Genomic DNA, 72,089 nt, shown 5'->3' on the forward strand with positions numbered 1-72,089 from the left:
ATGGGGGAAAAATAGGGCATGTCTGGATTCCAAGGAAATCCATGTCTAGTCTGGATTTTGAGTGGGGAAAATCATGGGTAGTCAGGAATATGAGGGGAAAAGCACCTCTAGTCTGAAATTTTGACCTTTTGACCCTTAAAATGTGGATTTTCATCTGGAATATGATGATTTTTTCACTCAAAACCACTAGGAAACTTCAAAAACTCAATAAAACTCATCTGGACCTAGGCAAATTCACCAAAATTTGAGCACGAATATAGGAAATTCATCGGGATAAAGTGCAAATTTGACTTTAATAACCTCCTAGGAGCAAGAAAATAACCCCTAAAAGACCTCTTGACGTTTAGGCTCAAAAATATCACCGACTTATAAACATTTAGACATATTGATGCTCAAATGTCAAGGCAAAATTAAAACTCAACACTTAGCAAGAATAAATCAAAACCCTAAGGCAACCCCTAGACTTAGGCAAAACTCAGGATCACTCTAACATTTTGACATTTTAAACACATGATCCTATTCAAAATTCAAAACCCTCTCATCGACAAAGGCAAACATTAGGAAATTAAGCAAAACTGATACTCTAAAAAGCGAATAGTGTGGGGGTCCCCATTTGCAATGGGGCGATGTGTGAAGACGTCGCAACACGTACATATTCTAATGCAAATACCCTCTCTGTCACATGTATTGGAAGTTTGTAGGGTTCTACTGTTGATCCGTAAAACCTTAACACAGTGTATTCTTCCATGAAGAACCAGTCAGCCAATTGTATTTGACTTTCGAGTTCAATGCAATCTCTATGAGACACAGGCAATCTAGGCATTGGAGTGCTTGTAATTTCATGATACATTGGTGGCAAAAAGAAGTCTACAAAATGGTGTAGTTCTTTCTGTTATCATGCATCCTTATCTTAGGTGTCCATTCATATATCGGACACTCTGTTTTGTCTTGAGTCTTCTCATCAATCTTATAGACTTGAATGTGAAGCTTGTTGGTCTCGAATATTGCACGATACTTTGCTAGAAGAAGATAGCACAAGTAGGTTGTGAACCTAAATGTCTTACAGGAACATCTTTTAATCATTAGTAATTGTTTTTGCATGGATTGAACAATGTGCTCAACAAAATTAAATCTTACTGGTTCTCTTACACAAAATATAAAAAATCATTTCAAGAAGGTTGGCACCCACTTCCCTATTATTTTCCAATCCCAGGCAAAATGTTAGCATGGAAATAGTATCCTGAACCCATGGCTCAAAAATATGAAAAATCATTTCAAGAAGGTTGGCACCCACTTCCCTATTGTTTTCCAATCCCAGGGAAAATATTAGCATGGAAATAGTATCCTGAACCCATGGCACAAAAATATTATAATCATAAGGAAGCTTATGATTCCGATCCAATCAAGCACCACACACTGTTAGACCTTTGATAAATGAATGAAAGATCCCTGACCAGAAATTTGATCCAATCTGTTGTTTGTTTACAAAATCAAATTCTTTGGCCAGTGAATTGTTTACTTTAGAATTTGATGAAGTTTTGAAATTTTGAAGTTTGATGTGTTATGCAAGAATGATAGACAATGCTTATATGAAAATAGATGCCAAACATAAAGAATATCAACTGAACTAAATTCAAGATTCTGATATTTTATTGCAGCTTTTAAAGAAATCAGAATAATTTACCAAATTAGAGATATTAAGCCTAATTGTCTTACTAGGTGTCCAACGCCTACCTGGATGAGCTCCGTTGATTGACCCAAAATGCATTAACTACTGAAACGGAAGCTTTCACAGCACTACAACAGCTCCGATGAGCTTAATTTGACTAATAATGAATTACCAAAACAAAATATGAGAAGAAATAGCAAGTCAGCTAAGAATTCCAAAATGTTGCCAGGCAAGATCCCCAAATTGTGACCTTTTTCCCCAGTGATTTGCTGCTGCTGCTCAGATCTGCTATTTTCTTCCCTCCAAACCTACTGTGATTTCTTATTTAGACCCCAACAATGAAATCACAAGCAATTATAATTCTCCAAACCCTCCAATTATTTTATTTGGAACCCCAAGCTGCCCAAAATGGTACGGCCAGCTACTTGGAGTAGAACGGCTGTCATAAATGCACTTATTTTGCTGTAGAGACCCTCCAATCTGCTATGATCTGTGGGTCTCACCCTATAATTCCTGTTACAATCAATAACCTCTGATTTGTGACCCCAAATGGCCAATTATGAGGTGAATTCTGAGTGCTGATGTAGTGTGAATGGTTGGGGTATCGTAGGCCCAGATCAAAGGTTTTCGTCTCCAATCAGGTTTCCTCAGGCTGTTCCTGCAATGGCAGGCTGCTGCAAGGTAAAAGATTCAATAATTTTCCAAAAGCATACCTCTCCAATTGGCACGTACAAGCCTTATAAGCCTCCAAACCTTAGATCAAACCCTACATGGCATCTTACAAGATTCCAAATGGAATCTTTGGGCTTCATAATGGTTCGCTCAACTGGAGGGGTCAGCTTATCATTGAATGGGGGCACTTTTTAAAATATAATTCACTTAGGAAAGTGTGTCAAGGGAGTAATATAAAGTTATTTAAAATAAACAACTTATAACTTAACTTTTTCTATTTTTAGAAAAAGTTACTTTTATAACTTTAAATTATAAAGTTACTTTATTATCTCACCAAAGTCATAAAAATGACTAAGTGTATGATTCCCTTTGGCAAGTAAATCATCCCCAAACACTAGAATTCACCTGTGGAGATGGGCATCAGGTGAATTCCCCATCCTGATAGATCACTCAGGAAGTGGGGACATTACAATGAATCTTTAGCATTTGCTTCGCTTCTCTCATATTCCTCTGCTAGCTTTCCTAGGTCAATGTGGACATTTGAGTTTTGTGCTTCAAACCTTAAGTTCAACAAATGAGCAAATTCTCCCTCAGTTATGGATAAAATTTCCTCTTTGGAGTATTTTTATTGACAATTGCTATTCTATCTTCATCATAATTTTGGGCGTAGACCATGACAATTTCTAGGCAAGGGAATACTTCAGGTAATATCATGTGTCCCAATCCAGCATACCACGATGCAATTTTATTTTTAATTACATTTAACATGGTGTTAAAAACATTATATTTTGCTCTGTTTTGATCTCCCGCCTTATTAGACAATGCATATCTAATTTTCATGATTCACTTTGTACCATGGATAACAGGATTATAAATATCATGGTATTCATCAGAGAAACCTGTTGTTTTAACTATGTCATGCCCCCTCTTTAGCTCTGTCTCGCAGAGACATGTGAGTTAGCCTATTATGGAGTCTTGTAGGCAAGCCATGGTGGATAGAGACTTAGTCAGGATATTCAGTGTTTGGATTTAGTGTTTTTGGCAGTAGTAGACCAGTTTGGAGCAGTTCCTTCATTTTAGGTGGCAGTGACAGCGTCTAGGGTTGAGGTTCCATGAGACCATTCCTTGGTTTCAGTTTCAGGAGATTTGGGTGTGTTTCCTAGTTTCTAGGAGCATCCCTAGATTTTAGGGATGAGACTGCCAGTTGATCCATGATTTCCGACATCAGTCACAGACAGGTGACAGGTTCAGTTTCAGGCTTTTGGTGTGTTTGGAGCTTTCTGTAGCTATTTGGGTTATATTTTTAATATATTTAAATATTTCCTAAGTTAGCGTTTTAATATTTTAAATAAGGCCATGTCTATAGCCATTTTAGAGTAATAAGGGGTTTTTGGCTTCATCTGGATTCATATGCCCATGTGTTATAGCTCGTTGGAAAGGTCTTGAACTTTTCTAAATGATTTTCACTTGCCAGGGTCGTTTTGGCGCTTGGAGTTATTTTATATTGAAAAAGTGGTCTTTTCTCTAGACTTGGGCACCCAATATTGGGAAATATGACTTTATATTAAAGCGTACTTTTCATATATCTTTAGGGTTCGATTTGGAAGGAAAGAGATATAAGAAGAAGGAAACCTAATTTCTCATTATCTTTTACATATTGAAAACTTGTTTGGTGCGATATTGCTCTGGTAGAGCAATTCTTCAATCTGGGACGCAAACCCCATGATTGGTACTGGCTGGGATGTAGCCCTCAGCTATTAATTGGCAGTGGATTCTTTTGGCATTGGCATTATTGGTTAGAGTGTATGCGCTATTCCTTGTGGAGATTCAGATTGCTTGGTGAGGGTTTCAGCAGGGTGGTTGCATTTCCCAGCTGTGGCGTGATTGTTTCAGCTTGATGCCACCATTACAGCAGGTACACTATACGCTGGAAGTGGTGAAGACTTTCATGCAGCCATAGCTGGTGTTCTTGGTTTGTGTTCATCATCTACCCTTTAGTTGGCGCCATTATTGGATGTAAGCACATTCCTAGTGCGTAGGGAATAATTTGGATATTATAAATCAGAAATCTGGCTGGTACGATTTGTATCAATTCTGATTTAATTGAATGTTCTTACTTGTTTCAGTTTCCTTCCTTATTTGCTGTTCTTTATTCATTACTTGCTTATATATTCAAAAAATACAAAAATGAAACCAAACATTTTGCAACTTCTCTCTATTCTGTAAGACCATCAACAAAAATCACAGGAAAATATAGTTTATTATTTTAAAAATTACAGCAGATCAGCAAGGGGATCCATCAAGGATCTTTCAAACTAGTTCGGTTAAGTCTATTTTTTCATTCACTTGGCTTTTAGTTCTACTATTCGATTTCCCCATCGCTGGTATTGTTAATGGTTCAAAATAATGCTAGACAACTAGTAACTACAAGCCTCAAAATGCCAAGCCTCAAGTTGAACCCGTAATTCTAGTTCTACAATCTAAACGGTAAACCATAGGATTAAAAAATTAAAAACGTGGGATGGAGGTGTTCTGGATTTTACCCAGAATTTCTATTTGAGTAGACTGGCACAGACAGACTCTGTTGCATTCCTCAATCTAGTAGTCGTTTCTGAATCTCCCTGGATTTATTGGTTTGTCCAAGAATCAAAATACCAATACGAGTCCCTTAGTTTCAAAAGCCTTAAAAGTCAAAAGTTCAAAACCTAAAGGGCAAAAATTGTAGAATTGTCTTGTAATTTTATAAATTATTATTGATAACTATTCGCAGCAATAGGGCAAAAAATTCATTGCTGCTTTCTAAATTCTGAGGACAGACAGTCTGACATGTCACACGTGTCACTTTTTCAGAATATTTTTGAAGACTTCTTAATTCTTTACAACTTCTCCTTGAAACAGAGTTTATTACACTTAATTAAGTATACAATTACAAATTTAGAATTTAACTATACTTAATTAAATGTTTATTGTTTATGATAGGACAACTTTCAATAACATGTGTCTTGTTTCCAGTGGAAGTTTGCAAAAAATGTTTATCGTTCCCACATTCGGCCCGAAATACACCTTACGCCGTTGATCTGTGCTCATCCAACGGATGGCGGTATCCATTGTCAGTTGCCGTGGGTCCCATTATCAATAGGATTTTTGCCAGTTTGGGTGCCACATCACCTAAAAGTTTAAAACTTCATTGTCCCATGGGCCATAGACTTTCTTTCATGTGAAGATTGACATAACGACGACACATGTCCCTCTTCTGGAAGAATCATATATAAATAACCATGATTAACAATATAAATGTTTAACCATGTACTTGCCGTTGTTAGTTTTCTAGTTAATTGTAATTGTAATCTTAATATTAGATATAATTATAATTATAATTTTAATAAATTAATTATAATTATAATTATAAGGTTTTTTAATAAATTAATTATTAAAAGAAGTTATTATTATTTTACTTTTACAATATATTAAAATTTTACAATAAACTTGTTGTAAATGTAATATATCAAAATATTTATTTTGTAAACTTGATATATCTATTGATAATATACTAATTTACAATATATCAAGTTTACAAAAGATTTAATGTTAACTTTTAATATATTTTAAATTAATAGATTCATTGAAATTGTAAAGTTGATAAATTAAAAAATAATAACAATTGCTTTTCATTATTAATGTATTATAAATATTTATCAATCTTCAAATTCAATTTATGAATAAGCATTTTTCATATATATAATTTTCATCATTAAAAATTCATAATAGCAATCTAAGTTCTACTAACATGTTCTAAATTTAATAGATTTATTTTTAGTTGCTAATTACTTTATTGCTATTTTATATATTTTTAAAAAATAAAAAAAAATCATGAACTATTTATTATTCATGGATGTTTTTAAAAATTTAAAATAAAATAAAATAATTAATTAATTTATTAAAAATAATTAATCTAAAATTTAATGTATGAATAATTTCTTTTTAAATATATAATTTTTAACATTAAAAATTTATAATATTAATTTAAACTTTATTAATAAATTTTAAACCTATAAATTTATTTTTAAAACTTAAAAATAAAATAATATAATAACTATTATTAATAGTAGCAATTATTAATAATTATTACATCTTAAAAATAATATTTTAATGTTAAAGTCACTAAAAGAAAACATTAAATTGCTTGTTTTTAAACATAAAATATCGATTACCTATATTCCTACCTAAATAGTTGTCAAGATATTTATATATTCTCAAAAGTTTGCCTATAAGAGCTAAATTGTTAATTTTTATATATTGAAATTATTATATTGTTAATTAAATTTGATTATAGTATAATATTATTATATATAATATATTATATTATCGATAATATTGTTTTATTATCAAATTTTTATATTATTAAATTTAATAAGGATAATCAAAATTATATATATATATATGTTTATTTACTTATATAAAGGTTTAAAAGATTTAGAATTTGTTAAATATTTGTTTGGTGAATGTGTAAAATAAATTTGATAAGAAAATTTAAACATGCTAAATATTATTTTAGCATACCTAAAAAATTGCTTAAAAAAATACTTTCAGATAGTGCATCCCGAAAAATTGTTAATAAGATGTAAATTTTCCAAGGCAATTAGATTGGAGAAAACTAATTTCTATAATTTAGAAACTTAAAAATCATGCATCTTAACTTTATAAAAATTATAAAACATATCCAAACAAAAAATTCATAGTTCTAATTGGTGGAGAAGCAATTGAATAATAACGAGTTAACAAAAAGCAACGACAACCGATTGCAATAGTACTAGCCTAAAGTCAAGTACTAAGAAGTGCCACATAGTGGAGAGTACTTGCCGTTTTAATATTGTAATAAACATAATAAATCTAATAGTATTATAATAATAGTATTTTTGATATCGATGAGCTATGACATAGTAGTTGAAAGGTATAGTAGACAATAACTAGTATATCTATATTTAAAAAATATAGTTAAATTATTTTGAGAGATATCTTATAATAGAAGGGAATCTGACGATTGCAATAATATTAGTAGTATACAAGAGTTTCAAAAATATGAATAATAATTTCATTGCTTGTTCCCTTTTAAATATTATGGCACTCTTCCACTATCATTTGAATGTAACAGTTTCATATAGTTAGAGACAAGTGGCGAGGGTTCTATTTTATTTGGAGTAATAAAATAACACCACCATAAAAACCAAAAGATGGTGTATTTCATGCATTTACCCGTCATTTGCATGTCAAATTGTTTCAAAATTGAATTTTTGTTTACGAACATTTTGATGTCATTGTAGATGCCTCTCGGCATAATTAGAGTCAAATTGATTATTGAAAGATTATATTTTTTTCTAAGTGATGTTGGCTTCAATTTTGATTCATAGTAATTACAAGTGGGACTAGTATATTAGATAAAAAAGATCCAAGAAAATTGAACCCTAATATATTGTTATATCTATTATTTATTTTTTAGTGACGTTTGTTAGTAATGCTTAAATTATTTATTTATTTTAGTTTTTTAATAATTCTAAGTATAATCTTACTATATTCCTAATTCTTTTCATAGTTATAATGCTTTTGAGAATATAATAATTAATAATAATTAGGACTAAATTTTTCATTTAATTAATAATTATAAAATTAAAATTTTAAAAGTTATTATTTGTATTTTTTATTTTTAAACAAGTTCTTCCTAGGGGGCAGTACCCTTTCTATTAATAAACAGAGAAAACATTACATAGAAGACTGAGAGATCTCAGTTATATAGGTAAGCAATCCCATTCCCAATCTCTATCACCCTATCAACTATCTCTTCTGCCATAACATCAACATTCTCCTTCATGTAATCTGCAAATTTACCCATGCTATATTCCTTCATTATCCTAGCTTTGAACAGACTCTAAGCCTTCCTCATCTTCTTCATCTTCCCCTTTGCATTCAACTAGAAATACCCCATCACACAGCTCGATTTTGGAGCCACCTCTATGCAGTCCAGTGCAGTCATAACCTCCTGCATGAGGTCTTCTCTCACCATCCTTCAGACAATCCCGTTGCTCGAGATCGGGTAGCCCAAAATCTACACGATTGGTTCAAACAGTTTTTCCATCACCAATCTGTCATGCACATGGCCTTCGCTCCAGAAATTGGGGCCCAAAATGATAACCACCATCTCTTTTTCTCTGTCATTGGCTCTGTTGAACAGCCGATTAATCTGCTCCTCCAGTGGCTCGGTCCACCCCTCCTCTTCCTTACGTGCACACTTGATTTCGAAAAACTTTGCCATTTTCCTTTTGTGGAAAGATCGTCGCCAATATCTTGCTATATAGGATCCTCCCACCATCTCGATCTTCCTTCAAAAAATCTGGGCCATACACCAATCCATTTCTAGAATCTAGGGATAACCTCTACCAATTTGCTATAGATAACATTAAATCTTTTGATCACACGTGTCACTTTTTCGGAGGACGATTGCAAAATTTTTTAATCCTCACAACTTCAGCTCAAAATGGAGGTTACGTCGTCAATCTGCGATCATCTTAATCCAATGTTCATCAAATTTTGTTCATTTTTCTTATTCAATGTAATTATTAAGTATTTTAAAAATATGAAAGATTATAAAATAATATATTGATTAAGGTTACGGATTATTATGTTTAATAATTTATAAAACATTTCCAATCATAGTTTGTTTTGAAAATTAATTAAAATAAATAATATACACCATTGGACCGTGCGCTAGCCATGAAGACCCTCAGCTCCTCATCCAACCTAGGAAAAAATTCTTCAAGCCTACCCTATACCCATGGTAGGCTTGAAGAAATTCTTGTCTCAGAATCATCTTGATTGCATGCAGGACAAGATGATGATCTATTCTCAGAGTTGAGAATCATCCTGCCAATGAAGGCCATTTACCTTTTCGTGGCCCTTAGAAGAATGGGCGTATCCATTTTCACTCCTACTTTTCCCAACCACCGTATTTGCCAGCCGTCATGTATTTCTTTTATGAAATTATTATTAACTGAGTGCTTGCTACTATATTGTAATTTCATTTTGTTAACGATTCACAAAATCACACACATACATTTGTTTGGTACATTTTCAGATTCACAAATTATTAATTCAGTATTGCATTGTAATTTCAATTTTGCCCATAAATTATTACACACAGTGACACAATTTTGGCCATTTCATTCACAAACTGGAGTCTACTAAGCGCAAAAGAATGAGAGTGAAAGCATTTTTCAAATCCATAAAAGGCAAACTAAAACAAACTTGAAGTTGCAAAATTTTCATTAATATGTTCTGCAAATTTACAATAGTTGATTGTCAGAGTCCCTCCAAAACTTTAAAGCCAAAATGAGGGAGGTTACGAGGAACTAGCCAAAAAAAGCAAGACTACTAGGGCACGGGCAGTGGACCAGTGGTATGATGGTATCCAAAACACAAAACGAAAAACTGAAATCCTTCATGGGTAACCCTAAGGATCTTCCCCTTTGTCTAAGTAGAATTCTCTAGAGAGGATAAGCTTTGAGAATTCATTGAGCCATCTGTAGTTTGGAAATTCATCCAGGAGAAACCATTTTCGGAGTAAATCCCTACCAATTCACGCCCATTTCGTATGTCGTGTCAACTGCTCAGCATTCAGGTTTAAAATAAAAGGTTGCTTGGCCACATTTTGGCCTGGTTGGAGAAGCTTGTGTAAATCACTTGCCCAAGGGATCCCCACCCCTATTTCTGCAAAGACGACAACTTGAACGTCGTCCCCTAGGAATTCTTCTTTGAAGATCTTCCTTAACAGCATCAACATATCTAACTTGTCTCCTTCGAGGTCCAGAAGAGATGCCAAAAACCGAGATGTAATGTCTGTGTTAACTCGGTAATTATCAACATTTCACAAAAACTCTCGGCCCAACACCATCCTCACATCCTCGTTTGTAAAAAAAACCCAATCTCCTTACAAACTGATGCAAGGGTTGTGTCTTTGACCAAGCCCAGAAAGGGCTTCTGGTCCTCAGATGTGCTTCTCAACCGGATAGGAGTGTCCATCTTCAGAAATCTGAGTATCAAATTACATAGCCTAAAGACCTAAACCAGAGGTAGAATTTCAAAGGCGAATTGAAGAAGAAAGAAGCGTAGATCGTCTATAAATAGCGATTCCTTCTCTAACCGTCTTAATTCCTTTGTGCTTTAAATTATTTTAAATCTTTCGCATCTCTGTAAATCTTTTGCATAAATGCACGAGTGTGCGAAATTGGTAACATTGCCAGTCCCACTACCAAATTGGAAGTCGTGCGTGTTGAGTGGATTGCATTTAGAGAATGTCAGTGAAAGACATTAATAAATGTCGATTAGGATTGTGCAACATTATCGACCATCCACGTAACCTACTAACCAGTTGTAATCGAAGATCAAGGTTAAGGTGTGGGGTTAAGATTTGATACGTGTCTCCATTCCAGAGACTTTCTTGAGAACTATGCTTCCTTCAAAAATTTGGGCCGAAATAAAACTTCAGCCATTGATCTACGATCATCGAACGGTCTTAAATAATATATTTAAAATTATAAATTGATGGATGTTAGGCTTGTGTCTATGTGGTCACACTTATCGATACCATTGTGCAATTCCTTCTCTAACCCTCTTAATTTCTTTGTGCTTTAAATTTTTTTATATCTTTCATATCTCTCTGTAAATCTTTCCCATAAATACACGAGTGTGCAAAATTGGTAATATCGTTGGTGCCACTACCAAATTGGAAGTCGTGCGTGCTGAGTGGATCGCAGTTAGAGAATGCCAGTGACAAGACATTAATAAATGTCAATTAGGACCGTGCAACATTATCGACCATCCACGTAACCTACTAACCAGTTGTAATCGATGATCAAGGTTAAGGCGCAGGGTTAAGATTTCATACGTGTCTCCATTTTGGAGACTTTCTGGAGAACTACGTTTCCTTCAAAAATTTGGGCCGAAATAAAACTTCAGCCATTGATCTACGATCATGGAACGGTCTTAAATAATATATTTAAAATTATAAATTGATGGATGTTGCATAAATTTGGCATTGGCCCACATGATGAGTCACAACTCTTGAAAAGTGGCTATCAATAGATAATGAAAATGGCAATGAAATCGCCAATAAAATATTTGTTTTTCCATAAATAACAAAAGATTAGCCAATAAAATTAAACAATTTTCAAACGGTAGATAAAATTCGCCAAAACAATTAAATAATTTTTCCTTCGCAGTAAAACTTTTCGCACATACACTTAAATATTTTTTCCTTTAAACGCATAACATTTGCCTCATGCATTACATATTTTCCCCCACAGTAATGAATTATTCACTAGGACTTTATGGAATTTTCATACGTTATAAAAAAATCGCCATCAATATGCAATTTTCCCCCCAAAAATAATGTTGGATTCACGAGGATTTCACACTTTTTCCCAGGGGAGATGGGGGGGGGGGGGGGGGGGGGTTCTTATAGTTATCCATGGTTCCCGATGGCTGGAAATCGTGCTAGTCGACACCTACCAAGTGGAAGGTTGGTGGCCATAGTGTCGGCTTCCCTAGACATTTCCAAGTGTCCTCTAGCAACACATTAACTCACCCGTTGGCGATGGTGTTTGTCAACTTTTGCCCCAAAATTTTCATCTTGACGATAGCCGACTTACTCTCGACACTCACTGTCAACAACATCGGATTACTAGCCTCATTCCCTTCGCGTGGTGGTTTCCCCGTCAGTTCCTTCGTTTGTGGCTTAGATTGTTGATGGATGACTGTGTCATCACTAACGGTGTTGGTAATTGCCATTCTCAATTGTGGCATAGTTTGAAGAAGTTTTGCCACCTTGATGGGTATGGTTGTCTATAGCACTTGTTGAACTATGTTATTCTCTGACTCCCGCAATGACGTACTTGCAATTCCATTGGCAGTTACGCGTTCCTTCTCCAGCACTTGTCCTACTTTGTCTCTGCCTTCTCGGAAGTGTTCCTTCCCCGTACAAGAGTCCAAATACATCGCCTTCTTTGTCTGTACTCTCGTGATTGCCAAAACTGCGTACTCTTGTTCCTCCACGTCCACCATATTAATACCCTTCTTCTTTGGGTAGTTGGTGTCTTCATGGTAACCTAGTCCACACCATTTGCACAATAATTGTACGTTGTCTTTCTTGTTTTGGCAGTCTCTCGCAAAGTGTCCCCATTTGCTACATTGTCAGCACTATATGATAGGACGCCCTCTGGAGTTGTACTATATTTGATTTCACACTCGTTGATTTCCATAATCACCTAATGATACATTCTATGGTTTCGATGGTCTTGACTCCTGTGTGAAGAGTACCTGTGTACTTCTAGTTTTCAAATTATATGGACACTCCTTGATTGAATGCCCCAGCACTTGGCAAATCTCACAAAACATATTTCTAGGACAATTACCTTTCGTGTGCCCCTCGCTTTTGCATTCAGTACACCATAGTTCATTACTTTCTTTATTGGTTCCTTTCTTAACCTTCAATTCTTTCATCATTTTCAACATATCTCGTTGAAGGGCTCGTATGGTTTTGGATTCTTTGTCACTGCTACATTCGGTGCTCTTGTCATCGTCGATCTTCCTCTTCCCTCGAGATGAGGTTTTGTTTTCACTATCGATGTCCATCGCCCGATTGTAAGCATCAGCGTATGAGGACGGAGGCACCACTTTCATTTTCTTGCGCAGCAAGGGTATCAATCCCTCAGTGAACCACCTCTTCTTCAACCCGTCGGCTGGTTGGTTCTCCATCTTGTTCAACAGTTCTTTGAGCCTACGGTTGTAAGCACATACACATTATCATTTTTCCCTTGCTTGTTATTATAGATTTCGGCCATGATCTCATTGTCATCGCTCAGGACTTTGAACTCCTCTTCAAATGCCTTCTTTAGGTCACTCCACCTGACCTTGCCCTTAGCATCTAGGTTTGTGTACCAGTCAATAGCAATTCCCCTAAGGATGGCAGGAAATGCCTTCAGCCAATAATCGTGGTCATCTTTGCCACTTGCCTCCCATATTGTTATACATGTCTTACAATGTCATATGGGATCCTCCGATCCATCTCCTATAAATTTAGGGAGTTTCTACTTCTCTTGGGTGTTCATCATTGTTTTCCCTGGGAAGGCACTGAAGGAGTCTTCGACTAAGCTCCCTTATTCTCGGTTCCTCAGTGAGGGACAAGTTCCCGCAAATTGGTTTCTCGCCTGCTTACCCCCTTGTGTGCCAAACTTGGGGGATTGTTTCGGCCACTACGTTCTGGTGCTTTCCTTGCACTCTTGGCCACGCACGTGTCCTCTACACGTCCACCTCTAGCGTCCCCAACACTCCGGGTACTTCCAGGTGTGCCAAACCTGGGTGGACTGTTCTCACCGCTACGTCTTGGTGCTTTCCTTGCACTCTTGGCCACGCATGCGTCATCTACACGTCCACCTCCAGCATCCCAACACTCTGAGTACTTCCTGTGCTCCCTTTGGCCGAGGGTCAGCGGATCACCTAATCGTTTGGTCTTGACTACCCTGTGGCCTCTTCTCACCGTTATTGGGGTCTACGGGCATGAATCACTCATGGTTGACCCAATTTCTTTTAAGGCAATGACGCCAAAATGTTTACCGCTACAACTGATAAATCAAATACAAGAATAATAATATACATGACAACATGTACCAGACACGGCAGCAAAATATATCTTTATTCGCACATGAAAGATCCCTGATAGATCTTTGCTGTTAACCTGCTGTAATTTTTTTATTTTTAATTTTGTTTTCCTGTTTATTTAAGTTTTTCTTACAGAACTAGACAGAAGTGCAGAAAGGGTTGTTTGTTTTTGTGTTTTTGATTGTTTAATAGCATAGGAAGGAATAGATAACAGCAAATATGAAGCAATACTGAAATAAATGAGGTATACAGCAAAAGTCAGAATTATTGCAAATCGTACCAGGCAGATTTGTCTGAATTACAAAGCCAAACAATGAATCCAATGTATTTCCCAAGCTCTCATACAAATTCGAAGTCAAACTGGAAGATGAAGAATGTTCTCCAACCCCACATACACTGGAAGTGAATACAAGCAATACCCTATACACCACGTGGTGTATTTGCTGCAAATGGCATTCCTCCAGCTGCAATGAACCACGTCTCCACTGGAAAGATGGTAGGCCACGCTGAAACCCTACTGAGAATTGATGCCTCTGTCCTTAATCACCACGCACAATGCCTTATAAGTCCGGTGCCAAAGATTGCTGAGGGCTACGTCCCAGCCAATCCTAATCCTGGGGTTTGCGTCCCAGTCTAGAAATCGCTCTCCAGAGCAAATTCATACAAGTTGTCAAATATGCAAAAGATGATGATAGAATGAAGCTCCTATCCCCTTATAACCCCTCTCAATTGCAAATCGAACCCTAATTGTCTCCAAGTGGCATGGTCTAGTGGAAATGTTATAATTTCTTATTTTAAAGTGGTCATGTTACTAGAAAATGACCTTTTTCCTCATAGACAGAAATCCGCTCACTGAATTGCCCTGAGACCAAAGAGAAAGATTTAAAGAATTTCAAGATCTTTCCAACGAGCTATCACACAATAGGATGCGCATCCAGATGAGGCCAAAAATCCCCTTATCACTCCAAAATGGCTAACAACTTAGCCTTATTTAATTATTAAACGCTAACTTAGGAAATATTAAAAATATAACCCAAATAGCCATAAAATGCCCAACTGACATTACAAACCCTAAAATCATCCTGTCACCTGTCTGTGACTGAAGTCGGAAATCAAGGATTCACTGGTAGTCTCATCCCTAAAATCTAGGGATGCTCCTAAAATTTAGGAAACAAGCCCAATCTCTCTGAAACTAAACCCAAAGAGGCATCTCATGAAGACCCAACCTTGGGCATGATCAAACCTCCTAAAAAGTAGGAACTGCCTCCTAAAAACAAGGAATGTCTCCCAACTGATCAATAACTGCTAGAACACCAAGTCTCCAACACTGAATAACCATACCGGGTCTCTGTCCAACCCTGTCAGCCTACAAGACCCCATAATAAGCTGACTCACATGTCTCTGCTAGACTGAGCTAGAGTGGGGACATGACAGCACATGCAATTATTACAGAGAAGAAGACCAAAGATGTCGGCCAAGGATTACAATTCACTCGACTATACCGTACTACCCTCCTTGGTAGGACACAACATATTTAAATGACCCAACGGTTGCCGAGAGGAACACAAACTTCAACCAACCGACACATTAACTACTTGAGAGTGACAACCCACTTAATACAAACAATTAATACATTGGCAGATAAAAAATATTATCGAATATAACCATATGCATTTTATGCCAATTACACACACCAGCAAAACTTCGACACACACACACCACCTAAATAGAGCATCTCATCCAGTAATACAAAACTGGCAATAATTTCCAGAAAACACCTCTTTTTCAGAAAGACATTAGTAAACAAGAAGTGGTACACCATAGTAATCCGATACCAAGAACCTTCCTTGCTTGAAAAAAAATGGCAACTCATTCTTTTATCAATCTCAAATTCTAGGAGTTACGCACCAATAAATATTTAACACCTGGTGATTAGGAAAAGATAGACTCAGCACTGACAAAAAGAAAAACGGTTGTAGAACATCGACACCTTTAGAAAACAAGATGTGTACACTAAAGCAGAAGACGGTTACACAAAACACACCAACCGTGTGCGATAATAAAAACATCAGGTATAATACTAAATTCTCCAATGATTTTATACAAGCTATCAATCTGTAGCTGACGTTGACGACTAACTCTCCATTTGCCTTCAACAATTTTTAACTTTTATACAACCTGTAGCAATTACATGATAATTTTTCTGCTTTTAAGCTTGAATCTCATCAAAATCATAGAAATCGATATTTGCAAACACTTGATGACATGTCAATCTGCCTTGGCACAAAGAAAGATGAAGTAGACAACTGAGTAGCATAAGTTGACAGACAACCAGCTCAAACAGACAGGCAAGTAGCTAAAGCTAACACTTAAGCAGCTCAAGCAAGCAAGCAAGCAACCAGCTTAAGCAAACAAGCAACCAGCTCAAGCAGCTTAAGTAGGCAACTAGGTAGCTCAAATGACTCAATTTAATCTTCAATTACTTTAAATAATCCTCCAAAAAACTTCAACAGATGGAAGGAAGAAAGCAGCATATAAACCTCAGACTTCAAAATGACACTGCACACATGCTCATCCTGACATTCGAAGTTATCCTTACTTACTCAAAAACTTAAATCAATGATTTACCTCTGGTATTTCATGTTGATAATTATATATGTGAATCTACTGTAGTCTAGGAGTCCTCTTTTCTGCTGCTTCTCTGCAAGTTCTCTCTGTTTCTAATTTTTCATCCTCCACGAGAAATGATAAATCACCTATTATTTTGGCCCTCATGACACATTGTGGAGTTTATGTAATATTTTCAGATCAATATATTTACTTTTTATGAAACAAAAAAATGAGAAAAAAGAGATGATTGCACTAGTGATTTGTATAGGGAATATAGTATAAAGTCTCAATAGGTTTTTAATTTCTTTTACATAGGATATGGCTTTGATTCATATAATCTTCACTTTAGTTACTGTTTGTGAGGGCTAGATCATAAATCCTACGTGAAGTTATTTTGTGATGTACTTTTTGAACTGTAAAAGCTACAGCGAGCCCTTCATTCTGTAAGTACATTTAATGCTATTCTTTCAGCAGAGAAGGAACCGAAGAATAAGAGAATGGCAATGATGTACTTCATTGATTATATGCAAAGGTTTTTTTTGAAAAGTGCATGAACTGGGTTTAATACCTGTTGAATGAAAATCAGGCTGCTTTATAGTTACTAAATTGGAGCTCTTTAACATAAACAGATTATTTTTTTTTGCTATTTTATTGCTATAGCCATTGAACTAACAATATTAAGCACATGCTGAACCTGAATTGAAATTTTAATTATGCTTTTGTATATGGCAATGCAGTCTGTTTATAAACTTGAATTCGCTGCAACATCTGATGGAAATCCTGGGAAGTCAGGAGCTGGAATAGTATTGTGCAGGCCTGATGATTCTCTGGTATTATTTATTTCAGGACATGCTAAGCTTAAAGCTAAGTTAAATGTGGTAATAGTACATTCCTACCTGACCAAATATTTATTTTTGTAAACATGCAGGTCTGCAAACTGATGGTTGGCTTAGGTACAATGGCGAATGCGCGAGCAGATTTGCATGCTTTAATATTAGGGCTCAGAGCATCTTTGGATAGAGGCATATATCACATTGAAGTTTCAGGGCAATTTGCATTGATCAGTGTGTGTTTACTCAACCTGTCACTATATTAAATAATACCAACTTTATGAATTTTGTTTTTTAAATAGGAAACATGGTTACTTGGTAGTAGGTACTAAGAAATACACAATATTTACTCTCTTACTTAGCTGTGATTAGTGCAAACTATTTGACTATCTTGCCATTTACCCCATTAGGGCTGTCTGCATCAAAGGCATTTCTAGAGAGAGGAGCTGGTATTTACATTGAGGAAACCATTTAAACCAATGAAAATAAACCATTAGCATCTTAATGAAGAATCTCCATTGTGAGATCTGAGTTGATGGAAATGCCAACTCTATTGAAAAAACATTTGCATGCTAGGAAGAAATAAGTGGGGCAATCATTGTGCTTAGAGTAAAAATTGGTTTCATGCATAATATTTCATGATTATAACTAGGAATGTGGTGCTTTTTAAAGGATGGAAGGTACAAGCAAAGAGATGCAAATACATAATGTCTGTCCAAAGAAGCTCACTGTAAAATGTGCCTCATTGTTTGTATTTAGTATTTAGTTGAAAATGGTTGCTCCGTGTACATATGTCTTCCTTTTTCAGGGCTAGCCAGCATTGTTTGGTCTGTGCATCGCTTTGTACTTTGGAAAACAGTTTTGAGCTTTGTGGCTTGCTTTATTAAACCAAGACTCCAGAAACAAAAGTGTACAAGTAAACATCCTAGCTATATTTATATCCGTGAGGAGTCCAACTAAAATGCCATATTGAGAAAGGGAGAGTATGATGTCAAAATATGATTTGGAATTGAAAATTTTACATTTCCTTGATGTTAGTATAGCGTGTCTTTACCTAATGAGTGGAATGATGCATTAGTGTGTGTCTCTTGCCCTTGGAAGGATTTATGATGTGCTCTGTTAGGCTTCTCAAATTTCCTTGTGTTTATGATGATCCCTTAAGAAATGATACAATTTGTTTTTCATATTGTGTCTCATTTAAGTTAAATCTTGTTGTCGATTTAGTCAGAAGTCATGTTACAAGACATGTCATGGTCATCTTTGTCATTTGTGTAGTCTATTGTTTTTTCTTGGCAAGGACAATGAGTAAAGCTTTCAAATACATTCAGCAAGGCAAAGAACAGGGTTCAATTGATTGTTAGAAGTGACAGAAAGTCACTTATGCAAACAATATGCTCTCCAATTGTAGTGTGCACTTGGGTAAAGGAAAACAATAGTTAAATTGAAATTTGCATGCACATGTATGGTTGCGTGCTTATATAAAGGAGAACACAAAATGTTTCAACAAAAATATGCAATCGCATTGATAGGCGTGCACCATATAGTAGGTAAACAGAATTTTAAGTTCGAAAAGGTTGCAGTCAGCATGCTTTAGCACACACCACTATTAAGATAACACAAAATTACCAAGTCAAATATGCAAAGGAATTAATAGGCATGTGCCACATAAATTATAAACAAGATTTTCGTAAGTGTGTTGGTACCGCTATGAAATTTTGCCTGCGATCAGGTTTGTAGTTAGCAGCAATGCCATTCTTTTCATGTTAATCAAAGTTAGTCAAAGATTTTCCAGTTAAAATTCATTAAGTCATCTTGTGTGAGGTTTAGTTTTTCCACTGACAATGATTTGTGGATAACTCATGCAGGGGAGATGATGAATGAAGATGATCAAATTAATGACAGTTGAATATTACTAACATTGAGTGGACAAGGCTGCAGGGTTTAAGCCTTGAAGCAACATTATCAAGGAAGAATTCACTGGCCCAAAGTCTCATGAAAGTGTCAAAATAAGGGGAAGAAGGAAGGAAAGCCTAGGTGAAGATTGGTGCTCAATTTGGGTGGAAATGCTAGTGTGATGTTCCCTATTGTATTTCTTTAAACTTCAAGATCTAAGGATTATTCTTATAACTTAATTGGAATGCCTTGTAGATTTATTTCAAGAAATATATGGGTAATCGATGTGTCATTTTAGATGTGAATTCCCTAACTACATGTATGATTGACATAGTGTAGGGACAAGAACTACCCTTGGTTAGTGATTTGGCATCTAATGCTTATATATATATATTAGTCTCCTTTAGTCTTATTATATCTTGATATAAATCTACAAGGCATCCACCCAAATTGAGCATGAAAGATCCTTGATGGATCCCCTTGCTGATCTGCTGTAATTTTAAAAATAATAAACTATATTTTTCCTGTGATTTTGCTGATGGTCTTACATAATAGAGAGAAGTTGCAGAATGTTTGGTTTCTTTTTGTATTTTTTGAATATATAAGCAAGTAATGAATAAAGAACAGCAAATAAGGAAGGAAGCTGAAACAAGTAAGAACATTCAGTTAAATCAGAATTGATACAAATCGTACCAGGCAGATTTCTGATATATAATATCCAGATTATTCCCTACGCACTGGGGATGTGCTTACATCCAATAATGGTGCCAACTGAAGGGTAGATGATGAACACAAACCAAAAACACCAGCTATGGCTGAATGAAAGTCTTCACCACTTCCAGCGTAAAGTGTACCTGCTGTAATGGTGGCATCAAGCTGAAACAATCACACCCCAGCTGGGAAATTCAACCACCCTACTGAAACCCTCACCAAGCAATCTAAATCTCCACAAGGAATAGCGCATACACTCTGACCAATAATGCCAATGCCAAAAGAATCCACTGCCAATCAATAGCTGAGGGCTACGTCCCAGCTAGTACCAATCATGGGGTTTGCGTCCCAGATTGAAGAATTGCTCTACCAGAGCAATATCGCACCAAACAAGTTTTCAATATGTAAAAGATAATGAGAAATTAGGTTTCCTTCTCCTTATATCTCTTTCCTTCCAAATCGAACCCTAAAGATATATGAAAAGTGCACTTTAATATAAAGTCATATTTCCCAATATTGGGTGCCCAAGTATATAGAAAACACCACTTTTTCAATATAAAATAACTCCAAGCGCCAAAAAGACCTTGGCAAGTGAAAATCATTTAGAAAAGTTCAAGACCTTTCCAATGAGCTATAACACATGGGCATACGAATCCAGATGAAGCCAAAAACCCCTTATTACTCCGAAATGGCTATGGACATAGCCTTATTTAAAATATTAAAACGCTAACTTAGGAAATATTTAAATATATTAAAAATATAACCCAAATAGCTACAGAAAGCTCCAAACACACCAAAAGCCTGAAACTGAACCTGTCACCTGTCTGTGATTGATGTTGGAAATCATGGATCAACTGGCAGTCTCATCCCTAAAATCTAGGGATGCTCCTAGAAACTAGGAAACACACCCAAATCTCTTGAAATTGAAACCAAGGAATGGTCTCATGGAACCCAAATCCTGGACGCTGTCATAACCTCCTAAAAAGTAGGAACTGCCTCCTAAAATGTAGGAACTGCCTCCTAAAATCAAGGAACTGCTCCAAACTGGTCTACTACTGCCAGAAACACCAAATCCAAACACTGAATATCCTGACTAAGTCTCTATCCACCATTGCCAACCTACAAGACTTCATAATAGGCTAACTCACATGTCTCTGCTAGATAGAGCTAAAGAGGGGACATGACAGTCCTCCCCTCTCGGAGATGCTTGCCCACAAGCAACTACAAGGTTGGTTGCTGCAAAATAGCCTCTCCCTCACAAGTAGCATCCTCTATGGGGAGACCCCTCCAACGAACCAAGTACTCCCGAATCACCCTGCTCCTCAGTCAGTGTTCCCTCTCTTCCAAGATCTCCTCAGGAACCAACGTCAGCTTACCTTCCTTATCCAAGGGAGGTAGATCGGGAGATGCTAAAATATGTTGCCCCAGTGCCTTTTTCAAACAGGACACGTGGAACACATTATGAATCCGACTGCCAGGTGGTAACTCAATCTCATAGGCAACCTCTCCAACACGTCTGAGAATCCTGTATGGCCCTTAAAAACAAGGCTTGAGCTTCTCAGCTCCACTCCTTTTAAGTGTGCTCTGCTAGTAAGGCTGCAGACGTAGGAAAACTATATCATCCACCTCAAATACCCTCTCAGTCCTGTGCCGATCAGCGTAGACCTTCTGCTGATTTTGTGCCTGCTGCAAATTCTCCCTGAGAGATCTCATGATATCCTGGTTCTCTTGTAACCAATCTTGTGCCAAAGGGGGCCTGCTGTCACCTATAGCCAGATCAACAAAAGATAATGCATCATAACCATAGAGGGCTCTGAAAGGAGTCATAGCAATAGACACATGGTGTGTAGTATTATAACAATACTTGCCCAAATACAACCAACGTATCCATGCCTTCTGCTGTCCTGCCACATAGTTGCGCAAATACCCATCAACCCACTTATTAACAATCTCGGTTTGCCCATCTGTTTGTGGGTGGTAGCTGGTACTAGGTGTCAATTCTGTACCTACGAGCCTGAAAAGTTCTTGCGAGAAAGAACTCATGAACCTGCTATCCCTAACACTCACTATGGTCTTGGGGAGGCCATGGAGTCTAAACACCTCTCCGAAAAATAGCTCAGCTACCTGAGATGCTGTGAAATCAACTGCAATAGGAAAGAAGTGAGCATATTTAGTTAACCTGTCCACTACGACGTAGATACAATCTTTCCCCTGAACCCGAGGAAGACCTGAAATGAAATCCATAGAGATCCTTGTCCACTTCTGTTCCGGTATAGGTAAGGGCTGCAACAAACCAGCAGGAAAAGTATGCTCAGACTTATTCTGCTGGCATGTCATACATTCACAGACATGACGTAGAACATCATCTTTGAGACCCTTCCAAGAGAATCTCTCCCAAACCGCCCTGTAAGTCTTACCATACCTTGGGTGTCCTGCGGTAGGAGTATCATGGTAAGCATGCAAAATCTGTTCTTTCAACTAAGAACCCGGAACAAGATATACCTTGCCTTTGTAGTAAATGACATCATCCACCACACTGTACCTATCATCCAATACCAATCCATCCATGATCTCACAAGCATGCTGATTTTTGGAATACTCAACTAAAAGTTGAGCCTTCCAATTTGCTGAAATCTCACTCAATGAGCATAGGGCAACAAGTGATGGTTTCCTAGATAGTGCATCAGCAACAGTATTATTCTTTCCCTTAATGAATTCGATGTCAAAATCATAGGCCTGGATCTTGCTTACCCATTTTTGTTGACGATCATTGAGCTCTGTTTGATCAAGGAAATACTTCAAACTGTTGTGGTCTGTTCTTACCACGAATTTGCTGCCAACAAGATACTGTCTGAACTTGGCTAATGCATGCATAATAGCCAACATTTCCTTATCATATGTAGAATACAACCTCTCATTATCACGCAACTTCCTACTCTTGTAAGCAATGGGATGTCTGTTCTGCATCAACACCGCTCCAATGCCCACACTTGAAGTATCACACTCAAGTACAAATGGCTGCGAGAAGTCAGGGAGTGCCAAAACTGGATAAGTGCTCATAACCTCCTGAGTCTGTCAAAGACCCCCTGTGCCTGTTCTGTCCATCTGAAAGCTCCTCTCTTTGTGAGGTCTGTAAGGGTTGCTGCCAATTGAGAGAAGCCCCTCACAAATCTCCTATAGTAAGCACATAGATCGAGGAATCCACGTAACTCAGTAATGTTCCGAGGGCAGGGCCAATCATGAATCGCCTGAATTTTCTCCTCATGCACCTTCACCCCATCAGCACTGATCACATGACCCAGATATAAGACCTCTCTAAGTCCAAACTCACATTTGGACAACTTAGCAAATAGAGACTATCTCTCCATGATGCTAAGTACCTCCTCAACATGTCTGAGATGGTCCTCCCAAGTACGACTGTAAATGAGGATATCGTCAAAGAACACTAGAACCGACTTCCTCAACTGCTTGTTGAAGATATGGTTCATACAGGACTGGAAAGTGGCAGGCGCATTGGTAAGGCCAAAAGGCATCACCAGAAACTCATAGTGCCCATAGTGACAGCGGAAAGCAGTCTTGTGTACATCCTTTGCTCGTACATGAATCTGATGATAGCCTGAACGAAGATCAATCTTAGAGAAGTAGATAGCTCCATGAAGCTCATCCAACAACTCATCAATGCGTGTAATAGGATATCTGTTCTTGATTGTCTTCTTGTTCAACGCCTGGTAATCAATACACATCCGCAGAGTCCCATCCTTCTTCTTAACAAGCACCATAGAAGAAGCAAAGGGGCTAGAGCTAGGGCGAATGAAGCCCATGTCCAACAACTCATGAATAGTCTTCTCAATCTCATCCTTGTATGCTCTAGGATGACGATACAAAGTGGTAATCACTGGCTTAGCTCCATCCTCCATCTCTATCCCATGCTCAAACCCTCTATCTGGAGGTACACCAGGAGGTATGTCACCAAAGACTCTTCCATGTCGGTCCATCACCGACTAAATATCAACATGAAACGCCCTGCCATCCTAAGGTGTAGGTGTTTTGGACTTCACCAAACAACCTGTAGCCCAAACCACATCATCATGTCTAATAATAGTCTCCATCCTGTGAGAAGACACCTCTTTAGGTCCACCGTTTGAAGCTGCCCTCAAAATTATCTTCTTCTCGCCAGACAGGAACTCTAACTGCATGCGGTGGTGATCAATAATATACCTCCGAATACCCTGTAACCACTGCATTCCCAAAACCACATCATAGTCCTCCAGAGGTAGAATATAAAAGTCAATGGTAAAGGTATAATCCCCCATCTGAATTCTAAGCTATGGAATCCTCCTAGTACAGCCCAAAACTGCACCATCTGCAACCTTCACTCCAAAACCATCAAATACCTCAGACTGTAACCCACGCCGCTCAACCAACTTCTGATCAATGAAGTTGTGAGTGGCCCTTGTATCTACCAAGCTCATGACTCGCTGCCCCTGTAATGTACCTTTCAATCGAAAGGCATGAAATCTGGGATAATTGGAAAGGGTAGCCATAGTCACTTTCGCTGCGGCCAAGGGTTCAGGAATGTCTATCTCCAACTGTGGCTGTTCCTGCATAGTCTCCTTTGGGCTGTCCTCAGTATCAGTGTCTGGTATCTCCTCATCCCCAAACTCGGATGTTACCTCAATCAAGTGAACCTTGCCCTTACCCATGCAACGATGTCTGGGTTCCCAAGGCTCTTTGCAGGAAAAACATAGTTTCTTCCTCCTCAATTCATTCCATGTCTCCTGGTCCATCCTAGGAGGTCTAGCTGACTGTCCATCTCTAACTTGTGAGGTGTTGGCCTTCTGTGGACGCCGTGAGTCTCTGAAAGGTTTCTTATCTGTCTGATAAGAAGTAGGAGTGGTATCCAACCTCAATGTCTCATCTATGGCGTCCTTAAGGGTGGCTGGATTGAAGGCGCGTACCATTCCCTTAAGCTTGTCCTGCAGTCCCTCAATGAATAACATAACATTGCGCCTCTGGGGCATGTCAGGCACCATAACTGCAATACGCTGGAACTCATTGACATAAGCTTCTGCATGCCCAGTCTGTCTCAGATGTGCCAACTCCCTATAATAGAGCTCTGTGTCCTTACAGTCAAATCGAGAAATGAGGCACTCAGTGAACTCTACATAGGGGTGGATCATGGCGTGGTCCTGGGTGACCAATCCATGGTGCCACCAGTCATAGGCAACCCCATCTAAATGCAAGACAACAAACTGAATAGCATCACGCTCAGGCATGGGTCTCAGTGATAGATATATATCCAGCTTGTGCACCCACGCTCGTGCACTCGTACCACTAGTCCCATCAAATGTAGCCAATGTGATCTTCCCAGTAGCTCTATTGAGGTCATAGTTCTGTTGCTGAGGCCTATAGCCCCGGTCTCCTCTGAACCTGGCGGTATCTCTACGCTGTGCACAATATTGAGGAAAAGGAAAAACATCCCTAACCTCTGGGGGTAGGGCTCTCCACTCATCTGTAGTTGCCCTGACTGAATCCTGGAATTCCACCTCTGGTGGCTCTACCTGTATCGACTGCTCACCTGGTATAAACCGAGGAAGTAATGGTCTATCCCTAACTGGTGTATGATGTCTCTCACGCCTAGGGGAATGATGAGATCTACCAGCTGATGTATGAGATCCATGACTATGCTGGCTTCCAGCCACAGACACTGATCTACTCTGTCTGCCTCTGTGTCTATCCACTTCCAACCCCTCCAAGGTAACCTGTATTTTGTCTAAGGTCTGAACAATCCTAGGTTGGGTAGTGATGAGGGTCCTCATCAACTCTCTCTCTTGTCTGTCTTCCTCAACTTGATTTACTCCGGTGCCCACATGTTCATCTACCATGATAGGTTCATGTTCTCTTCCACACTCACGCTCGTACTGAGGTCTTCTGCGGGTATAATATCTATATATGTCACTTCTTCCCGGATCCATAGAAAAAAGAAAACTTAACCCCACAGGTTGGTAGGCAAATAGCTCTGATACCACTAAAAGATCCCTGATGGATCCCCTTGCTGATCTGCTGTAATTTTAAAAATAATAAACTATATTTTTCCTGTGATTTTGTTGATGGTCTTACAGAATAGAGAGAAGTTGCAGAATGTTTGGTTTCTTTTTGTATTTTTTGAATATATAAGAAAGTAATGAATAAAGAACAACAAATAAGGAAGGAAGCTGAAACAAGTAAGAACATTCAATTAAATCAGAATTGATACAAATCGTACTAGGCAGATTTCTGATTTATAATATCCAGATTATTCCCTACGCACTGGGGATGTGCTTACATCCAATAATGGCGCCAACTGAAGGGTAGATGATGAACACAAACCAAGAACACCAGCTATGGCTGAATGAAAGTCTTCACCACTTCCAGCGTAAAGTGTCCCTGCTATAATGGTGGCATCAAGCTGAAACAATCACGCCCCACCTGGGAAATTCAACCACCCTATTGAAACCCTCACCAAGCAATCTAAATCTCCACAAGGAATAGCGCATACACTCTGACCAATAATGCCAATGCCAAAAGAATCCACTGCCAATCAATAGCTGAGGGCTATGTCCCAGCCAGCACCAATCATGGGGTTTGCGTCCTAGATTGAAGAATTGCTCTACCAGAGCAATATCGCACCAAACAAGTTTTCAATATTTAAAAGATAATGAGAAATTAGGTTTCCTTCTCCTTATATCTCTTTCCTTCCAAATCGAACCCTAAAGATATATGAAAAGTGCGCTTTAATATAAAGTCATATTTCCCAATATTGGGCACCCAAGTATAGAGAAAACACCACTTTTTCATTATAAAATAACTCCAAGAACCAAAAGGACCCTGGCAAGTGAAAATCATTTAGAAAATTTGAAGACCTTTCCAATGAGCTATAACACATGGGCATACGAATCCAGATGAAGCCAAAAAGCCCTTATAACTCTGAAATGGCTATAGACATAGCCTTATTTAAAATATTAAAACGTTAACTTAGGAAATATTTAAATATATTAAAAATATAACGTAAATAGCTACAGAAAGCTCGAAACACACCAAAAGCCTGAAATTGAACCTGTCACCTGTCTGTGATTGATGTCGGAAATCATGGATCAACTGGCAGTCTCATCCCTAAAATCTAGGGATGCTCCTAGAAACTAGGAAACACACCCAAATCTCTTGAAACTGAAACCAAGGAATGGTCTCATGGAACCCAAACCCTGGACGCTGTCATAACCTCCTAAAAAGTAGGAACTGCCTCCTAAAATGTAGGAATTGCCTCCTAAAATCAAGGAACTGCTCCAAATTGGTCTACTACTGTCAGAATTACCAAATCCAAACACTGAATATCCTGACTGAGTCTCTATCCACCATTGCCAGGCTACAAGACTCCATAATAGGCTAACTCACATGTCTCTACTAGACAGAGCTAAAGAGGGGACATGACAGAGCACTAATCTTCACCTAGGATTTCCTTCTTCCCCTTATTTGGACACTTTCATGAGACTTTGGGTCGGTGAATTCTTCCTTGATAATGTTGCTTCAAGGCTTCAATCCTGCATCCTTTTCCACTCAATGTTACTAATATTCAGCTGTCATTAATTTATTGTACTTGAACGTAATAATGAAACCTCCTTGTCTGATGTAGTATTCAATATAAGAAGTAATCTACATACATTGGAAAAGGTGCCTTAGGTGGAAAATTTTATCCAAATTGATGGCAAAATAGTTGCAAGAATTTAAGTAAATTACATCCAAGCCTAAGGTGCTATTTTAAGGTGGCGATTCCAAGAATAAATTTTGCCTATGTCAATGGTGTTATGAAATTGTGCTTGATGGGGGAATTTGAGTGGAATTAGTTAACTTGTGGTGGTGTTTGGAAGTTGTATTGCGAATGCAAAATTGTGACAAAAGGATGGCAAGGTCATTATGAAACCATAATAGGAAGGAATTGCACTTTACAAGTGGCTATGCAAGTGCAAAATCATAACAATGAAGCAGTGAATGACTTAAGAAAACATAACTGACATGTAAAGTGAAAGGAAATAATGAAATTACATTTTGTAAGTGGCAAGAACAAAAAAAACTTAACAAGGTTTGGCAATGACAAGATAGAAGTGCACCAAAGTGAGAATAACGATACCAAGTAAAAATCACCATTTTCAAGTGGCAAAGCAAGTGAAAAAATGCAAAAAAGGTGGCAGGACTGTTCACAAAGCGAACTTCCTGCTACTTTAATGCTAAAGTGACTTCAACTTACACCAGCATGGTCTCCATTTTAAATCCAGGAAATTCTAACACATCCATATTGTCTTTAAACATTTTCCCAAACTTGGTCTTTCACAAGCAAGAGAAAAGTTACATTCGAGGGATTTCGTCCCCAAATGCCAGAAAGTTTTCTAGATTTCTCCAGAAACTCAGTTTTCACAATTTTCAAAAAACACAATTCCCAAGATGAGTTTCCAGCATTAAATGCATCTATTTATCACTTGCTTTTTGGCATGCTTCCCAAACACCAACAATGTGGGATAAATGATATTATCCTCTTATGTCTCGACAAGGAAGGGCTACTTTTTAAACATTAGCTTTCATTAAAAAATCCCTTAAGTTAAACAATTAAATTTAATTTTAGAAATGTTTGATTTTTGTCTGAATAATTAATTTCTTCATAAAAGATGCAATCCAGGCGAATAAATACATGCACCAAAAGTTAAAGTTGATCAAAGTCGCACCAAAATTTACCCAACATTGAACTCAAACGGACTTCCTATAAATAGTAAGTTCTTGGAAAGTCTATCAAATCAACTCCGTTTGTTCTGAAACTGAATTTGCCTAGGCCAATACCATCACAGATCCCTGCAAAGTCCTGGTTAGCCCTCAGAACCATGTCAAAAAGGGCTAACGACAAATCGCCAAATAACTGCTAAAGAGGGGATATTAGAGTTTGCGCCCCTTGAAATTGCTTGTCCTCAAGCAATCTCATCTCTAGATGCTGTAAGATCTGCTCACTCTCCCAAGTAGCATCCTCTACTGCCAAATTCCTCCACTTCACCAAATATTCCTTGATGACCTGTCTCCGTAATGTGTGCTCTCTAGTCTCCAAAATGGCTTTAGGAACCAAAATAAGTTTCCACTCATCATCGAGAGGAGGCAACTCTGCTAAAGGTACAACATTATGGCCCAACGCCTTCTTGAGGCGTGATACATGAAAAACATTGTGTACCTTATTGCCTGTCGGCAACTCAAGCTCATACACCACTTCTCCAACCCTCCTGATAACTCTCGATGGGCCGTAATAACGTGGCTTCAAATTTCCTATACCACTCCTTTTGAGAGTGGATTGGTGGTATGGCTGCAGCATGAGGTAAACCATGTCACCCACCTAAAAAGATCTCTCTATTCTATGCTAATCTGCATATTGTTTTTGCTGATTTTGAGCCTTCTGAATATTCTCCTTTAGTGATCTCATGATATCCTGACTCTCCTGTAAGAGATCCTTAGCCTTCCATACTCGGCTGTCCCCAAAAAGCAAATCCAAGAAGCTTGGAGCCTCATAACCATATAGGGCCATGAAAGGTGACATCTGAATGGACATATGAAAAGTGGTGTTGTAACAATAATCGCCTAAGTGCAACTTGTTAATGCATGATAGCTTCGGTAAGATAAATGATTGAATGAGAGATAAATGAAGTCTCTCATTCAATCATTTATCCTATCGATAAATTATGATGAAAACTTCAAGCTATTAATCCTTCATTTGATGACCATTCTTCATTCATATACGTTCAACTACTTAGTTCGATCAATGCTTGACTATTGATAATCATCCTATAGCATACCGATTAATATCGGTTTATATTCTAACATATGAATCCCAATTAATATCGGTTTGTCTTATTAATTGTGATCATCGATTATTTATCAAGCTAACCAATGTATTCCGATTTATATCAGTTAATATATTTAACAGTAAGCAAAGATGATTATCGAATTAACTAAACACCGATTGGTATCGGGTGGCAATTTAAATATGCACCGATTGATATCAGGTTAACATACACCGATTGGTATCGGGTGGCAAGGTAAATACACACCAATGGTTATCGGGATGTTAAGATAAGTATACACCGATGGGTATCGGTTTGTTAACATACACAGATTGTAATTACTGCAATAAGCCAAGGGGCACAATCAAGTAATGTCTTGATCGGTCATATCTAAAAGACATGACCGGTCAAGGCATTGCTTGATCATACCCAGCTTGCATATACATATCAATTGGCATTTGGAGAAGGACATCGAAATCAATAAATGCTCCTCACCTGCCATACAAAAGAAGATAGTCAGATTTATCATATAAATAGATACTACATAGATCAAGAAAATATAAACTAGAATATAACTTGCATATTGAATTGTAAATTGAATATCATTTACATGGTATCAGAGCCAAGTTAAATCGAACCTGAGGCTGTTCAATTTTGTGAAAAATTCAAAACAAGGTTATATTCAACATCACAATTCTTCTAATGACTAGTGCTATCAGATTTGAAGATAGACTTGGACGAGGTGATGACTTCTTAGGATGGAAGTTCAGAATTCAGATGATTCTAAAAGAAAATAAAGTCGAATCATTTGTAAAAACTGAAACTGCAGAACCTGAGACTGAACCTGACAAAACAACTTGGAGAGAGGGAAATGAAAAGGCCATCAAAATCATAGTTGATGGGGTGAGAAATAATATTTTTCCCATCATACGGAAACATGAAACAACCTACAACATATTCAAAGCACTTGAAGATGCATTTGAGATATCTAATGCTAGTAGAACCTTGGCTTTAAAAAGAGAAATAAATCACATAGCCATGATCAAAGGAGAATCAATCAATGCCTACTTCATGCGAATATCAGCCCTAAGGGATGAACTGGCAACCCTTGGATATGAGATCCAAAGCAAATAATTAACACTCATTGCTCTAGATGGGTTGCCTAGCATATGGAAAGCATTCGTCCAAGGCATTAGTGCGAGGGATGAATTTCCAAAATTTGATAGGCTAAAGGCTGATTATCTCCAAGAGGAATCAAGGCAAAATAAGAAAGGGATCAAGCAAAAGAATATAGATGCAAATCTCCAAGTTCTAAATACAAACTCAAACAAGAAAAGCAAGCAGAAACAATTTAGAAAGAGAAAGAGTCGTCACGACAAAAACACCTTCAAGAAGGACCTTTCTCAGATTCAATGTTACAAATGTGACAAATTTGGGCACTATTTGCCAAATGTCTAGAAAGAGCTAAGCAGCAAGCCACATTTGCCAAAACGGGAAAATCTAAAAGGGAAGAGGACCTTGAGAAGTATGTACTCTATCCAACACTCACAAACCAAGCATCAAACAAAGTTAACTCCTGGGTGATCGACAGTGGCTCATCCAGACACATTACAGGATTCAGAGAAGTGCTAGACTCCATGAAAGAGGAGAATGATGAGGAAGTAACTATCAGAGATGACTCCACACATCCAGTCAAAGGAGTTGGAACCTACACCATCAAACTAAAATCAGGTGTATCATTACAACTTAAAGGAGTACTATATGTTCCGGGCATCAAAAGAAACCTAGTCTCAATATCAGCACTGGAGGACAATGGATATAGAGTGACCCTCATGGACAACAGAGTGTTGGCTTGGCCAAAGAATTCATCCATCAAGAAAGCTAAAACTATCGGTCAAAGACAAGGCTACTTGTATGAGCTATGCATAGAGCCCAACTTAGTCCTAATCCATGAAACTACAGATGCTAATGAAGTTTGGCATAGAAGACTAGGCCACCTAAATTTTAGAGCTTTATCATCAATGGGAGACCTTGTCATAGGTCTACCTAAGTTAAAGCAATATCATTCAGGGGCATGCAAAGGATGTGCCCTAGGTAAAAATACTAAGGGTGCCTTTCAAAATAGTACTAGGAAAACAAGTAAAATTTTAGAGTTAGTTCATTCTGATGTATGTGGACCCATGTCCGTACCTTCTTTGGGGGGATTTTTGTATTATGTAATATTTGTTGATGACTACTCTAGGAAAACTTGGATCTACTTTCTGAAATGTAAAGAATCAAAAGAGGTCCTTAATAGGTTTAAAGAATTCAAATCACTAACAGAGAACTACTCAGGAAATAAAATTAAAACCCTAAGAACTGATAATGGGGGGGATTCACATCAGAATTGTTTAAAGAGTTTTGTAAAAATTCAAGGATTAAGAGGGAGTTAACAATACCTTATAATCGTCAACAAAATGGGGTAGCTGAGAGGAAAAATAGGACAATCGTTGAAGTTGCCAAAGCTATGATTCTTGATCAGAATCTAAATGTCAATCTTTGGGTAGAAGCAACTAGCACTGTTGTATATATTCAAAACAGATGTCCTCACTCCCATCTTGAAGATAAGACCCCTGAGGAAGTCTTTACTAAATCAAAACCAGATATCAGCCACCTTAGGATATTTGGATGCCTTGTCTATATTCATGTACCTAGGGAGAAAAGATTAGAATTAGAGCCTTCTGGAAAAAGGGGAATCCTTGTAGGATATAGTGAAACCTCCAAAGCCTACAAGATCTATATACCTAGTCAAAAGAATATTGAACTAAGTAGGGATGTGATCTTTGAAGAAGACTTAGCCTTCAAAAGAGCCCAAAGCTCACTAGAGCCTGAAGTCTACATCCCTACTCCTAGCATAGATGAAGATCCTACTCCTGAGCTTCAGAGGGAGAATCCTGAAGAAACTATAGGTGAAACTCAAAATCCAACTATAGAAAACCTCAAGAAAAGACCACTATGGGCCACCAAGACTATAGCAGAAGCTCAGAAGTTTGTTGCTCCTTCAGGAACCTTCAGGGAAAACAAAAGGCCTAATAAATTCACTAGCTATGTTGCCCTTATGAATGATCTCTCTAAAGCCGAACCAAACAATGTATTAGATGCACTTGAACATCAAGTATGGAAGGATGCCATGTCTAAAGAGTATCAGTCCATTATGAAAAATAATGTTTGGGAGATTGTTCCTAGGCCAACTAAGAAATCCGTTGTTTCATCTAAATGGCTATTCAAGATCAAACATGTTGCAGATGGCAGTATTGAAAAACACAAGGCCAGATTTGTAGCTTATGAAGAAACTTTTGCACCTGTTGCCAGGTATACATTAGTAAGAGTTGTATTAGCCATTGCAGCAGCAAAGGGGTGGAAGGTACACCAGATGGATGTTAAGACAACATTTCTAAATGGTGAGATCTTAGAAGAAGTCTACCTAGAGCAACTTGAAGGGTTTGAAATTCATGATGCAGAGTCTCATGTGTGTAGACTCAAGAAAGCTCTGTATGGGCTTAAACAAGCTCCCAAGGTCTGGTATGAAAGAATTGACACCTATCTCTTGGGACTAAGATTCTCTAAGAATGATGCAGATCCTAATCTCTACTACAAAAGAAATAAAGGTGATATGCTAATATTGATTTTATATGTTGATGACTTATTAATCACAGGAAATGATCACCTTATAGATCAATGCAAGAAAGATCTATTCAAAGAATTTGATATGAAGGACTTGGGACTCCTTCATTACTTCCTAGGATTGGAAGTATGGCAGAATTCTGACAACATTATACTAAACCAAGAAAAGTATACCTTGGACATTTTGAAGAGATTCGGAATGATAAACTGTAGGCCCATGACCTCTCCTATGGAAACCAATTTACATAAACTTAAAGAAGCAGCAACAGAGTCACAACCCACTGACCCTACTCAATACAGACAGATGATTGGGTCCCTGATGTACCTGGTAAATACAAGGCCAGATATCTGTTATGCAGTTAATGCTCTAAGTCAGTTTATGTGTGAACCTAAGGAGATACACCTGGTTGCAGTAAAACACATTATGAGATACCTACAAGGTACCCTAAACCTTGGTGTCAAATATGGGAAAGTTGATATAGACCTACATGGATTTATAGATTTAGATTGGGCTGGAAGTGTGACTGACAGAAAGACCACTTCAGGGTGTTGCTTAAGTCTACTTTCAGCTATGATATCTTGGATCAGCAGGAAGCAGTCTTTTGTAGCTCAAAGCTACATCGAGGCTGAATACATTGCAGCTTCTATGGCTGCCCGAGAGGCAGTATGGCTTAGGAAGTTGCTTGTGGGGTTGTTTGGAAAGCCTATGAAACCCAATGTTATACATTGTGACCATCAGAGCTGCATAAAACTTTCAGTAAATCCAGTGTTTCCATGACAGATCCAAGCATATTGAGATTCCATACCACTATGTGCGAGATATGGTAGATAGGAATGTGATCCAATTAGAATATGTTTGTATAGGAGATCAAATTGCAAATATTCTGACCAAACCTCTTTCCAGAGTGAAGATTGATCACTTCAGAAAAGGTTTAGGTATTATAGAAAGGTAATTTGCTTTGTAATCTGTATTTGCATATCAATGAGATTTTTAATGTGTAAACTTCTTTGTCATGATAGGACACTTTGGATTTTATCCCCTGGGTTCATATCTAAGAGGTGACGATCTCTCAAGATAATGAATACTTGTATGTAGACATTATAAGGTGACGATCTTATAATGTCCAAACCAGTTATCATGTTGGATCTCTGATGTGTCATGGATGTGCCATGATTGTGTTGTGGTAAAACATTTGTATAAAGATGTTGGTGCACATATCACAACTTGGATAAGACGAGAATTTAATCTTTCTCATATGATTATCCTTAAGTATTGCGTGTTTAGGCAATACTGATATCACATGCTTAGGTGATATCCTGTCATCACATGATTGACGTGATGGACATTTGTATCACGTGTTTAGGTGATACTTCATATCATGTGATTAGGTGATATGATTTTCTAGAGAGTCATATCGTGTAAAGAATACTAACCATCATTTGAATTGTGATGCTTGATATATTGTTTTCATTTATCTTACCTAGCTAAGATAGAGTGTTAATGCATGATAGCTTCGGTAAGATAAATGATTGAATGAGAGATAAATGAAGTCTCTCATTCAATCATTTATCCTATCGAAAAATTATGATGAGAACTTCAAGCTATTAATCCTTCATTTGATGACCATTCTTCATTCATATACGTTCAACTACTTAGTTCGATCAATGCTTGACTATCGATAATCATCCTATAGCATATCGATTAATATCGGTTTATATTCTAACGTATGAATCCCAATTAATATCGGTTTGTCTTATTAACTGTGATCACCGATTATTAATCAGGCTAACCAATGTATTCCGATTTATATCGGTTAATATATTTAACAGTAAACAAAGAGGATTATCGAATTAACTAAACATCGATTGGTATCGAGTGGCAATTTAAATATGCACTGATTGATATTGGGTTAACATACACCGATTGGTATCGGGTAGCAAGGTAAATACACACCAATGGTTATCGGGATGTTAAGATAAGTATACATCGATGGGTATCGGTTTGTTAACATACATCGATTGTAATTACTGCGATAAGCCAAGGGGCATGATCAAGTAATGTCTTGATCGGTCATATCTAAAAGACATGACCGGTCAAGGCATTGCTTGATCGTACCCAGCTTGCATATACATATCAATTGTCATTTGTGAGAAGGACATCGAAATCAATAAATGCTCCTCTCACCGGCCATACAAAAGAAGATAGTCAGATTTATTATATAAATAGATAATACATAGATCAAGAAAATATAAACTAGAATATAACTTGCATATTGAATTGTAAATTGAACATCATTTACAAAACCACTTAACCCACGCTTTTTGCTGCCTTGCGATATAATTGTGGAGGTATCCTTCCACCCACTTATTCACAATCTCTATCTGTCTGTCTGTTTGTGGGTGATAGCCGGTGCTCGGAGTGAGCTCTATCCGACACAACCTGAAGAGATCCTGCCAAAAATTACTCATAAAGCTGTTGTCCCAATCACTCACAATACTCCGTGCCAACCTGTGCAACCTAAATACCTATCTAAAAAACAATTCTGCTGTCTGCACTGCTGTATAGGTGGATGAAATGGCGCAAAAAATGAGTAAACTTCGTCAATTGACCCACCACCACATATATGCAATCCCTACCTTGGACCTTAGGTAGGCCCATAATGAAATCCATCGACACATTGTCCTACTTCCTCTCACGAATGGGTAGGGGCTGCAATAAACCACCAAGGAAAGAGTGCTCATGCTTATTCTGCTGACACCCTGGGCACTCCCTCACATACTCCAAGACTTCTGTCTTGAGCCCTTTCCAAGTAAAACGCTCTCACTTGCCTATAAGTTTTAAAGAAACCTGGATGACCTGCTAATGGTGAGCCATGGAAGGTTCTCAAAATCTTCTGCTTCATAGAAGAACCTAGCACCAAATAAATTTTCTCTTTATATATGATCAAATCATTTTCCACTGTATATCTGTCATCCTAAATAGTGCCATCAATGATACCAGTAGCCACTTTTCTTTCTCGTACTCTGCTGAAATCAATTCCCTCAAATCATCCTCCAACACTCCCAAAGCACACAAATGTGGTCTCTTGGATAAGGCATCAACAACTATGTTTTTCTTGCCTTTGACAAAGACTATATCAAAGTCATAAGCCTGCAGTTTGCTGACTCATTTCTGCTGCCTATCATTCAAATCCTTTTGCCCAAGGAAATGCCTCAAACTGTTATGATTTGTCTTGACGGTAAACTTGCTGCCCACTAGATATGGTCCGAATTTCGCTTAGGCATGCATAATTGCTAGCATTTCCTTGTCATAAATGTTGTAACACTTCTCAACTCCCCTCAATTTTCTACTCTCAAAAGCGATGGGGTGTCTAACTTGCATCAATATGGCACCAAGGCTCTCACTCGAACCGTCACAATGCAACTCAAAAGGCCTTTTGAAATCTGGAATAGCCAACACTGGACATGTGCTCATTAACTCCTTAAATCTATCAAAACACTGTTGAGCGCTATCTGTCCACTCAAATCCATCTTTCCTAGTCAAATCTGTAAGGGGTGCAGCAGTATGAGAAAATCCCCTTACAAAGCGGCAATAAAATCCACACAACCCAAGGAATCCCTTCAGCTAAGAAACATTCTTCGGTGGCGGCCAATCCATAATAGCCCTGATCTTATCTGGATCCACACGAACTCCCTCAGCACTAATGATGTGCCCCAAGTACAACAACTCTGTCATCCCAAAAGCACATTTAGACATCTTCGCATATAGGGATTCACGTTCAAGGATGCTCAATACAATATCTGTGTTTCAGATGCTCCTCCCAAGTCTTACTACAAATCAATAGGTCATCAAAGAATATCAACACGAACCTCCTCAACTGATCTCAGAATGTCCTGTTCATACAAGACTGGAAGGTAGCTGGCGCATTAGTCAAGCCAAAGGGCATGACCAAGAACTCGAAGTGTCCATAGTGACACCTAAAAGTTGTCTTCTCCGCATCATCCTTCCTGACCCGAATTTGATGATAACCGGATCGCAAATCTATTTTGGAGAAGTAATAGGCATCGTGCAACTCATCTATAAGTTCATCAATACGGGGAATCAGATATATGTTTTTTATAGTTCTCTTATTTAATTCCCTGTAATCAATGCACATCCTGAAAGTATCGTCCTTTTTAACCAACACCACTGAAGAAGCAAACAGGCTCTTACTAGGTTTGATGTGCCCCATCTCGAGAAGCTCTTTAATAGCTTTCTCGATCTCATCCTTTTACCTTCTTGGATGCCTGTAGGGTGTAGTGATAATAGGTTTGGCACCCTCCTCTAACTCTATAACATGCTCAATGCCCCTGTCAGGTGGTCTACCTGGAGGTACATCACCAAACACTTTGGAGTGCTTGGTTAACAATGACTGAACCTGAGGTGCATAATCTTGCTTTTGCTGACCAGTTCCCTCTAGCATCACTAGAATCTCAGCTCCCCATTGCACCTGATCATGACGAATCCACCTCTCCATACGTCTAAGTGATATTGTCCTAAGACCACCATTAGACAATCCACGAAGTACCACTTTTCGATCTTGATGCTCAAATCTCATTTCAACTTTCTCCAAATTAAATGTAAACTCAACCAGAGAAGTCATCCAAGTCATGCCTAGTATGACATCATAGTCTCCCATATCTACAACATAGAAATCATCAACCGACTCGTAATCACCAATTCTCATGTGCAGATTAGAAATTTTCTGCGTACATAGGATCTTATGCCCATTAGCCACCATCACTCTAAATCCATCATGCTCCTCTGTCTGCAATCCCCTTTTCACCACAACCTGAGCATCAATAAAATTATGCGTAGCACCAGTGTCAATCAATGAAATCACTTGCTGCCCCTGAATCACACCACACACCTTAAAGGTGATAGATTTCTGAGTACCTGTCAAGTGTGCAATCACCGTGTCATCATTGCTATTCCCACCAGAAGCTGATTTATTATCGTTGTCCCCCATAGATGATGAACTATCTGAACTCTCAAATGCTGGCTCCTCAGCTGAAAAATACTCAATCTGCTTAGCCTTAGCCTTAAGGGGACATTTGTGTGAAGGATCCCAAGGTTCCCTACAATGGAAACATAATTTCTTCCTTTTGAGTTCATTCAGCTGATCATTATCAAGTTTCTTATTTCCTTCATGTGGCTGATGTGAATCCTTATGATATGTTTTGTTATCTTTGTCTTTTTTGTAGTAGGAGTCCTTAGATTTAAATTTGCTCTTGTAAGAAGGTGCTAAATCCTTTGCCTTTTTGATGGCCTCCTACAATGTCAAAGGATTATGACCCTTGACCCAACCCCGTAAAGGATTTGAAAGTCCATTCATAAATAGGACAACAAGTCTCCTTTCTGAAATGTCTGTCACTAGCACTGCTAACCGCTGAAATTCTGAAATGTAAACATCAACTGATCCCCATTGTCTAGGTTGTGCTAATTCTTTGAAGTGCAACTTAGGATCCTTGGTGTCAAACCTCTCAATCAACCGTTCTGTGAACTCAACATAAGAAGTAATCTGCCCATGTCCCATAGTAACCATACCGTGGTGCCACCACTCCTGAGCAACTCCATCAAGGTGTATAGAAGCATATTTGATAGCTTCCTCTTCAGGCATAGGATTCAACTGTAGGTAAGTGTTCACCTTTTGGACCCAAGCTTGTGCTGTAGTCTTACTGGAAGCATCAAAATAAGGTAAAGACATCTTCCCCACTTTCTTCCTTAATTCATAATTTTGATTCCTGTCTCCTGCACGAGGTATGTGTCTCATTCTCACATCAATATAGTCCCGAAGAGTTATAGTTGCTTGAAAGTATGGACCACCACTCTTCCAATCTCTCTGAAAACTGATCTTGTAAGTCTACAATCTGCGATTCAACTACTGGCTGAACTGGAATTCTAGGTGTAAAGGTGGGTATAAGAGGTCTAGAACTCGCTGTCCTAGTTGGTTGCGCTACATGACCAAAATTATCTACCACTTGTCCTCCATTACTACCCTGTCCACCATTATTGCCTCCATTAGGACCATTGTTGCCTCCTTGCTGGTTATTGTTATTGTATTATTACCTTGTTGATTATTTCGACCAATACCACCACCCATGTTGTTCACATTGATGCCCATCTGTCTAGCTATCATTTGTGTCAATAAATCTAATCTCTGATTCTGTTGTTGTGCCCTTTGCTCTGCCAATTGTTATCCCTGTACCAGAGTATCCAATAACTAAAGGAACCTTTCCTCACCCGAGTCTCTTCTCTCTTCCATATTTCTAACTCAAAGTGGGTCACCAATTTCCTCTACTATCGGGGTTTCTTCCTATCCTGCACCTGGCTGGTTATTAAGATAGTGTTTGACCTTTTTTCTCATTAAATAATATTAATGCTGCATGAGTAATTAACCCTTCAGGATGGCAGAATCTATAGCTCTGATACCATTGTAACACCCTTGGTCTAATGCACTAAATAGCTCAATTCACTTGGTTTATGCTAGTTGTCAAGGGAGGATTGATTTTTTTTCTCTAAACTGTAGTTTACTGTCGTTAAGCTGAACCTGATGCGTTTTGGTCTTTACATAGATTCTTTTTCATTTTCAAAAGCAATATGCTTACAACCAATATCTAATTTTTAAGTACAAAATTCATAATAAACATGCAATACTATTGTACAAAAATCAATGCATTTGAACAATATAACAATGATTTTGGCTCAATTGAATTTTTTTAGCAGTTACGCAAATCTCAGTATTTTTCCCTGAGCAAACTACACATCGATTCAATCACAAAATACATGTCATGAGGTGCGTAAGGAACCTGGTATATTAACTTGCTGTTGAAGTCTGGTGTTTTGCAACCTGCTATTGGCTTCTCCGCCCAGGTCACTACTGCAGCCTCCTAAACCTCCACAATTCCAGCACTGTAGCCGTTAGTCTCCACTATCAGGAAAATTCTGCGCTTACCCAACCATACACGGGAATATTGTTGCGACCAAGGGGAAAGCTCTCAGGCTGCCAACATAAAAGATACGCACCCAACCACAAGTGTTTGACGTCTCAGCTCAGTATAATCTATTTCGTACCAGCCTAGGAGAGATATTCATTAACGCGCCAACATTGGCTATGATCAATTTTCGAGCAAATAGAAATGTTGTTACCCAACAAAGTAGGAGATTTCACCATGCAGGTAATGTGCCCACGGCGAGCAGTTAAGTGTAGCGCTAAGCCACCACAGTAACAATCATGCCCAATTTTCATTACCATCCACGAAACTGATTGGTTGGAACTTACTTCTCAATGCAATCTTCTCCACATTCCTCTTTCAGACCTGTCTCGTGTGCTAAGTCATACCCAGCTGTAGAAGGTGGTGCGAACTGATAATTTCTGGACGCTACTTCTGAGCTTGTCTTGTATTCTGTTGACTGTAAACAATATTAGCTCAACTTGTGCAAACCTCTAGTTGCTACCATGATTTCCCCTAGTTTCCTGAACCAGTCGTAATCCCAGCAGCCTTGGCAATATGAAAATTAAACAAAATGCAGTTACCTCTTCACAAAGCAAACTTCCTGCAACTTTAATAATGAAGTGACTTCAACTTACACCAGCATTTCAAAACCAGAAAATTCTAACACATCCATATTGTCTTTAAACATTTTCCCAAACTTGGTCTTTCACAAGCAAGAGAAAAGTTACATTCGAGGGATTTCGTCCCCAAATGCCATAAAGTTTTCCAGATTTCTCTAGAAACTCAGTTTTCACAATTTTCAAAAAACACAATTCCCAAGATGAGTTTCCAGCATTAAATGCATCTATTTATCACTTGTTTTTTGGCATGCTTCCCAAACACCAACAATGTGGGATAAATGAAGAATAGAATAAATTAATATTATCCGCTTATGTCTCCCTAAGGAAGGGTTACTTTTAATTTTTTTCCCGTTTTAAACATTAGCTTTCATTAAGAAACCCCTTAAGTTAAATAATTAAATTTAACTTTAGAAACCTTTGATTTTTGCCTGAATAATTTATTTCTTAATTAAAAGATGCAATCTAGGCAAATAAATACATGCACCAAAAATTAAAGTTGATCAAAGTTGCACCAAAATTTACCCGACATTGGGCACGAACTAACTTACTATAAATAGTAAGTTCTTGGAAACCCTATCAAATCAACTCTGTTTGGCCCGAAACTGAATTTGCCTATGCCAAAACCATCACAGATCCCTGCAAAGTCCTAGTTAGCCCTTAGAACAATGTCAAAAAGGGATAACGACAAATCACCAGATAATTGTTAAAGAGGGGACATTACATCCAGGCACACGAAAAAAACTAGAAAAAAATTGTTCAAAAACTTTGCTGGTAAAAATCCTCGATCTCTAGCAGAAAAACAAATTTTATTCTATGAAAAATCTGCCAAAAAATCCCCACAATTTTTTATTTTAAAAAATTGATAAAAGAACTCCTAGAAATTTCGAGGAAATTTCTAGGAAAAGACCACAAAATAACTCGCCAAAAAAGAACCTATGCTCTAATACCATGAAAGGATAATTCATTGTATTTACAAAGGAGACAAAGGCTCCTTATATAGATATTACAAGACAATCTTTCCATAATGGAAATGATTGAGAATAGAAACATGGAAGGCATAAACAGAAGTTACTAAAAACAACTAACATACGAAATAGAAAGTTACTAACTAAACTATTTAAATGACTTAAATGACCATTATAGCTAAATATTACAATATTACTTTAATGATATTCTCAAAAGATTAAAAAACTATGAAATATCCACATAATTTAATTACAACATTTGATTTATTTAAACATCAAATTTCAAAATAGAAAGGATTAAACTTATAAAAAATATTCTAAGCAATAATCCAAGTTTCAAGTTTTCAACTAAGATTGATACTTCCAAATTTAACTTAATAATTTAAAACCTCCACTTACCAATTTATTAATCCTAGATATAATTGTTGATTATTACTATTCAACAAAACTATGAAAGAATAAACTTCTATTTTTGTCTATTGACAATGTGTGTAGGTTGATCATTAGGATTATTATGACATTATGAATCCTAAAGGAGGCTCTAGCATCAAAAGAGGAAAGAAAAGATGAAGTAAAAAAGAAAATCTATGATGGTAGATACCAAGCATAGGTAGGAAGGATTGAGGTTAAGGCAAATCTTCTTCACACAATGAGACAAAATCACATACTAGGATAGTCTTCCAAGCACAAAGTGGTCACTTTGCAGGGTTCAATATTTAGGTTAAGCAATTTCAGTGAATTCTAGAGATTAAATTTTTTATTTTTAGAAAGCTTTTTTTTATTAGGAAAAGACGCTTTTTCTTTTTCTTTTTTTGTCTTGGATTTGAGTAGATAAGCGTGAAAATCAAAACTTTCCATTTTTAGAAAGTTGTTTGTCTTTTTTCTTTTTCAATGAAAAGTGGTGGATGGTAGAAGGTTACCAAAGTAGTTGCAAGCGTTATCACATGAAAATACAATTTTGATGGATGAAAGGCAATGGGAAGCGGATTTTTTATTAAAGCCAGTGTTTGAAAATTAAAAACTGGAATAAATTTAAAATAATTTGAAAGTTGTGATTTAATCATTTGAAAATTAGCATTGATGACAAAAACCTCAAGTTTCACTATTTGGCATTGTGTAGAAAGTTCCGTCGATTGCCAACTTTGCTAGTTTTTACAATTTAGTGTTGATCACAAGGGCCTCCACAAGTTCCACTTTTTGGTGTCAAGTGGAGAAAATTCCATTTGGTGCTAGCTTTGCTAGTTTCACAACTTGGTGTCATTTTCAAAAATTCCCAATGTGGCTTGTGAGGCATGATTCTTTCACTTGGTGTCATTGTCAAAAAGTTCCATTTTGGTGTGAGGGATAATTCCCTCACTTAACATTATTGTCAAAAGGTTCCAATTTCCATTGCAGCATGAGTGACATAATTCGCCAACTTTTGCATCAAGTGGAGAAAGTTCCACTCAGTACCAACTTTGCCAATCTTCGTAACTTGGTGTTACTTGCCCAAAACCTCCAAAGCAACATGTTTTTATTGCCAAAAGAAGATAGAATTGAAATAGAAGCGGTGCCCAAGTTAGTATATGGGTCCAGGTGAAATATGGCCATGAAAGAAAACAAAATAAAAGAGAAAAGACAATGAATTTGAGCCCTTGATTCAAAGAGATGCCCAAGATGAAGCATATCAATATTTTGTTATTATTTTTGAGGAGATAAGAATTAGTTAAAGCAAATTAAAGACAAAATTAGAAGATGAAAGCCCTTATTTAGATGGACACCCAAGATGAGCAGTAGAAATATAAAGAAAGTAATTTTTATATTATTTTCAGGGGATTTGGATAGAACTATTCTCAGAGCAATTATTATATTATTTTTGAAGCTTCAAGAAGCTGCAACTAAAGGCTATGAATATGTGCCATTTACACATAAATTGTAATGTGAATTGATGCCAGATTTATGTTGCAAAAATTGTCATTTTAGTTCTAAGTGAGATTAAATTATTAAAAGTGTTTTTATGTAAAGAATGTGAAGTTGAAGCTTGCTTATTCTGCCAAGATTTCCATTCAAAGTCCAGTGCCAAGTATTGTAGTTGTTCAAGGAAGAATCCAATTAATAAAAGGATCTATGTTAACTTTGTGTGACATTGGTGTTCAAATCCATGAAACAACTTTGAATGTTTGGTAACAATTAATTGTCTTCATCCATTCTTCTTGTAGGCATAATTTCTGTGTTCTGTTTTCTTCAAGATCAAATTAATTGTTGATACCATAGTCCATAGCCTCAAACTCAGAGAGTATTCATCAAAAACTTGGCTGTAAGAACACACCCCCTTTTTTTTTTGAATATTTTTGTCAAACTACCACAATGACATGCACTTACAAAGAAAGGTATACTGCTGAGCAAGTCTGTTTTAGTTTATGCATTGGTTTTCTTGACAATAAAATCACTTACACATTTGCAAGATAGAATCTTATGCTATCATTTAAATCTGGCATCAACATTCAAATACACAATGTTCTTGATTTCCACTGATTTACTTGCAAAAGCAAACATTCACATTTATTACAAGCATGAAACCAACTGTAATATCAGCCCCTGATTTTTTTTGGATTCTTTCCCAATGATGCCTCAACACATTCAAGAAAGAACAAGTAAACATGCAAATTGGACCAACATGAACATTAAAGGTATGTTAAATTAAGTACTTCTGCTGTTACCATTAAATGTTGATGAACATATTCATTTAATCCACTGCTGTTGCACTTTGAGACCCACCGATAACTAGATAGGCGCTATGAGACATCCACCACAATATTCAATCATTAAACACATATATACCTTTAACTAGAAGCATTTCAATGACATTGCAGACCTGCTGTAGCAGATCTAGATTGTTGACAGTCATCAGTAAAGTGTCAAATCAGATATTCCTATCAACTTTGGCAAGCTCCCAATTGTAGTGATAGGCTCAAGGTACTCTTCCAATGCAAGAAATGGCTCCCTAGAGTTGTTCAGTCTTTGCTCCAACCTTAACCAGCAAGGAATGATCATCTCCGTGACCACTTACCTCAGAAATACCTGCTGTAGCAACAAAGTGCTGAGAAGCACACAGGCAATCAGCCTAAGAAAATTCATCTCTTTTAACTCCCAAACTGCTGTTTATCATCTGCTACCAATTCTTCAGGGCAGGGTGCCACCTAAGGGTGATTTTGCAGCTGCATAGACCAACCACAAGCTGATCCCAACTCCATGTGCATCAGAAAACTTGCTTGTACAGCTTGCTAATGGGGGCAATCTACTAGGAAAATTCAACTCCAGCCATAACTCATGTAAAATCTCTTGCAACTTGATCACCTAGCTCATAGGAGTGGTTTGGAAAGATACACACAAAATTCTGATCAAAACCCTAGCTCACATAATCATTTTGTAGGGTATGGCCAGCATGGGAAGAAGTGTACAGTCAGACCAAAGAAAAATCTGCAAATGACTTAGAAACAACACCAAGAAGGACCAAAAACCAATGGTATCATTCCCCAAAGAAGTCACAATCAACTTACCTTGAAACCCATAATTTTCTCTGAAACCCCAATCTACAATTGTGAAAGCAATGGTGTTTCCTATGGTAGAAACACACGCAAAACAGGTAGGGAGGATCTTTCACCATCGAAATTAGTGCTTTGACAAGGGTTTTCATCTTCAACCCGAAGAACTTCTTTGTTCATTCCAACAACATCCTATTATGTTGTGCAAACTTCCAGAAATAAAATGAGAGTCAAAAACTCCAATTTAAAGAGTTTGGAGAGAATTAGGGCATTTTAAAATTCAAATATTTTATTTTCCCTTGAAAAAGCCCCCATAACGTTTCAAAGAACTTAAGTCCCCCACATCTCCTAGGCATCCAACTTGGGGAAGAAAAAAACACTTTTTAATTATTTAAACACTAAAGTGAATGATAAAACATCACTTTATTACTTCAGATCAAATATAAAAAAAATATCAACCACCTTATGGAAATTGATCATGCCACAACATAACTGATTTTGAAGGCGGGAGCAAGCATTGATAATAAATAGTAGTGTTCTCCAAGGATTGAGGCAAATAAACCCAAAAAACCCTAGAAAGGGTGATGCGGAAATGAGCACTTACTATAAATAGCAATGTTCTCCAAGGATTGAGGAGAACAAACCCAAAAAATCCTAGAACGCTAAAAAGACTGAACTCCAAAGTCCAAACCATCATCATATGCCACAAAATCCCTGAAACTAAGCCAATGCTCATAGAACGGGAAGGCGTAAAAATGGGGACATTACAGTCCTCCCTCCCTAAAGATTGCTTGTCCTCAAGCAATACCAAACCATACACTAATTGATCTTGGAGTAAATACAACATGATTCCACGATCCCAAATCAATCTAAGGAATATACCTTCACCATGACTCCATTGCTTCATTATGATACAATTATTTGTTGCAAAATTGCTACACTTTGAAGCAATTTCACCAATCATGTATATTCTTAGGTTTTCAATTTCATATCAACATATACATGGAGGCCGAAATGAAGAACGTCTCTCATTAAGTTACCAACAACTGTCGCACAAACCCCTTTTAGGTGGCTGATATAAAAAATGACAGCATGGGAATGCTTTCGCTGTCAGGAACTGATAACTCCTCATTAGTGCCAAAATGGCAGTATCGTGCACACAAATTCATGCAATCAGCTGCAACCATCAACACAATATCTCAAAACATGAAGGTCAACAACATGAAATGACTGCAACAAATATTAGTCACCAATGTGAAAGTTAGAAACAACTGAATCCTGACTAAAATCTCCCCCACAATATGTTGCATATTGCTTTTGCTAGGATGTTGGGAAAGTTATATGCTTTGATAGCTGAAGCAAATAAATGGCAAAGGATATGGTCGATAAGCTTCCTATTTTCAAACAAATTACAAAGAAGGTTAAACTTACCAACACGCTAAGATTTTTAGATGGAAAATGGCAATAATCTTTTGATGATGATGCCAGATGGTGTTGTTTTTATTTTATATGAACAAGAAAATAAATTGAAGTAGAAGAGCCTGTTTCTTGTTTTTTTGACTACTCTTCCTTTTAAGTATTTTGACAAGGATGGTATGGCAATTGATTTGGATGAGGTATAGGTTAAATTTTAACGATAAATAAAATATAAATTTGGGAAAGACCAACATGTAAGCAACATGTGTGAGTTAACAAAAATTGCTAGTCATCAAGAAAGGTGAAGAAAAACTAATTGAATCAGAGACATCAAATTCTTAGACTGGATATGTATTACAAATGTAGATTCTACATATGGATATAGTGGTTGTAGCCGATGAATCCAAATTTAATGTATTTCTTTAGAATATCGAGGGTGCCACTTTAGCACCAAGACTGGGTGTTGAGTAGCTTTTCTTTGCTGCCTCTATTTTTAGCTATATATACTTTTTGAGGATGCTTCTATTTTTAGATCTCTTATTTTGGAGGATAGAAGATTTTGGATCATTATCTAGATGATTTATTTCAGAGATAATTATCTTATCAGAAAATTATTTCTATTTTTATATCATCTTTTGTATTGGACAAAGTTGTAATTTGGGCTTGCTTTGTGTGTAAGCAAAGTATTCTTATATTAGAAATTTAACTTCTTATTTACTTTTATGCAATGTTTTGTTAACCATATAAATGTCAGTTAAATTTATATTTTCAATGGTAACCTTTATGCCTAATTTTTGCTAACATTGCTATGTTACCCCGCATTTTGGGGACCGGGTAGTGCGGGGGACGAAAGGGATGGCTATTAAAAAAATAGGGAAATTTTTTTAAAATATAGGAAATCTGAATGACTGTGTTCTCAGTCATCTCCATCTGACAAATCTGAGTAGTTTTCCTCAAGAACACATAAAAAAATGCATTGAACTTTTTTACCATGCTAAGTGAGAGATGCCGCAAGCTAGTAATTGCATATCTATCATATATGAAATCATAGTAAGAATCTAACACAAGAAGGATAGGGAACCAACTGAATGGCAATCTTTTTGTCGCTGCAACAATTAATCACACAATCTATTAAGGTTTCCAAGGGTCTGAAAATGATAAATATAAGCTGGTCATACAATCTTTACACTTGGATCAAAGACCAGAGATTAAGACTTCTAAGACTAGTCTTTATCCTAGGTAAGTTTAGAGGTGATTCCACGGTTTTTCTTTATAAATTTTAACAAACACTTTGCTGGCTGGTTACAAGACCTTGACACATTCAATACACTTACACGTTACTGGTTTTGATCAGAAAATTGACTTAGAACAATCGACCTCAGAATGAGAACAATTTTCGGTTCACAAGGTGTGGGAAAATATTGTTTTCTTTTAATAGTTAATTGCCAACAAAATTACATCAAATGCCCTTGAAAATATTCGGCCCTACCACCTCTTTATTTTTTATTATTTATAAGTTATTTTTTTTCCTTAAGAAAAACTTTCCCCTTGCTGTGCCTAAGGGGATGGCTAGCCATCCCCATCCCCAGACGTTTCCGATGGATTTGGGGACGTATCAGAAATGTTTCCAATTTTTTGTTGCATTTTTGGGGACAGCCGGGGACATCTACGAGGTGTCCCCAAGACATTTCTACCCTGTGATGACCTGATTTTGGCCAGGTGCACGTCCCTGGGTAACATAGTAAAATTCTTGTTCAAGGGATCTTTTGCTTTCCACGTTCAATTGATTTGTGAGTTAAGTACAATATTGCAACCTTCAAATTGCCACGTTCAATTCATTGCAACCTTTTTATTGCAGTCTTTATTAGAGGAAGTTTGTAGCTTTGTATGCAAATCTTTGTACTTAATTCATGGCAATCCTTGTATGTGTTTATTTTAATCCAATTATTCTTTAATCATTTTTTTTCAATCTTTGCATTTAAGTATGAGTATGAATTACCAATATTACCCGGGGACGCGTCCCCGGTATTTTTTTCAAGCGTCCCCATCCCGGAGACGTCTCGGGGATAGGACTCCTAGGGGACGTCCCCATAAATTCTGCATATTGACAGTGAATTTTGACAATGAATTATATAAGCGATTTGACTTTGACTCTCAATTTAACACAAATTTGGCATAAGAACGCTTCTAGTTCTTATATGTTAAGGTTCTATAATGTATATGTGCATGCTTTATCCATGTTTTCATATGAATATTTTAAATTTCCCTATAAATTTTTTATTTTTTTTATTTTTATAGTCGTCCCCTTTGCCATCCCCTTGCCGTCCCCAAAATTGGCAAAAAAAAACCACCATCCCAGAAACGTGTACCCCCGTCCCCGTCCCGCAAACTCGGGGTAACATAGTGAATTAATAATTAGCTATTTCAGGTCCTTTTTGTAATAGATTAAAAACATAAAATCTTTCACCTAGTGTAGAAGTGCTAAATTGCCTCGTGCCCTATCCTGCGAATAAAGAGTTTTTTACTTAAGTTTGTTTGTATTACATACTTAAATTCCTACTATTTCTAGGATTTTCTTAATCTCAGAGTAGGGAAACATATCATTTTTTTCACTCTTTATAAAAGGAGAGGTTCCCATCACAATCTAAAGAAAGGTTCTGCCTTACATATGCTGCTCCATTTGTGTCGCATTGAAAGGTGCAAATTAAATTGTTAAGATGAAGAATTCGCTCCCTATGTTTCCTCGCATCCTAGTGCATTTTCACATCAACTAATTGAAGATTTTTTAGTTCCAGCCTTTGGTATTGAAGATGAGTCTTTGTCTCTCTCATGTTCCTAGACATGCGTCTTTTGGTTTTGTTGGAAAAATACGATTTCAGAGTAGACAGGGACCTAGAGCTAGAGAACCGTGTTTCAAATATGCCAGGACTAAGAATATTAGTGTCTTGACATACAATTTACTCATGTAATCACTGATCAGTATGTGATCATATTCCAATAGACATTATGTTGTGGTAAGTATGGAATGTTACAATGAGGATGACTTGGTTTTAAATCCTACAATGAGAACCAATAGGCATGCCCCTGGTAAATGTGTACAAGCCTATAAGAGCACATATAGTAACAGGCCTGTGGAATAGACACCATTTGTGTTCTATGGTTGAGGGATTCTATAACTAACCAAATAAAATGAATGATGCAATCATAGTTACCAGTTAAAAGTTCATTAATCGTAAGGGAGGTAAAAATATGTGAATATCTGGAATTCTAAAAAATATTTGGGAATTCTGTTCTAGAAAAAAGTATCACACTACGTGTTTATGTGAAAAAAATACGTCTGTGCAATTTTAAATGCTGAACTGATCAGAGAAAGGGGGGACGGCTATATAAAATATATAGGAAAATTCTAAATGTTCATATGAAAACATGGATAAAGCATGCATCTATACATTATATTCATATGAAAACATGGATATAGCATGTGTATGATACTATGAAAACATTTTAGAATGCAAACATCGAACATACAACATTATCAATAGACTCAATACTCAATATGCACTCATAATTCAGAATTTCAATTCATTCACATTGTCAATATGCATATCATAATAGATATTAAAGAAATAACATACAAAATGCCCAAAGGCCACACTGCTGCCATATTGTTTCATTGTCAATTGCGATATGGAAATCAAAATAGTACTAAGTAAATACTAAAAAGCAAAGTATAATATTTATTATTTAATTTATTTTCTATTTATAAATTATTAAATTTATAATATGAATTAATTTAAAATTATAAATATTTGATATGAATTAATGAATTTAATGTTGCCTTTTAATTTTTGATAGAGGGCCCATGTTAGAAAAATAATAAAATATAGATAGTCGTATTTTGATTTCATAACTATTCAAATTCAATAAAAAAAAAATTGATCGTCGTTTTTTAAATTTTTTCAATATAGAGAGCCCATGTTAGAATTTTTTTTTAAAAATTGAAAATATGACTTTTTTTAAAAAAAAATTTCCCTAGCCCTAGATGTGGGGGACGTGGGACGTCCCCAATCCGTCCCCAGCCGTCCCCTAGACGTCCGTACGTCCCCCACAGCTAGGGAAGCCATCCCCCCATTTCGGGGATGTCCCCTCAAAATTCTGACAATTTGGGGATTGGGGGGGGCATCCCCTGGCTGTCCCCAAGTCCCCGAAACGTCCCCGAGACTGGGACGGGGGTTTTCAGGTAGGGGATGCGTCCCCGGGTTTAGTAGAATAAAATATATCTAAGTCAGATCCAACTGGTTTGATATGTTAAAAATCCAGACAGAAGGATTTTGGTTACCATGGATGTGATGCATATTGATGAGTGGTTATAAGCAGTTACTTCAACTATTATTTCTGTTGGTTGTGCATAGGACGTGCATTTGTATTGGGCTTTCAATTTAATTTCAACTTAATGGACAGAGATTGTATTGAAAGCATGACATTCAGACCATCTAGGAGAATCATCATGGGATGGACATCATCCTCAATGTGGTGACCACTTGTCTACTAACTCCCATTTCTTATATCCAATAAAATATCATATATACATGATTCACCTAACATAAAATTTGTATTGTTCATATAATCTATTGTACCTTTCACATGGTGTGGTTGCGACATTCACTTGACGTGATCGCATTTATGATTTATGTTAATGTTCATTACAATTGATTCCAATGGTCTTCTAAACTTGGTGCTAGGAAGTTAACTCTATATTTAGTAGTTAATACTATTTGGTTATGAAGAACATTTCTTGTCCAACATTCTGTTGATTTGCCATTATTCTTTGACTTGGGCCCCAAAATGCTCTGGTAGGACATTCAAATGCCTGAGATAATAATCTCTGATCCTCATAAGATTTTCTTCTTCTTTTCTCGTTGTTTGTGGCTTGGGGAGAATTTGCTAGTAAATTTCAATCTATCTTTAATAGCTTTCAATGATCTTAATGTAATTATAATTCTGGTTCTGTAATACAGAGGTCTTTTATTTTGGCTTGTTTGATTTGTAGCAAGCAAGGTTATTGACTATTAAACACTCCTCTCGATATTCCTCATTCAACAAAGCCTATAAAACACAAAAATGAAATGTTATATATTAACCTTTATTTGTTTTACTCCTTTTTTTCACAACAATCATGACTGAACACGTGATAGCATAAGGTACATATAAACAATCAGCAAGTTCCAGATGATATTAATTTTTTTTTTCAGTCTAACATGACAGTAAAAATATAATCATAATTCCACTACACATCATTGTGTCCGATCTATAATTGCACAAAACCACAATCAGGAGGGGAAAACACCATCCACTGATTCGTCACCCATGAATGCAGGGCACATCAAATAAGAGCCCTTCTCTAGAGTTATCTGCTAACATGATTATAATAATGCTTCCTGATATTGACTAATCTAGGATGATAGGGCAGGCAAAGTACTAGATAAATTTTGTGGTTATCCTATTCCTATTTATATATGATGAGGACATATATGGTGAATGTGCTTCCACAGAATTGAAGCCGTTCATTTCAATCTAAACAAAGTTCCTTTATTTCTATTCTGACAAGAAAATATTCTTAGCTTTCACTTTCTATAATGTATGTTAAGTGACTCTGACCTAAAACATTGTTACTAGATATTTTTAGTTTGCTTGATGAGGTGCCTTTATATGACATGGCAGGGGTCGCAAGAGCACTTATCTGATAAAGATGCGACGGATTTAGAAAAAGAGGCAGATACACTTATTAATACATTCAAATTATTGTTGGTCAAATACAAACCAAATGTGAGTAACTGTCTCACATTTTGGATGCGTCTTTATTTTGTATCTCATCTTGGAAATAAACAATTGCATCTATTCAATGCTTCGTTGGCCTTTTACTTAGCAAAACTGGATATTGTTTTATCATCTGTGTATCCATAACAAGTATTAATTATTTAAAATAATACTCTTTACAACAGGTTTGTATAACTGCTTCTTCCTTGGCCAAGAAAGCTGTTGGACTTCCAGGTGTGGGTATATTTCTATGGTATCCAATGACATTTGAAAATAATCTTACTTTTAAACGGTTTTGGAGGGTTTTTAATCTGCTAGCAACAATCTTATCTACTGCTTTTTTATTGCAGATGGATGTGTGAAGAAAATAAATCAAGATCACCAAGACGGGAGACTCAAAGACTTTGGAGACTGGTACCGGTATTGGTATGGCTAATTTTCAAAAATAGGAGACGGGTACTTGGAGATGCCAATTTTTTTTTAATATAATTTAATAATTTTCAAATAATATCATAACAATGTAACATAGAACTTTGAAAACAAGAGCAATGGTAAAGTAGTAGTTTTAACATTAACTAAGAACTTTATAATTTTAATAGACAAATCAAAATGTCAAATCTGAAATCACAAATGTCATTGTGTCATATATATTATAGTCAAAGTGTTGAAAATTTACACTACATATCTGATATCTCATTTAGATTATCATTACATATTGAAATTCAAAAATTGATAATTTGATGCTGATATGCAGAAAAATAAAAAATAAAATAAAAATAAATAAATAAATAAAAAAATCTATCATCTACTCTTCAATGTTTTGATCATCCATATCAAGGTCCTCAACTATGATGCTCTCCAGATAAATTATCACTCACCAACTCAGGTTCCTTTGATGGTAGTAGAAGTGGGGGTAATTTATTAAGGCCATCTAGGTCAACCGCTTAATCCACCATGGCTATAGCTTCTCTATTAGGTGCAATTTGGTCACATTTTGCTGAAGGACCCTCCATGTATGCAGGATCAATGAATAAGACTTTGAGGGATGGAGCTAGAAGCTTGCTAGGTAGTGCTAACCTTGAACAATTTCATTGAGTTGAAGTGACTCACATTACTTGTTAACTAGTAAATAGGTCTCTCGAATTCTTGTTGACAATTGAGATATGGATACGTAAAGACTATTACTTTCACTTTTAAGTTGTTTTTGGGAGTGAGGCGTATGTTTTTGTTCCAAAAGAGAATAAAAAATAAAATTGATGCTAACAAGTGTTTTTTCATGGGTTATAATGAGAATATTAAGGGTTATAAACTTTGGATTCTATAGCATTTGAAAATATTATATTCTAAGGATGTTACTTTTAGAGAGATTTAAAACTGAACAACACCATGAAAATTCTAATAAAATAATGCATCTTGTTATTAAGAGTGATGTAGATCGATGCACACACAGTACAACAATAGGATGGACATAATGATGAAGGAGAAGGTTTAGATTCGATTCCCACTGAGAAACAATAAGAGCCTATTGTTACCCTTTTTAGAAGGTTCACTAGACAACATGATATGTAATCCTTTTGATTGTAGTTTTGTATTTGCTATATTGTTTATTGACAATGAACCTAGATCCATGAATGGAACTTTGTCTTTAGATGAGCACAAGTCTTAGTTAGAGGCATATGACATAAGGCTTTAGAAAAGTGAGATACATGGAATTTAGTTGAGTTTCTTGAAGGGAGTAAAACCATTGTCCATACAATGAGTATTAAAAATAAACTTGAGGGAAATGATAAGTTGAAAGGAATACAAGGCTTCATTAGTGGAAAAGGGTTACTCTTAGGTTGAGAAAGTGGACTTTTATGAGATATTTTATTCTATGGCTAAGCTAACCTCTATTATATGCACTTTATCTATTGAAGTAGTGCAAATGAATGTAAAAAACATTTTCTTTTCTACATAGGAATGTTGAGGAGGAGATATTTATGAAACAAGTTGGCAATTTTATGGTAAAGGAATATGAGCACCTAGTTTGCAAGGTATACTGATCTTTGTATGGTTTGAAATAGCCAATGAGAATGTAGTATAATTTTTTTCATGGTTTTGCATTGGATAAGGACTACTAATCATTGATTTATTTGTCGATAATATGTTATTAGAAATGATAAGGGATGATTACGGAACTCAAAGGCTAGTTATTTGGTACATTGGATATGGAAGACTTAAAGGCTATAAAATATATTCTAGGTACGGAAATCTATGAATATTAAGTTAACAAAAAACTATGGTTAAATCAAAAGAAGTATGTTGCACTATTTTGCATTGTTTTACGATGTAGGATTACAAACTAATTAATATTCTCTTTTGGATTGACACTAGGCTATCTGTAGAAGTTCATGATACAACCACAAGAGCCAAGAATCATTTGCAAGCAAAACACTTATCACACAAAAGAGATCAAGAAAAGATAATATATGCTTAATAACAACCTAAGAATTCTATATTGATTTCACACACAATAGTGGAGATACAATTACAATGAATGAATGAATCCTTATAAAAGGATGAATGAAACCCTAGATGCAAAACCCTAATGCAGGATTAAATTAGGTAGTGCCAAGTGTAACAATTATAATGAATTAGACATCTTAAGCTATTATTAACCTAATTTAATAAAACAAAAAATAACCTAAGTTTAGCTTAAGTGAAAAAGTAATTAAGGATCTAATTAATAAATAATTGGATAAAGTGTCATAATTACTCCAATATCTGTCGGCAGTGGGTCAACGTCCATCACAAGGATTCGCGACATGGTTTAACAACCTCCTGTGGATTCTATAAGTCTAGTGGTTGTATCAAGCATTGATAGGTCGATCTTTTGGTGTAACGACAACCCTAGCTTGTAACAAGTGCTATTAGAGTTTGGTCACATGTTCGAATCACGCAAGTTGAAGCGAGTGACGCTGGGAGGGGGATTGTTGGTAGTGGGCCAGTGTCCCTCGCAAGGATTCACGTCATGGTTTAACAACCTCTTGTGGATTCTATAAGTTTAGTGGTTGTATCGAGCATTGACAGGTCAATCTTTTGGTGCAATGGCAACCCTAGCTTGTAACAACATCCCCTCTTAAGATTAACTTAGGGATAAGCTAAATAGCTAATATGAATGCATGCATGTATGAGTCTTAGCAAAAAAGGCTTGATTAGGTACTCACGTACGAACCAATGCAAAGAAATGCAACTATCACAAATAAAGAAAAGGAGAAAACCATATGGGAAAAACCTCCTCTCCATAAGAGAATACAATAAATGCACTAGTGAAGGAAATGACTCAATATGACCCCTTATGGATTGCTTCTATCACAATAGTAAAATGATGCCCCCCCTATAAGAGAGATAAAAGGAGGATAAGAATCTCTCCAATGAAGAAGTAGCTCCTGTGCCAATTATGGAATCCTAGAGACAAAACATGATCTATTGCCTGCAAACAACATTTCTCCCCTTAGGAAGGAAAAAAAACCCTAGAGATATGAAAAGTCACTCCCACAAATAGGAAAATGAAGGAATCAAAATCTAAATATTATTTGCCTTTGGAAATTGCTCATGTCACTATGTCCATGATAGATGATGATGCCACAAAGTATTTAGGTACATGCCTAATCAATGTAGGTGACAAATTAAGACTCCAAAAAGTAATGACGAATAAGCTTCATGGGTGATGAAGATGAGCTGAAAACATTGATGTACCTATCAAAAAAGAGGAGATGAATCTCCTCAAAATTATCCTTCGAATTCGCAATATGAGATTCCACAAACAAGGATGATCTATTTGCAAGATATGAATCCCAACTAGTTGTATATGGAAGAACAATGCCATGTTGCACTAAATCAATGGGGGTTATGCATGAGACAATGCCAATCCCATCAAGAACAACATAAGATGCAGATGATTGAGATGAGATCTCTATGTGAGGAATAGGAATAAGAAGATAGGCTTCTAATCAATCAAAACATGCAAGACCTATGATATACTCAAGCTCCTTTAAAGTATCATTATTCAAGGGTATAAAAATCTACCCGTGCACGAGGAAGAAGACAATTTGCTACAAGGTCCTCTAAGAATGGACACATATGAGGGTCTTCATGCATCTCGCAAAGTCTAGTCCAAAGTGTGTAGGGACACTCAATGTTCAATATAGCACACATAGTGTCACAACATGGTCTATGTAATTACCCCAAGTTGATCTACCTCTGGATGTGATTGGTTTAGGTATGAGTCCATATGAATAAGACAACATATATAGCCACTTGAGATGTGTCAAGATGCCATGTCACCAAGATGCATAGTTGCCCTTTGTTAGGTTGATAACAAAAGGACGAACAAAAAACCCATGATACCTCAAATGAAATTATCAAACCCTAAAAACCTTAGAACATGTAAAGCACATCAAATACAACCCTTCCCAACAAATAGATCCATTTCAAGTGCTAAAGAATCCAAGTAATTGACCAGATAGTAAAAACACATAAATTAGAATAAAATGTACTTAGGGCAAAATCTAGAAAAATAGACTTGAGATCTAGACATAGTACTATGAGAGCTTTGCTATGATGTCTAGTTTTTGAAAATCAGAGTCTAGATGTGGAAGAGATGGCCTTGAAAACATAAAATTGAAGGTTGAATTTGGAGGCTTGGCATGAAAATTTGGTGCAAAATCTGACAAACCCACCTATAGATTTGGATTGACGTTGGAACTAGCTTTCCAACGGTATCTCATTTGCACGATTTAGAGCTCATATGCCAAGTTATAGCCAAAAAACCACTCCTAGGTCAACATACAAACTCAAGATCCTAAAAAATGCCAAAAAAAGTGTTAAGCAATCCTTTGGTTAGAATATTCCAGATTTTGCCAAAATATACTACCTTTGACTAGAATATTTTGTTAATCTTTGCTAATTTAGAGAACCCTCACTAAATATATTGTTGCGCCAAATTTAGGGAAAAACACTAAAAAAGGAGGCAATGATGTCACCTAACGCACATGCATGTGCAACACCTTGCAACATGTTTAGTATCTTTCTATACAATTTGTAAGGATTTAACAAATAAATATATTTGGCCTCATTTAATAGGTATTTTTGCACAATTTTAAAAAAACAAAATTGCCTAAAAGGCTTGTGTGAGAAAATCAGACCTATGATGGAAAAAAATTTCAGCCTACATGTAAAGCCAACCCTTGCAATACAATATATAGAACCGTACACCCATAAAAATTAATATATATTTCTATGCACCAAAATCTTTTTACAAAAAAATTGTTGACCTTTCATTTTGACAGTTGATATTAGGGTTCTTGGACCTTTTGAGTGCGATAGTGACCTCCATTTCACTCCAAAGTGACCAGATTTTTAAGCTAGCCTCAATTTTGCCTTGATTTTTGTGCCCTCAACCAAATTGACCCAAAATTTCAATTGATTGGTTTTTTATGAAACAACTATTGATCTTAGGGTTTTGAGACACTACAAACAAAATGGCAACCTCTGTTTGAGCCTAATTTGCATAGAAAAATCACTCAAGGTTGGATCCATCAAGCATGTGGACAAGAACTTGATAGATTTGATGCTTTGATACCATGTAGAAGTTGATGATACAATCACAAGAGTCAAGAATCATTTGCAAGCAAAACACCTATGGTACAAAAGAGATCATGCTCAATAACAAGGCAAGAATTTTGTATTGATTGCACACAATATTGGAGATACAATTACAATGAATGAATGAATCCTTATAAAAGGATGAATGAAACCTTAGATGCAAACCCTAATGCAAGATTAAATTAGGTAGTGCCAAGTGTCACAATCATACTGAATGAGACAACTCAAGCTATTATTAGCCTAATTTAATAAAAGGAAAAAGCAACTAAGTTCAACCTAAGTGAAAAAATAATTTGGGTCTTAATGAAGAGGAGAATTCATGGCTGGAATTCTTTAGCACCTAGTAGACTAGCCACTATGCTCAATAATGTGACCAAATCTTTGACATCAGTGTGCAACAAGCTCTTAAGGATTATCTTCAACTTCTCTAGTTGCTACCCTTTCATGGGCTTGTCTAATAACTACTCATTGATGTAAGTCATGGGGCCTTTATCTTCTCTATAATATCTCTCCCCCTAAGCCACTATGACTTTGGCATAGTGATCATGTGTTGGGAAGAAAAATACTTTCTTAATGGAGTTGGATGAAATATCTAGTATTACTTCCCTTAATAGGCTATATACTCTTTTCTCCTCTACTTTGTAGCCATAACCAGGTTTGATGATTGGAATGAGATAAGGAAGCCAATAGCTTGTACTACTCTAGACCTAACCAAGGATGTAGCCAAATAACTTTTGTCATTTGTATTGGACATCTTCTATAGGAGTTCATCCAATTCCATGAGCACTAAGTCAATATTAGCGACTTGACTAGTGGCACCATCTTTGTAGGAGAAAGATAGCCTAGGAAATTGTACTTAATTGGTACCACTCCCTCTTGAGACATTACACTCTCTGCATGAAAACAAATTAAGTCAATAACTCATTTAAGCGTCATACTGTCAAAGCATTAATTATTTTTTATTTGGCACATTGTATCTCTTATTGAAACCAAATTTAAGACTATATCTAACACTAAAATCATCAATTGCTAAAATTCGTATGACTAGCTTTACCCTCATTAACAAATTTCAGGGATCAGGTGTGAGACATCTTTGAACCCCACTTAGAGTCGGGAGTTGAGGTAATACTTTAGGGGTTAGAGATGAAACATCTATGACACATGCTTTGATAAGGGGGAGTGGAGAACCCCAACACTCGACATATGGGAACTTAAGAATATGTGGATTGGTTCATCATAGCCAGGGATGTCATATCCCCAATCCCTATGTGCACCTTGCACCCCCGATGCTTGATGCCCAACAAACCCTAGCTTGTTGAGGGTCGAGGGTTAAGGTTGTTTGGTGACACCTTTTTGCAACACTTTTTCTCAATCATTGTTTTAAATGATTGTATCATTTTTCGCTTTTCACTTCTTTGTTGCATTTGATAAATGGATTATATATCAATTTGTTACCCTCTCTAGAGTGTCAAAACCATCAAACCCTACATGGCAATTCAATTGAGAGTTTATGAACCATGTTGGTGGGTGGTCTTAATTCAAGGGTTTTTCTTTCAATGTTTGAGACTTTAGGCCAAGAGATACTATCCCTAATAGCATTGTTAGAACATTATGGGATATTAGGCGAAGAGTCTTGCAAGGCCGCATCAAGAAAGAAATTAAAAGGAAAGACAAACAGATTGTGTAGAGGCCCATAGTTTTCCCTTGAGCACATGAACATGAAAACCAGAAAAGAAACAAGGAAAGAAAATTGGAAATTAAACTCCACCTGAACCATGATTACAACACCCCTAACATTTGACACTTGATACATAATTCACAAGTCAGACCAATCCAGCTCTAATGGCATATCAATAAGCTCATGAAACTCAAACACAAAGTGCACACATGTTTGTTTAAAAATCACTTAAATTTATAGGCAATAAGGGATGGTGTCACCAAATATTGGGCATAGATAATGCAATTAGGTTTTGAGCAAGATGATCAAGCCCCTTTTAGGGGTCAGTGATCAAGGTGTTGGGGGTCACACATTGCTATGTAATCCCTTCCCCCATGTTCGATCACCAAAAGGGACACACAAAGGGTCAGGGATTGGGGATGCGACATCCCCAACACCCAAAGCTAGAAAGAAGACACAAGAAAAGGATCAAGGTCAGGGATCAAGGATGCCTATCCCCTCCACTCAACTTAGGACTTAGCATACCCCAAAGACCAAAGCCCAAAAGACCAAAGAAATAAAGGAAAAAGGAAAGAACAAAAGACAAAAAGGGGCAAAACAACCCAAGGCAAAAGCACAGAAGAAAGCAAGAAAAGAAGAGGGGGGGTCCCCACTCAGTCAAGTGAATAAGTGGGGTGTAATTTGTGAAGCACAATAAGTACATGAATAGATTTATACTTGGTTTTTATAATATTTTTCCACATGACCATGGTGGAACCCTGCTCCTTTATAATACTCTCATCATTAGGAAAATTGAGGACAAGCAGTAGACTTTTGATATCCTATCTCTTTTATCTTTCTCTCCCTACTTGGAATAGAAACATATTCAATAAGAATTTCAATTACATCTTTCACAATTTCCTTTCTTGTTTCTAATTTGATGTATTTTTAAACACACATCCATTGTATTTATAAAGTGATGATAACCATTTAATAAGACATGACATTCCATAGAATAAGCCAAGATTCCTTTGATTTAGCTTAATAAAAGTTTATTACCATGAAAATAACTATTAGCTACATCTAGGTCAAAAATTATAAAGACTATCAACTCATACCAGTTTAATAAAAAAAAAGGAAAATTTATCTCAACCAAAGAGAATGTAACACCCAATGCACTTCTACCTTCCTTCTTGAACTGCATGAGTTTTCTCTTAGCTTAATAAGAATTCCTTTCTTAATTTCGATGGGATAATATGGTCTTCTCTATGAGTACAAGTCAATGCTTACGTTGAATTCGTTCAATGCATCATTCCTCACCCCGTGTGTTAATTTCCTACCACTTAGAATACTTAGATCTAATGTCCTAGTTAGAATGCTATTTTCTACGAGTACAAAAGGACATGCTATTTTCTAACTCGACGAAGATATTAGGAAAACTCCTTTCTTAATTTCTATGGGATAATACGATCTTCTCTATGCTTAGGCTGATTTTTTTCCACCGCTTAGGATAGTTTGATCCAATGTTTCGGTTAGGAACTAAAAAGGGACATGTTTTTGATAAATAAAGCAGCGATAACTAAAAATGGACATGTTATCTTTTAACTAAATGATAATATTGCAATGCATGAAATTTAAATATCTAGACGTACACTTGCACTCAAATTCTTATTCTAATATTTAAATAAGATTCTTAAAGAGGCACTATATAATCACAAGAAAATTGCCTTTTGTCAAAGATCATATTTATTAATTCACAATGAATCCCTTCTCTATTAGAGCAAATACTATTATAAGACTAAAGAATTTTTGCTATCCATGGACCTCATTTAAATAAAGGATTATTAACTCATTTATTAATTTAATACATTAAATTTAAAAATCTCTTTTATAGATATGTCTAGCAACATTAAGGGTATATCAAATGATAGGTATATTTGCAAATTTTTCAACAACATTTTTTTAGTTCTTTCTAAAACCATCTGTGTGGTTTAGTTTTCTCAAAGAGTATATTGAATGATATTAAATAGAAATATGATGATAAACCAGGAGGCAACACTTTATTTAATGTTTCTATTTGGTGGTGGAAAAGTTAGGGTTCCATCAATTAAGATAGTAAGACCGCTAATCTTTCTTTGGGGACCACCACAATAAAAGAGGGGTGAACCTAATAGATCTAGCCACAATCCAAGTATAGAAAGGGCTGAAATTTTGATTAGATTCACTAGTTGATGTATTACCCCTTCTTTCTAGTTGAAGATTGGATGATAATTGTGAAATTAGGGTAAAACAAGGAATGATAGAAGTAAATTGTCGAAAATAGATTGCTACAGATATCCCACAGAGCCACAAACTAGGATCTAGGCAAATAAGATATTTAGAACCCATTCCTAGAAGTTCGACTTGATTTTTGAGGACCAAGTAGTATAGATTTACCCCAGTCTTTCAAATTTTCCTTTGTTGAAAGCTGAACCTATTCGTCACTATCAACTCTATTAGAATTCTTGAGTACAACTCTTGAGCCTGTTCCCCCACACACATAAAGAAAGGAAATAGGGTTGTAGATAGGGGTTTGCCTCAGATCTACAATTATTGATAGAAGGATTGATGATGCAATGCTCTTTGAATATAATCACAAGTGTTGAATGTAATGGCATGACAAACACATGAGCATGAAAAATCTAATTACACACACATGCTTGCATGAAGATTGATGAAAAATTACTTCACAATGCTCGAAGGATGAAATGCAGCCTAGAATCTTTGAAAATACTTGATGGTGAATGCTTCATGGATGTACAAACATATGGATGGAGACAAAGATCTAAAATGAATTGATAAGATGTCTTTATATAAGGTTCCCTAGGTAAATTATCAATTAGGTTGACATCCAACGATCAAGTGTAACCATGGGGACCAAATGCCATCGAGGAGATAGAGGGCCTACCCCATTTCAAATTGGAGCATGTTTAAGGGGGACCAGGGCATTTTGGGTTGCCTTGGTCTAGATCAAGGCACTCCATACCCTAGTCCTCTAGCAAATAGGACCTACCAATCGATAAATAAGGAACCTCCAAGATGGGGCCTACTCAATGGTGTTCATGATATCAAGGTTGGAGAAAGGTACCAAAGCATACCTAGAGAGGGGATGGAGATAGGACATGCAAAAGTAGGAGCACAAACATGATGTATAAATTGGATTGGTTGCAATTTATGATGCTACAGTTCCTAAATAATGATCCTATTTTTTACGCTATATCTACCTCTCCAATCATTTCTATGAAAGTATTTTTTAATTATGTAAAATTGAAATGTTGATTAATTTATTTGGTTAGATTTAAGGTTCATTTTCAATTATGATTCAATTAGGGTTTAGTGTTGTTGAACACACCACAAGACTGAGAGGTAGGGTGAATCGATCTTGTCCAAATCCTTAAACTTCTTCAATTACAAACACATAAATTATCATTAACCAACTAAATACCAATGAAAGATTAAACAAAAAACATCAAACACATGAACACCATAATTTTACATGAAAAAACCCAATGTGGAAAAAACCACATGAAGAGAAACACACTCACAATATAAATAACTAAATACAATGTTTTAGTTACAAGGCCAAGGAAGCTCATTGCTCTTTATTTGGACTTGCAAGCTAAGGTTCACAACCTTAGGTCAAGATATAATGGACTTACATTACTAAGACACATAATCCTAGGGCAAGACACAAATCTACACAAGTCGTCAAAAGGACTCACTATCTTTTGGTAGGCACAGAGAAAAAATGAATTGAACTGAGTTGGATGTCCTATTCATAAACACATCACAAACTAATATTCACACTTTTTCTTTTGCACATATACTTATACATTATCCTTAATCAATCCACATTGTAATTCACACATTTGTACATCACTTATATCAACTCCTTGAAACACACAACTAGGCTGGCCATAGATAGAGTAACATAAATTACACAAAGTCAACCATCATGAGTAGTTTTGCACAAAATATGGTACACTCTAGGAGATAAAGGGGACTCAAAATACATCATAACATGTCTTGCTATGTCAATTCCAATGAACCGCACACACCAACATATCCTCCAAGGTCAACATCAAACATAATATGTAGATAAACAATAAAGAGCATTAAATAGTCAACCCAAAAATATTATCTAATGTAAATAACTTAATGTGAATCTTCACACGCCACGGTAAGAACCACAACCTCCAATACATATACATACCATAAGAGTATGATCAAAATAAGATAAACCATTTGAGTTAGCCAAAGACCAACACAACATATAGCATCAAACAACAAAACAACATAACTTTACTTGCATAGCAAACCAACACTTGAATTCTAAATTGGAACACTGCATAAACAATTTGAACATGTCCTCCAAGACATAACACTTGAACCAACACTACAAAGTAATGTTGAGAATTTTTCATACCAATCGTAACAAGCAACCTCACTATCAATAGATTACAACAACCAACTTCAACACTTGAAAAACTAAGGACCTAAAAACATAATAGTTTAATATCCACACAACATAGAGATTAAACCTAGAATGACAAGCCATCAACTATAAAAGAAGAGGAATGCATAACATTCTCCCATAAAGACTTTAAATACTCTTTCCTACATATTTTAGCTTCTACTACTGCCATCTTTTGGAAACACCATATACTCACTCAATATCACCACCAGACCTCATAACAATATATGAACATTCATTTTTGAACCGTGCAATTGAACAACTACAACTTCCTCTTCACCTTTGTCATTAATAGACACAAGTTTGACATCAATGATAACACAAAGTCACATTTCCAACAATCTCCCCCTTTGTCATTAATGACAACACTTGTACCACCAATCAACAATAAACTCTCCATTTGTAACTCTCTTCCTCTTTTGATATCAAGGACAAAGGGCACCACACTCTAGACCTCAAATTCTTCAAACAATTTCCCCCCTTCTGAGTATATCTCTAATAACTACAACACTACCCTTGCTAGGGACATTTCTCTTCTACACATATTTTCTTGCAACCAGGAAACTAGAACCTTCACTACTTCCCTCAAGAGAAGTCACCACATCAATTTAGGAGACAAAATATAGACTCTTAATCTCCCCTTGGAAAGATGCATCACTTCTATGCATCTAGTTTTAGGTAGGAAGAGATAAAAGAGATATAGAGGGAAAGGAAGAGATAGAAAGGAAGAGATAAAAGAGATAAATGAAGATAAATAGGGAGAGATAGAAAGGAAGAGATAAAAGAGATATAGAGGGAAAGGGAGACATAGAGATAATGATTTTGTTACTCTATTCATATTTATAAATATAGAAAGATAATTTTGATATAATCTTAAGTAAATAAATTATAAAGACATAATGGAATTGAGAATTAAATGTAAAGGCAACAAGTAGATATTTAAAAATGTATAGGAAACAAAAAGCTATTTAAAACGAATAATTTTGTTCTAATTAATTAAAACGGAATGGCCCAAACCTTTTACATATCTACTAAAGAGAAACTACCTAGGGCACATGAGGAGTGCACACCTAGCCAAAAAACTATAGATGACCAAATCATACTAAAACCCAACAGACAATTAAGACATAACAACTAAGTAGAGAACCAAAAAATAGACAAAACATCCAACCACCCGACAAAGACATGAAGGAATGGTGTCTCTAACGAGGCCATTATCATCCTACCATTCATGGTATAAAACTTCAACTTTCTCAAAAAAAGATAGCTTTTTGTTAGAATCTTTCCCAGAGGCCAAAGTGACTGAATCCTTGACAACACAGGTGATGGGGTCCAATGTCATTGAAGGAGACTCCAGGTGTCTCTTCCTCTCTGCTTTCCTTCGTTCTATTTCATCCTGGATAGCACAAAGAGAGGCTAAATTATTCATTGTCATTTCCTGGCCTATAGCAGTCATTTCCTCAACCTTTATGTTTAGGGATTCGTGATTTAACTTCAGCTCAACCACTTCTCTCTTCTCATCCCTCTAAGAAGTTTTTGTATTAAGATCCTTGAGCTTCTCCTCCATAATATCCCATTTTTCCAATTTCTTGGCTATGTCATTGGCAGCTTTCCAAACCCTCCCATCATTTTAATCTAGTGCCTAATTGTTGCCTTGAGCGTCAACCTCAACCACCACTTCAAGATTGTTGATGTTCTTCTTGTCCACACTCAATTGGGAGAGGAGTCAATGAACAACCACATCCAATAGATATCAACTACCTCAGCCAACTTAGAAATTTTGTCACCCTGAGCAGGGGAGTCAAGCTTGGGGGTAGAAACACCATGGGCCAATGAAGAAGACTCTAATAGGGTGTGAAGGGGTCTTTCTCCTCAGAACTAGTAGGAGACCAATAAAAAATCAAGGCTGAGGAGGAATCAAAATCCTTAGTTACCACATTCTCCTCAGATTCCATGAAATCAACTTCCTTTGAAGGGGGGCAGGGCTTTTTTTGTTTGGCCCCACAAATAGGGTTGAACTAGGTAGGGACAAGTTTGGTATTGGATGAGGAAGCCAAATTGGGGTCAATTTTTGAAATAGGGGCACTAGAAAGCTTCACAACCAGGGTTGCGAAGGGATCTCAATAGAAAAGGTCAAAGCCAAGTGCAAATTGTAGAGCCTCAAGATTAAGCCTTGGTGTAGGGGGGAAGAATTCTTAGTCTTATCCCTAACAACCAACTAGGATAAAGAGGAAGAAACCCATAATAGGAAATTCATTTTGATGCCATACTTGAGATGATTTAGCATGGGAAAAAGTTGTATGTGGAATCTTTTGAATTTACTATCCGGTGTGAAATACTTCATAAGCATGAGTGCCACATCCGTCCAAATCCCAGGAAGGTCTTCTCTATTGTAACCACTTTGCAATCTCAAGATAACTTCTCCCAATTTAAAGAACCTCTTGAAGTCGTCTTTGTTGGACCCCTTCGACTTTTTTGGAAAAGTCACTCCCTTGAGAGATAGCCTAGTAACAACGACGATAGTCTTCGTAGAGACCAAAAAAGCCACTCCCCCAATTTTCACTTCACCTTTGTCCCACAACTAGTCAAATTGTTCAAAGAGGGTAAGGTCAAAACCCTGCATCTCTTCCATATAGTTTGCAAGATTGCCCTTTTCCACTTTTGGCTAGAACTTAGCATTATTTTTGAAATCATCATAACTATTTGGCTCAGTTCGAATAAGGTCACCCCCCATAGCTAACACAAAGAGACTAGAGGTGAAAACTAGAGAGGGAATTCAAATGCCGTATGAAAGAGACACCACAAATCAAAGGTGGAGAGGGTGCACCTAATACTAGAATTAAATGTCCGCCACCTGAACATTAAATGATTGGCAAAAAAGGTGGCTATGACAAGAAATAAAAAGGCAATCTTAGGATTATTCTACATCATTAGGCCTTATATCAACAAGGATAGTGGCATGAATCTCATTAGGAATTTGATGCAAATCTATTTATATTTTAGTATGATTGGAAAATGGGCCAAGATTAGCCATCCTGTCCACTACTTTATTTCCCTCTCTTCGTGTATGACTGAGTATTACATGGCCAAGCCTAGGGAAGAGATCAAGACACTTGTCAATGAGGTGTTCATATTTCCAATAAGGTTTGGCTTCTTTTTTTAGCATTAAGATAGTGTTCTTTGAATCGCCTTCAATAATGATTCATCCATCCCCTCTATCTCTTGCAATTATTTTATAAATATGGAAAGATACTTTTGACATAATATTGAGAAGTCTTTTATGCAACAAAAAATGTGACATAATGTAAAAATCTAGATCCAAAAAAATTATAAAATCGCAGTGATGACCTCGTTGTTACAATTATTCACATATACTTTAGTCATTAAAAATATGTCATTTTCCTAAGATGAAAACCTTCTAATAAATAATTTCAAATAGAATGTGAAAATCACAACCAAAAATAGACTTGTACATATGTACTATGTAGTCTAGAACAGGAAAACATTCTTTGCTATAATTTGTGAAATTGATTTTGAAGATGTACTCCACATTTACATGATCATTAATGAAAGAATAGCTATGAATAGAATAAGCTATTATACTCATAATCTATTCTATATGTTTTATAGAAATAATAAAGATCAATGAGGAAATCAGTTGTTCTTAAAATTGACAATATGACCAACTATTGTACCAGCCATAGGTTGGTATGAATCACTAATCCACTTACCTTTGAAAATGTTCAACAAGAAAATTGAAAAAAAATAGAGGGGCTAATGCAAGGGGTAAAAATATAGTTGCTACAACAAATATGTCTCAAACCATTGTTGTTGTTAACATAATAGATAAAAATCTAAATGCCAATAGAATGGAGTTTAAAGAGCTTGCACACTATGCCCTGCATTTCAAGAGGCTTGGCACTTCAATCCCTTCCCTTCCTGACACCATACACATTACTTTCTTTGCACACTTAAACTTGCGTGGTGATGGGTAATTGCATGCAAAGGCCTACCACAAAGTATCACTTGTATGCCTAATCACCCTCATTCCTCAAGTGCCTAAGTTTGACAAATTTAGAAATGTGATCCTATGCTGCAATTTGCAGTTGCAAAGTCAAATGTTAGCTATCCATGTTGTAATATCAAACCAACGTCTCTAATATCAACTACAAACTTTTCAAATTCTTTTGCTCCACTCTAGTAGTTTAAACAATATAGCCGTTTACTTTTTTGGCCACCTCGCATATATTCTAGAATAAAGTGCATTAATGTTGAATAACATCGAGATTCCAGAATGAAGTGCATTGATGTTGAGTAACATTGAAATTCTTTTATTGTCCAATCAATTGCTTCAGTAAATTAATCTGAATACGCATCTTTATCATTAAATCCATAAAAAGCTCATTGAGAATATGCATCTCTACAAATAAATCCACGAAAATCATCTGAACACGCATCTCCAAAGACCTTTGAACAACCAACATACATATCTTTGTAAAAAGCTCGTTAAGAAACTAGATATATCTCCACAGATCTTTAAAGAACCATGCATTTCAATTTTTATATAATATGGTCTATTGAAGGTTTTTGGGTTCACTAAAGGAAGCAATAAAGGCTGCAAATCCTAATAAAGAAAACATGATAATAAAACATACAAATTTGTAATGTCCCCATTCTTATACTTGACACTTGGGCGCTAGGATGTGTTATTAATTGAGAATATAATGTTATTTTAATATAGTCACTTTTTTAAAAAATAGAAAAGATTAATTAAAGTGTCTTTATAATGTAAACTTGTTTGGAGACATTAAACTTCTCTAGACGCTCATGTACAATTATTTAATTATGGTTGATGCCAATAAACTTGTTTGGAGACATTGAACTTCCCTAGACGCTCATGTACAATGATCTATTTGAGAATTTCAATAATACTACCCTGGTTGAGCACTGGACTCCTGGTATGCGATCTTGTCTTGTTTCAAATTAATTCTAGAAAGTTGCTACCTTGCTGTTTTAGAAATCAGAAAATAAAAATCAAAACTTTATATTTCCAAAAATTGAATTCCAGAGTATTATATATCTAGTGTATGATTCGGTCTCATTACTCTCTCTCTCTCTAGGACTTTTTTAGTACATGCTAGGACCTCTTAAGACATTATAGGATGCCTTAATACATCCTAGGACATCTTTTGACGCTGTAAGAAACTGAGAACCTTTTAATACATCCTACTACATCCTTAGACCCATTTTCACCCCAATGATACATATATTTAAATGTTATACATGTGTATAGTTAGATGTTTAAATGTTTAAATTTCTTTTTGATATGTTGAAATGTTACATTCTATATGTTTCTAATGTTATGTATAAATGCTAAACATGTATAGTTAGATGTTAAAATGATATTCTAGGACCCCTTAGTAGGACCTTTTATGACATAAGATTCCTTAGACCCATTTTCACCCTAATGCTACATATATTTAAATGTTATACATGTATAGTTAGATGTTTAAATATTTAAATCTCTCTCTCTCTCTCTCTCTCTCTCTATATATATATATATATATATATATATATATATATCACTCACACTCTCTCTCTAGATCTCGTTTGCTCTCTCTCTCTCATTGCCTACTCTCTCTCTCTCTCACACATTAGCTACTCTCTCTATCTCTCTCACTCACACTAGGACCTTTTAAGATACTTAGGACCCCTTAAGATACCTAGGACCCCTTAGTAGGACCTTTTATGACATAAGATTCCTTAGACCCATTTTCACCCTAATGCTACATATATTTAAATGTTATACATGTATAGTTAGATGTTTAAATATTTAAATCTCTCTCTCTCTCTCTCTCTCTCTCTCTCTATATATATATATATATCACTCACACTCTCTCTCTAGATCTCGTTCGCTCTCTCTCTCATTGCCTACTCTCTCTCTCTCACTCACATTAGCTACTCTCTCTATCTCTCTCACTCACACACTCTCTCTATCTCTCTCACTCTCTCTATCTCTCTCACTCTCTCTCTCTCTCTCACTCACACACTCTCTCTATCTCGCTCACTCTCTCACATTACCTACTCTCTCTCTCTCTATCTCATTCTCTCTCTCACTCTCTATATCTCGCTCACTCTCTCTCATTACCTAATCTCTCTATCTCTATCTCCCTCACTCTCACTCTCATTAGCTACTCTCTCTCTCTCTCTCTCTATGAACTCTGTCCTCTTTTCTCTATCTCCCTCATTCTCTCTCTCTCCCTCTCTCATTAGCTACTCTTTCCTCTTTTCTCTCCCTCATTCTCTCTCTCTCTCTCTCTCCCTTTATGAACTCTCTCCCTCATTCACTCTCTCTCACTCATTGTCTCTCAAATTACCTACTCTCCCTCTCTCTCTAGCTCTATTTATTTTAATCGTGTGTAAAAATTTGAATGTTTAAATTTATATTTGTAAATATTGTATTTAATTATAAATTCTGTTTTGGAAGGTGAAATGTAAATTAAATTGTAAATTTTCATGTTTGTATATACATGTGTATAGTTAGATGTTTAAATGTTTAAATTTATTTTTGATATGTTGAAATGTTACGTTCTATATGTATTTAATGTTATGTATAAATGTTCTCACTCACACTCTCTCTCTATCTCGCTCTCTCTCTCTCTCTCTCTCTCTCTCTCTCTCTCTCTCTCTCTCTCTCTCTCTCACTATCTCTCTCTCACTCACTCACACTTTGTCTCATTACCTACTCTCTCTCTCTCTATCTCATTCACTCTCTCTAGATCTCTCTATCTCACTCACTCTCTCTCATTAGCTACTCTCTCTCTCTCCCTCTCTCCCTCTATGAACTCTCTCCTCTTTTCTCTCTCTCCCTCTCTCATTAGCTACTCTCTCCTCTTTTCTCTCTCCCCCTCTCTCATTATCTCACTCACTCTCTCCATCTCTCCCTCTATGAACTCTCTCCTCTTTTCTCTCTCCCCCTCTCCCATTAGCTACTCTCTCCTCTTTTCTCTCCCTCTATGAACTCTCTCATCTTTTCTCTCTCCCTCTCTCATTATCTCACTCACTCTCTCTCTCTCCCCCTCTATGAACTCTCTCTCCCTCTCTTAGTAGCTGCTCTCTCTCTCTCTCTCTCTCTCTCTCTCTCTCTCTCTCTCTCTCTCTCTCTCTCTATGAACTCTCTCCTCTTTTCTCTCTCTCCCTCTCTCCCTTTATGAACTCTCTCCTCTTTTCTCTCTCTCCCTCATTCACTCTCTCTCTCTCACACATTCATTGTCTCTCAAATTACCTACTCCCCCTCTCTCTCTAGCTCTCTTTATTTTAATCGTGCATAAAA

The 72,089-nt window shown here is 36.5% G+C and overlaps 1 protein-coding gene across 1 annotated transcript; it reads left to right on the forward strand.

Moving 5' to 3' along the window:
• The first annotated feature begins 17,382 nt into the window (after nucleotides 1-17,382).
• LOC131052829 (uncharacterized) lies at nucleotides 17,383-53,744 on the forward strand. Its single transcript, XM_057987458.2, has 5 exons — nucleotides 17,383-17,487; nucleotides 17,586-17,723; nucleotides 52,845-52,949; nucleotides 53,126-53,174; nucleotides 53,291-53,744. The coding sequence occupies exons 1-5, from the start codon at nucleotides 17,383-17,385 to the stop codon at nucleotides 53,374-53,376; spliced, it is 483 nt and encodes a 160-aa protein (XP_057843441.2). The 3' UTR covers nucleotides 53,377-53,744.
• Nucleotides 53,745-72,089: the final 18,345 nt, after the last annotated feature.

Source organism: Cryptomeria japonica, chromosome 8 (assembly GCF_030272615.1).
Source record: "Cryptomeria japonica chromosome 8, Sugi_1.0, whole genome shotgun sequence".
NCBI lineage: Eukaryota > Viridiplantae > Streptophyta > Pinopsida > Cupressales > Cupressaceae > Cryptomeria > Cryptomeria japonica.

Bases quoted from the DNA above. Each gene is read 5' to 3' on its own strand.
- LOC131052829 (XM_057987458.2), top strand. From the start codon at position 17,383: ATGGCAATGCAGTCTGTTTATAAACTTGAATTCGCTGCAACATCTGAT. The intron at 17,488-17,585 runs GTATTATTTATT...GTAAACATGCAG, and splicing joins GCAGGCCTGATGATTCTCTG to GTCTGCAAACTGATGGTTGG. The intron at 52,950-53,125 runs GTGAGTAACTGT...TCTTTACAACAG, and splicing joins TGGTCAAATACAAACCAAAT to GTTTGTATAACTGCTTCTTC.